Source organism: Nipponia nippon, unplaced genomic scaffold, assembly GCF_047370975.1.
Source record: "Nipponia nippon isolate SJK-2023a ecotype South Korea unplaced genomic scaffold, ASM4737097v1 scaffold_2, whole genome shotgun sequence".
In the NCBI taxonomy this organism is placed as follows: domain Eukaryota; kingdom Metazoa; phylum Chordata; class Aves; order Pelecaniformes; family Threskiornithidae; genus Nipponia; species Nipponia nippon.
The window spans coordinates 23,028,762-23,100,850 of record NW_028262336.1 but is presented as its reverse complement, the minus strand read 5'-3'; the positions used below and the strand labels follow the sequence as shown (position 1 = coordinate 23,100,850).

At 40.0% G+C, this 72,089-nt stretch overlaps 1 long non-coding RNA gene across 9 annotated transcripts; it reads left to right on the top strand.

Annotated features, from left to right (window-relative positions):
- Positions 1-29,915: 29,915 nt before the first annotated feature.
- LOC148055691 (uncharacterized) lies at positions 29,916-49,780 on the top strand. 9 transcript variants are annotated; one of them, XR_015705052.1, is made up of 11 exons: positions 29,916-30,114; positions 33,455-33,564; positions 36,441-36,538; positions 37,960-38,032; positions 38,505-42,338; positions 43,212-43,582; positions 45,616-45,748; positions 46,230-46,338; positions 46,691-46,794; positions 47,298-47,415; positions 48,221-49,780. It is a non-coding gene; the product is annotated as an uncharacterized LOC148055691 (long non-coding RNA). The 9 variants fall into 9 exon arrangements; XR_015705054.1 differs by having other exon boundaries at positions 38,505-38,803; positions 42,088-42,338; positions 46,691-49,780; XR_015705053.1 differs by lacking the exon at positions 47,298-47,415.
- The last annotated feature ends 22,309 nt before the right edge of the window (positions 49,781-72,089 follow it).

Here is a 72,089-nt window from a genome sequence, read left to right as displayed (position 1 = left end):
GCAGCAGGTTAGGCAGGTCCTTTTCTCTGCTGGATAACTAAAACAACTGGCAAAGATGTTCCAAAGTGGTGAGGGGTCTCAGGAGACCCTCCTGAGGGGTCTCGGGGAGGCACTGGCTTTCCAGAAGGGCAGAGGACCTGCTTTTTGAATATCAGACTGCCTGAAAGAATCTCTGTGATGGAGCTACCCCAAATCATTTGTAACATTTGAAAATACTGATCATGAATAAACTTAATACTATTGATCCCAAATTAAGTGTTACCCTGTATATCAGCAAGGTCAGGGTTCTCACACTAGGCAAGAGCAAGTGACAAGCCTTTCTTCAGCTTTTCATTTAGTATAAATCTAGTGCATATGACTGACAGAAATTAATAATGCAGTCTTGAAATATGAATCATGGAAAATTAGAAAGATAAATTCTTCTACTAAATAGGCCATATACTGACCACAATGACTTCTGCTTTACGCTGTCTGCTGTCCCTGGACAGCGGTGACTAAGAACTGGGTGCTGTGGGAAAAATGTTTGGGTGTAGCAGCTGAGTTTCTGGATGTTGTGATCTGATCTGGTGAACATTTAAGCAAATGAGTAACTTCCCACATTTGAGCAGTCCCACTGACCAGAAGTCACCTCTTCCTTATATGTTTGCAAACTCAGGGGCATGTAGGTACTCAGCTTTCTCTACAAATAAAATGTAGTCATTTACTTTTCATTTGTAACAGTCAGTTTATCTTTAATTTCACTCGAAACAAGTAATGTTCTTATTTAAATAGGAACTGAGAGTGTGCCGCATCAGTACGTTGACAGTTAGCCAGCCCAGCTAACACAGTGTATGAGTTACAGTAAGCACACATGAAAAGTTGCATCGGTCATTCATTTTGAGCAAGTTCGCCAACTTGGCCCATCTTCCTGAATAGTTCGCTTGTTTGATACAAGCAATGAAAGACATTCCACTTATCTTAATTGCTTTACTCGTGTCTTCCATATTCCTGTAATGGTTCTTGATTGTTCAGCCTTAGAAATTAAATGTATTGTCTGCTATTATTTCCACAGTTACCAAGTATGAGCAGTTAGGTAGTATCATTGATAGATATATGCTAGCCTTTTACTTTTAAAAGTCTGAAATTCAGCTTTTGCACTAGATTAAAAGTACAAGCAACGTTGGCTGGATTAGTTTAGCTCCTGGCTGGCTCCTGTGACAAAGCAACCAAACCAAACTGGCAGTGTAATCAGTTATCACCAGCTGTATTGATAACTGCAGTTCTTGTGCGTAACTTCCATGTAGATAACCTTCTATGTGAGCAGAGAAAGTTTGCTTTCAGTTAAAGCAGTTGCTTTCTCTTCACATGAGCAACTTTGGTTTAGACATTTCTGTAACAGGCAGGAATAGCTAGTAAAGTTATGCAAAAGCAAAAAAGATTGGATGATTTAGATATCGTTACAAAAGACCCTCCAGCAGCCCACATGAAAGTAGATCATGTTTGCTCAGGCAAACATGCGAAAGCTAGGAAATACCAGAATCAATGTTGTCCATATAACCTTAATATGGCTGGCTGTATATATGCCTAAATTCCTTGGCCACTGGTACCCGAGTGGGGTGTGAATCAGAGTTGTGTAAGACAAGAGAATTTTGATTTTAAAACCCTCCTCAAATACAGGGTTTCTAGGACAGTTTTACAGGATTAAAATAATGCATTGCCATCCCCCCACGCCCTTGTGTTTGGAGACACCTGCTTTATTTTAGATTAATGGTTTCAGAAGAGGCATACTTCCAGCATCTACAGTCCTGGTCCTGCTTGGTGGAAGCTCGGCGATATTGTAAAACAACACGACATTGGGATTTATAATGGAAAGCGTGTGGCACCCCATGCGAGACGATGATCTGGAGGGATTTCTGTCAGGAGTTGTGGTCATTTGGGTGTTTCTGTGCTAGACTGCCCCGAGAGTGAGGCTCATGGAAGGGTTTTCCAGCTGTCTGCTCTCTTCTGCTTCCCCCAAGCCACAGTTTTTTAAGTGATCAGTTGTGCTCCATATGTGGCTACACTTGAAATTGTTCCTTTTCTTCCAATTTATTTAAAAGAAAAAAAGGATGGTTTCACTGATTGGGTTCAGAGAGTGTCTCCACAAAGAGTTGCAGCAGCTCGGCTGAGGGGCTGGTAAATTGTGGTGGTCGTTGACATAGTGGGTGTGGGACAAGGGGGAGATCAGGAACCTGTTAGGCTGGCTTTTCTGCTGGAAAAATTATAATGTGGAACAAACCATTCATTTTTATTTGTGCTTTCACCTGTAACTTTAATTTACATCTCCGAAGATATAGTACTGTGCTACTACTCAAATAGCAGTCTCTCGTCTAGCTCATGAGCGCATTTTACCCAGACCTCACCTTATCTACAGGCAATCCGGTGTTTCTTACCATTACCCTGCTCTCTCAGAAAGTGACTGCGAGTCATGAAGGCAGAGCGAAACCAGTACATTGCTTCCTGCTGATCAGATCTCAGTAAGAATTAACAGACCTTAGAAGAATTTCCCAGCAGACCTCAGTAGAGATTAATTAAGTACCCCTTCTCCACTGGATTAACCAAAACACACAGTTTCATTTAGTAATGAGAACTTCTTCAGTATGCAGACCAGGCTCTGCAGCCTTGTCCTTGCCTGGCCTGGGGCCCTGCTGAGCTGGGCACTGTCCTGACCCCATCCCCATCCTGTCCCCATCCCATTCCTGGCTGGGCTGGGCCCCACGGTGCCTGGGGATGGCCAGGCTGTGGCCGACCCCGGTTACTGTCCCCATCCCATCCTGTCTTGCCTTGCTGGGGTCTGTGGGATGGGGCCTTCCACAGAGTGAGCCTTCTTATGTCCGATTTCATTAACAAGCTAATCAATTTTGCTTTAAGGACAAACTGAGGCTGACGCACTAAGAAGCACATAACATTAGCTTCTCGAAATCCCTTCTACAGCTAATATTCCCTGTGAATGATGTTTGCCGTAAAAATGGGCACAGAGCTGAAAGAGTCTGACTGCAGGACCTGTGAAGGAGTCTCAGCATATGCTGAAAACAGTGAGCAGTTCTGTAGATGACGCTTGCCAGCCTTTGGAAGGCAACAAAAATCAAAGCATTTGGCCTTAGGACTTCCTAGAGTCGTAGGAACTTCCTAGGAGCTGACTCCCCATCCTCATGTCCTTGAGGCCATGGACATTGATCCTCTCCTTTTGATTCCCAGTGCCACGGCTGCCCCTTCATCTCTCCCAGTTCTCCCTCTGGGCAGAAGCCAGGACAGAAAGCAAACTAGAGGAATAGCATCAATTTTGACTCCCTTTTCTACTGGGTTCCTAGCAGGGAACTGTGCATGGCAAAATGTTTCCTTCTTAAACTCAGCTAACCCTTTCTAGCCAAGTCTGGACCACGCAATGTTGCTACCAGGAGACTTTCGTGAGGAGGTGAAAAGAGGGCAGATGGCTTCTCTCAAGGTTTTACCTTTCCTTTTGGCTCCTATTCATCCTCATCTGTCTCACAGCGTAAGAGAACACAGAGGTAAACAGCCTACCTAGAAAATTCACCGTTGTGCGCTGGAAACTGGAGAAAAGAATGCCTGATTCATCACCGCGCTGCTGCCGGGCCGAGGGCAATGTACCGCCATGGAAATCAGCTGGGATGAAGCTGGAATAGATCTACAGTGGATCAACATAGAGAATAAACAGTCACATTGTTATATTTATACTTGAGGCCCTTGTGCATCGAAAGCGCTCCTTGCACTGCAAAGCAGCAGCATCAGACCTGTCCGTACCAATAAAACACACCTCTTTGCACAGCACGACCTGCTTAGAACAAAAAAATACAGTAATCCAGTTGCGTGTAAACATCCCGGTTTTCATTTTCAGAGCTGCGAGCTTGTAACATCTCGCTACTGACTGTCTTTATTCAACAAGAATAATGTCAAATGCTCTTCTGGCAGAAAAAAATGCAGACTTTGACCACACATTAACCCCATTAGTATGGTGTTAACTTTTGACTTTAATTCTGGCACAGTGTTAGGGATATTTAAAAGCAGAACAAAATGAAAGGAAATGTTAAACACATTCCTCTTTCTCTTGAAAACTGGAACGATAATTTAATGCTAATGTCGTGAGATGGCTGAAAGGGTTTCATGTCTCTCTGTCTTGCATAGAGTGTTACTGGAGGTAACCTGGGCAACTTGCAAACAACAGCTGAAAAAAAGAAACATGTAACACAGCTTTTAAAAGGAATTACATGTGTACTTTACCCCATGAAGTCCTTTCAGATGTGTATCTTGTGAGGAGTAAAGCTATTACTTCAGTAGCACATTCATTATTTGATGAAAATATAGTGGTGATCAAAATATAACGAATAAAATCTCATTAATTATTAAATTTCCTCTATTGTAATTTATGCCAGCACTTTACATACAAAGAAATCTTTCTTAATAAACATTTGTTAGGGGAGTAAACCTCCTAAAGAGGTGTAATTTTGGTCTTTGAAAGGCTACGTACACTGCCTCCAGAGGTTTAATATTTGGCATAATGTAATTTGCAGCTTCAGCTGCAAAAAGTGTCTGAGAAAATTAGGGACCATAAATTACTAATTACATAAAACTTACAATAGCCAAGCGATAGTTGCTTCCAACAGTGAGATTACTGTAACAAAAGCCAATACTCTGATTTCCCAAGATTGCAAGACTGTAGATGGATAAACATGAGGCATACAAAGAGAGATGTGCTCAGCACTCTCTTAAGGTAAACCTGAATTTTATTTTTCAACGGTTGCATATATTTACTGAAGGAGAAATGTGGAGTCAGCTGCAATTGCATGAAGAAACCGTTATATCCTATGGGTAGTAAACTCCAAATATGCCCCAGGGGACTGATTGGAAGTTACCTACAGTTCTCTCATTGTCACAGCACTTTGCGTCTCTGGTGACTTTTGTCATGGTAAGCAGATTGCAGAGGAGTGAGTGCAGGATGAAAAAATCAAAGCACATGAGCATATTTTATGAGATACCCACACTTCATCTACTTCAATGAAGCACAGGAACAAGCAATCTTAACTCTTCTGTAGCTCTAGTTATTTGTTCTTTCTGCATTGGTGATAACTAGTTTTGACAGGATTACCCCACTGTGTGTATTTGTAAGTACTATAAAAATGTAAAAAGACGATACACACACAAGATTTTCTCATTTCCCTTGGCAATTGAATGGAGGGTGAGCTTGAATTCTTCAAATAATGTATCTGTGCCCAACACATCCAGTAGAGGGACAGATAAGGCAGTCCAGCTCTCTGAGACCTTTCATAGAATCATAGAATCATAGAATCGTCAAGGTTGGAAAAGACCCTTAAGATCATCGAGTCCAACCGTTAACCTAACACTGCCAAGTCCATCTATACCATGTCCTTGAGCACCACATCTATCCGTTCTTTAAATACCTCCAGGGATGGAGACTCAACCACTTCCCTGGGCAGCCTGGTCCAATGCTTGACCACCCTTTCGGTGAAGAAGTTTTTCCTAATATCCAACCTAAACCTCCCCTGGCACAGCTTGAGGCCATTTCCTCTCGTCCTATCACTCGTTACTAGGGAGAAGAGACCAACCCCTACCTCGCTACAACCTCATTTCAGGTAGTTGTAGAGAGCAATAAGGTCTCCCCTCAGCCTCCTCTTCTCCAGACTAAACAACCCCAGGTCCCTCAGCTGCTCCTCATAACACTTGTGCTCCAGACCCTTCACGAGCTTCATTGCTCTTCTTTAGACACACTCCAGCACCTCGATGTCCTTCTTGTAGTGAGGGGCCCAAAACCGAACACAGTACTCGAGGTGAGGCCTCACCAATGCCGAGTACAGGGGCACTATCACCTCCCTGGTCCTGCTGGCCACACTATTCCTGATACAGGCCAGGATGCCATTGGCCCTCTTGGCCACCTGAGCACGCTGCTGCCTCATATTCAGGCAGCTGTCAACCAACACCCCCAGGTCCTTTTCAGCCAGGCAGCTCTCCAGCCACTCCTCCCCCAGCCTGTAGATTTGCTGAGATGTGAGAATGTTTCCATTGACTGCTGAGGTAATCACCTTGGTCATGCCTTCTGGTCCGTGCTGAAAGCCATGCAGAGGCCATCTCCATGTTGCAGTGTGCTGAGGCATTGCTGGCGTGTCTCTTTGCATGTTGCTGAAGGCTAAGCTCAACTGCTTCTACAGGAAGGGCAAGTGGTCAGCATGGACATGCTAAGACTAAGTTTTTTAAATCAGTAGGCCCTCCTTCATGTTAAAGAAGAAGATCTAGCCACCTTTTTTTTTCCTCCTTTTTCGTTTTAATGGTATGAAGAGGAGCATTTGTTTGAGCTTTACATGCACTAGGAGCAGATTATGTTATTTGGATGTTAAAATTAATGCAGTTCTTTGCTGTCAGCCAACTTAAAATACATTGCTTGGGATTTCTCTGAAGTTTCACATCACATTTGTTGTAAATTATTTTAAATAACAGGGATGAGAAACGTGGTATAATGCAGCACAAGAATTTTAGCTGAGATAACACAGAAATAATGGATGTTTCTTTATAGTCACAAAATTTGTTACAGTACTATAATTTATACTTTAGTAAATGAAATATTAGGCTATATTCAGAATATCATTGTATTAGACATTGTAGAGATATACCATAACTGATTGTCTGTGTCTCAGAGCGATGATCTAAGAGCCTTAACAGAAAAAAAGCAGCAGAAGGGAGAAAAGGGTGACAAAAATATCTCAACAACTAAAGTGCAGTTTGTAGCCAAGCATTAAAAGCAAGTACCTCACCATTTCTGATGTTGTCCTCTCTTCATGGGCGCCAGATCAAACAAAGTGATGAGTAAGAATTCCCTCTGCTCCCTTTCCCTGGCCAGAAGTGCGCCAGGCACTACCAGCCTGAGGAAGGCTGCGGCCATCTCACCATTCAGCTACATGCCTGAAACATGCCTGGCTGAAAGCTGAGAGTGCTTGCTACATGCAAACCAGAAAACTTCATTGCAGGGTTTTTTTTCTGTCAATGACTTCTGCTGAAGTTACTTTCAGAGACCAAACAGCAAAATCTATCACTTAATATCCAAAATATCACAAAAGAAATTTAGAAACTAAACCAGCGTGTATAAATTTTTTTATTGGTTCAGAAATGCAGCTAGTCCAGCTTCTCAGTTTGTCTTTGGAAATCCCTAGATAGAAAATGTTGACTACAGAAGAAACACTGGGCAAGCAGTTAACCCCTAACATGGGCACCTCTCGTAAGGGCTAAGGAACATGGCTGTAGTAACTGGATATGGTGAAAACAGTAAACATGGTATAAGTTGCAGCTACCTTTCCTGAAGTCATGTGTTTCTTGTTTATTTTCCCTAGCTTTTCTGTTACTTTCTTGCATTTAGAGGAGGAACAAGTAAATATTATTTAGGATTCATATAGCAAATAAAAGGCATTGCGGTTAAAACCTCTAGATAAATAAATGTTCTAGAAATAAGCTTCCACATAGAAGCAGACAGTTCATACAAATCTTTCATCTGATTGTTTAACCCTAATATTTTTTCTCTATAAGGTTAATATTTTATTCCATTTTACCTCCCATAAATTCTTGAGAAGCACAGCGTAAAAAAGTGACAAGAGGTATCCAATTTCCTACTAAGTCAGGGAAGTCATTGCAGGTCCATTGAGTTAGCTCCTAAGCACTGATTTTCTAACCACATTTGGAAGCATATCTTCGTTCTCTTCGTTAGCGTGAGTAATTAGTAATTAATAGAAATATGCAGCCTCAAAGAAGGTGGTGCAGAGGACTAGGCTGGAAGATCCAGACTGTCTGGAGATCCCCCCTCTGCAAACAGAAATACTGATGAATGCAGTCTCCCTTCTGATTCTCCTCGGCTCTCTTTTCCATAAGCATCTTTCATAAGACCGTGCTCTGAATCCACAGCTTCACCAGCTAGTCACAGCCATGCCCGTTTTGCAGCAGAAAGTTACTGACATTGAATGTACATCAATCTCCTCACAATAAGCGTGTCATAACCTGCTGCTGGTTGCCCCGTGCACTCTGACAGAGAGCCTCTCCTGGTCCCAGGAGCTCTCGAGGAGCCCCAGGCTGTGGCATGGTACAACGCATTGTCATCGTCATGTTCATGCCTTCACAATGGCATGCTGCTTAGCGGGGATGCAGCTGATTCTTCAGCTCAATGTGCTCTTAATCACAACACATCCATCCATTCTCCTCCCAAATACCAATGTAAGAACATAAACTATAAATAAGTGCAATGCAATAAGCGGAAAGCAGCACTTATTTTCTCTATTTTTTTCTCTTTTTCCTGCTCTCTTGTTACTTCTTACTAGGTACTCCTTATTCCATCTCTACTCCCATACTCTTTCATCTCTTTCGTCTATCTTTTCTCCCTCAAAGATGCCCATTTTGTATGAAATACTACTGTAAAAAGTGTTGGCCCATAAAAATAATCCAGGGGAGCTTGCTACTAGTCTGTGGATCAGTTTCCAGGGAGCTATGTTTATATGACAAAACTGATCAGGATTCAATTTACCAATACAAAAAAGAGGCTGGCAGCCATCAAAGAAAGTCAGAGAAGCCATTTTAGAGAGCTGAAGAAGAAATAATAAGTTGGTTTCCCGAACAAGAGGAGATTCCACAGGCTAGAGGAGAGCAACATGCAAGAGGGAGAGAAGAAAGGAAAGAACCTGGAAAATTTGGGCCTCAGCCTAAAGAGTTCTCCAGAAAATGAGGAAACAGAGGCATGGGAATACACAGACGACCTGCATTATTTTATCTAGATTTATTGTCAGTCTCTTGTGGTACAGGGTTAGATGGAGCCCTGAGCAACCCGGTCTAGTGGGTGGCATCCCTGCCCATGGCAGTGGAGTTGGAGTTAGATGATCTTTAAGGTCCCTTCCAGCCCAAGCCATTCTATGATTGATTCTATGATTCTAAAAGAACGAACAATCAGTCTAGAATCTCTTTTGAAAGGCCTTTGTGTTATGAGCTTTAAGTGCTATGTAGCCACAAAGAGGCTACAAAGCAAGCTCAGATTGCTCAAGTGGCTGGAGGTTTGGGAAAGGGAAGTCCTAGGTTTAGCACTACTTCATGAGACTCGACTCTACCTTGGTATGGGTACCCGTACCAAGAAGCTGCACATTGGAGAAGACAAGGAAAGAGTGGGCTGTACTTCACCCAAATCAAAGACAGCTTTGAAGTGCATTGGTCCAACATGTGAAACTAAAACACAGACACCTAGCTACACAGCCTCTCCTTATTGCTTTCTTGCCTTCCATAACTGGCCTTGTCCAACTTGAGGGAGAAATGAGTTGGTTTTTCACTATTAATGGCCTTTTCCTTGGGTGGATCTCATACGTCTGGGTTCACAGGCTGGATGTGGATGATCCTATCACTGAGCTGCTTTGCCCCATGGCTGCTAGTTGGAGTCTATAGTGAAACTCAATGGAAGTTCAGAGTGGCTGAGATGCACTCAGATCCACTCATGTGTGAGTGATTGCTGGCCCTAATACAGCCAGAAGCAAAAAGTAGGCCAGGACCTATAGGTCAGGCAGTAGTGTACAAATGGTATGCAAAAACTGGAACTTGCTATGGGCTTATTTAGCATTTTGAATAAGCTTCTAGTTAGCAACTGTTTAAACCTTTAAGCCTGTTGAAGACATACTGAAAAAATCTTTGTCCCACATCATTGTTCTTTCCAGTTCTCTCTCAGTAGATTGCTTTCCAAGAATCCCCAACCACAAAAATCTGTTTTCCTGCTGATATTTTATCGATGTGCATTTCTGACTTTTCAAATTCAATGCTGATCGAGCTCCCTTTTCTTGCCAGAGTGAACCACAGGGTTCATGCATGCAGCTTGACAGAGTCCCAGCTGGTGTCAGCCCCCCTCAGATGTGTCTGCCTACAGGATGAAAAGCCAAATTCTTTATCTTGCATGAATTAGAGGGTTGTGCTTCTGACTTTTTCTTCATTACCAGTAGGCCAGGTTGATCTAGCTTATCAAAACTGGCAACTCTTTTGTTCGGTATCTTTATGACTATAGTTATTTACCACTTAATGTTTCTTCTGCCAGATTTGTCTCCATATGATCACACTTCATGCCAACATGAGATACTTTGTTAGGAATTCATAAGTACTGCAGCCAATACATTCCTAAATCCAGCCACGCTACTTCTATAATTCTTGTCTATTTAATATCCACTCTTGAACTTCATGTCCGTATCTAAGCTCTCTCTTGCCATTAATAATACCTTGATAGTCATTAGATTATTAATATGCTATGACCATTGCTTAGCATGATTTCCTTGTTCTCTCCTGCCTCTATACATTATCTGTTGCCAGATATTTGCAACAAGCTGTTTGCATCATAGAATAAATTTTTGCCTGTTTTTTTGGCATATAAACCTAGGAGAATCCTTTTTCATACTCACAGAAATAACAAAATTAGTTAAAACATCAGCATCAGTTCTGGATTTTGGTTATAAAGCAGTAGGTGAAACCAATTGATGTGGTTAGTATTAAACTGTCTTGGTGCCTGTTGGAAACTCAAGTGAAGAGGTTCAAATGCTAAGTAACATTTGATATCAATTATAGAACACTAAAGATTTTCCTATTTGGACTAAAAAGCAGATTTTCTCAAGGTTCTTGCATATCATCTTTCATAATGAAGCCATCCTTATTACATTGCATTTGGCCAACAATTTCTGAGACATCTTGATCTTTTTTTATTAATCAGTCATCACTTTATTTTCACTCTGACAATACTTATTTTTCATTCCTGGAACACGGCCATGCTCAAAATTTAACACACAAATTTGTTCCCACCTTTAATTCTCAAATACTTTGGTGTCTTAGTATTCTGCAAGGTACACAACAAACCTGATTCTCAGTTATGCTAAGGCTTTTTTTTTTCAACCACTCTACTATCTAAAAGGATCTTAAACTTTATGGAAACAGCCCCTTGAGAATAACTCTTGCATGAAAAGCCCTGTAAGCAGCACAAGAGCTCTAACTCCCTGGCCCTCCTGTCAGGGGGGAAATACGAAGACAGGAATTTGTTGTGCTGTACAGGTTCTTTGCTTTGCATGACTGTTAGTAGGTCATGGGAATCAGAGCCCTTGGGTGCCTCAAATTCGTGGCACAAGCATATCCACTTGAATGCAGAAAGTACAAACATTTCACACTGAGAAACACGCACATGTTGCTGTCAGGTCCCAAGTTAGCTGCTGCGGACATTCCTTATTAGGTATTTTTGAAAAGCTGTCATTTGTGGGGTAACTTTCATACACCTGAAACTGTCAACACAGAGGTACCTGCTTTTTGTATTCTGAAAACATGACAAGGCCTGCATTTGTTTCTCACACTGGCTTGGTGGGTGTAATGCATCCAAGCCATTCCAAATGCATTCAGTACACCATTATTTTCTAATAAGCAATCATAGTCGTTAATGTTTAATGAGAAATGAAAGACTTATGATTTAAGGTATGCCCAGGTTTGTTTCTGTGACTGCAGCTGTTTTAAGGATCTGAATATGATCTACATTAATTTTCTGTTGATTTCAAACTCTTTAATTTAGAAGCACTTTTGCCAGGCTTTACAATTTCTATGGCTATCATGTGTTTTGCCAGCAAGCCTGGCTTAAAAGACCATCGCCCTAACAAAAAATCTACAAACATAACAAATTTTAAACATAGAAATTTGTCTTGGCTGCTCCATCATATTCCATTTGGTCCTATTTGGATTCTTTTCTAGCTGAGCATAGTACTGTCATGCATCCAAATACCATGATGGTAGGTGCATACAAATCTTTTAAATGAAAACAACCAATACATGTAGTCAGTGGTAGAAAAATATTGAATAAAGATAATATGCTTTGGCCAGTGATCACAGGAAAATTTCTAATGAAATGTTATGTGGTTTCTAAGATCAGTGGAAAACAGGGCTCAGGGGTTAGAATGTGGGGGTTTCTTTTGTTTAAAATTTTGCCTAAAGGATGGGTATGCAGCTGTCAAGACAGAACTTACAGTCTGTGGGCAGACAAGTCAGTATGGCTGAGATTGGAACCTGTTGGTCCATAGCACTGACATGTTTCAAAGCAATATTATTCTATCCCCCAGCAGACTAATTAATATTACGTATAAAACAAGCAAACAAAAATTCAAAGCCTGCTTCTCTTAATGTCTCGTCCCCTCCAATCCTGCAGAACCAGACTGGAAGATTACGAGATGATATAATCACTGTTTCCCAAGCAAATTCTATTCTGATCTGTAAGCTACCCAGTGCAGGGGATCCTGCTGTCAGAAGAAAGATCAACAATTTCAAACTGCTCTTTCAAATAGGACCAGAATGCATATACACTAGAGAGGCAAACTATGATTGCACAGCCAACCTTGATTGTGTCATTTTCCGACTTTTGAGTACTTTATTTTGCAGCTTCAATTTTAATTATAGTGAAATTATATAATTTGGATGTGTTATTTCTTAAGAATATTTTAAGGTAAGGTTAAAATTAATTATAATTTGTATATATGATGTGCATGTGCAAGAAAATAACTTCTTTAATAGTTTTTGCTCAGCTGTAGCAAAGGAGAGTTTTAGAGAAAAAAAACACTTCTGAAGCTTGAGGGTGTTTCTTTTGCAGTCTGTCAAAGCCTTACAGTAAACAGTGAAGCTGTGAGAGATTCGTAATGGAAGAATCACAAGACTCCTTTATCATGGAGAGTATTAACTGACCTAATTACTAGTAAGGATACCAGTTTCTCTGTAATAGTCCTATGAAAGATACCTGTGTTACTGGAAGAAAAAATAGCAGCCTAGTACACTTATTACACTTACGGAAAAATTACTGAAAGCTTCTAAAAGTCAGGGTGTCAGTTTTGCTGGGAGGAGAAACCCCTGGAAGCTCTTGCAGCAGCCCGTAACAACCATGGCTCCATGATATGGGTGTCAGAGCCTTAACCTGCTGGATCATCAGGCAAGGCCAGTTTAGAAATCAGTATAAGGCATAGCCAAATTAGCAAAAGCATGCAGTGGTGATTTTCTGCCAGCACGTGTCACTGGTATCCTAGACAGCTCCCTGCTTGTCCGCCCTGTGCATACCAGGACACCAGCCCTGCCACCCAGCAGGAATATTTTGGGGCAGTTCACTTAGACAGGGCCAGCTTTCCATTTCCAAGGTCAACTGGTGGCCCAGGAAATAGCTTCATAAAAAGTATCGTGCCACTGGCAGGCCAAAATGCCCCAGGAATCTTGGCATTACAAGTACCATGTGCTATTTTTGCCTCTTCCTTGAGCAACAGAAATAGCAGCAACAGCGTGTATCCATGCCTGGCAGGACCAGGCAAATGATGTGGCTGCATCAAGGCTTGGCATCAGCTTTCTGTTCACTGTGGACCGTGTAGAGAAGGCAAGAGGCAAGAGGCAGAAAATGGGAAGCATGGACCAACAAAATAGTTGCAGCACACACAGGTGTGTTCTGCAAGAACTTCTCCAAGGCAAGGAAGTGAAATGTTAAGCTTTTCGCAGCAGAGCTGATGTGTATAGGTGTCCAATACAGCTGGTTTTGGCCTGGGGCTTGGTTCTGGCTAGACTGCAATGGCATCTGCTGTAATTGCTTCATGTAGATCTAATGGCCAAGGTCTGATGGCAGTGTCCAAGAAGAAAGAGATGCTACAGGGCTCTGGAGCCTGCATTGAAGGGTAGGCAAGAGCTTTGGGTGAAAAATGGGTAAGGATGGACAGGCAAAAGAGCTTGTGACCTTGTTGTGGCCATGCTGATAGAGAAAGGTAGCATGCCAGTGTCTTTTCAGCACGCCAGTCCTGCCAGGATGAGTTTGTACTAGGTAAGTCCTTTCTTTTATGGTATTTTTAATACAGTAGTAGAAAACCTAAAACTGAATTTATGGCTTAGGGAAACCATAGCTGTCATTGAGCTGTCAGTGCTCAATGCCACTTGCCTCCTGTATGTTGGACTGTGAACTGCAGCCAATGGAGTACTTGCAAATATTTGCTTTTGCATCCTTTGCTATAAGCCGTAAGTCATCTGCAGGCTGGTGGTACAGCTGGCCTGCTGTGTCTCAGACCACTGCAGCTAGACCTCGCAGAGGTCGCCTGTGTGACTTCTGTTCAAGCAATACATTTTTTTAAGGAATCTCTTATGCAGATTTGTTCCTATAAATATGAAAACCTAGAAAAAAGAGAAATGCTCCAAATCAACTGCTCCAAATCAACTGCTCCTACTGAAGAGTAATCAACTCACCAATCCTTACCGTAGGATCAAAGATACACATGTAGACTATTAATAGGGATATAAGTATATTAATATTGCTGAAAACAAGCAGAGACTATTTCTCCCAGATTTACAAAACAGAGCAGCTTAATTCTCAACTTTCTGAAGCCTAAATGTCTGGAAATTCCAAAATTAGAGATGTGAAAGTGGTGTGCAAAAAATTTAGAAGTGTTGTATGAATACCAGTGTTTGTATGTCTTATTTCTGATATAAATACTATTTTAACCATAAAGCAGGGCATCACCAAGTAGGACTAGAGAGAAGGTCATTCTAGGGCCATGATGGATTTTGTCCTTGTAATACTGGTGGTAAGGAGACAATGTGAAATACTAACCTCTGCTCTACATGTTATGCCTTGTAGAAAGCCTGAGATGTTATAAAAGAGTTAGTGACCTGACAAAGCTTTCAGGAAAGAGTTAAGAGCTATTTTTGTATGTCACATAGCCAACAGGGGATGTAAAGAAGGGACTTATTTTTTCTCAAGAGTTAAGAAAATCCCTGCCATGGCGGACAGGTGAATTTCTTTTTTGTTGCTTGTGCTCAGAGCTGTCTGGATTGTTGACAGGTTTTGTATGCCTCATGATCATTTTCCTCTTAAGTTTTTTGTAGATCTAAAATTATTTATGTCCAGTCAAATTATACCTTTTTTTAAAACTCAGATGAAAATATTATAATTGCATTTCTGATGTTGTTACAAAAAAAAAAAAAAAAAACCCAAAGCAAAAAAAAAACACAACAAAAAAACCCCAAATCCAAAACTGAAAACAAGGGGAGAATTCTATAAAAAACTAGAGGAAGCAGTGGCGATCCTTGTAACTAGTTACAGTAGTTATAATAAGGATATATTTCTAACCATATACGCATGCAGTTAGGCTATTCCCCAGGCTCGAGGTGATGCAGGTTTAGATTTCTTTGCAAGCAGGTAGAACCAGGATCTTCTTCTGTGCAGGAGTTTCTAACTAGGAGGATGTAGAGTGGGTTTCCCTCAGTCTTTATTGTCCAAACCATTCCATTTTACATGCAAAATATAGATAATTTTTGGTTGAGTTGCTCATTTTTCATCTTGTTTTTTTTTGTTATTCAAGTGGGATCACACACTGACACTTTAGCCCACCATGACTGAATCTCCGCAAGTACTGATTGTCCAGATCTGGGACCTGAACTGAGCAAGCTGAGCCCCCTTGTAGCCTGTGCACCTTCTGGAGTTTGCTTTCTATGGGCATCAGGCCATGGGGGCAGAGATGGGAAACAAACACTTAATGTTTCCCCTCAATACTTGGAACATGGCTGCAATGCGTGCCTGGAGCTGGGAAGTATTTCTGAGTCCCACCAGGCTTTCTGAGCCCATTCCTGCACCTAATCTCAGTCCTGAACCCCACAGGCACCGGGAGCTGGTAGCACTGTTTCAAGGGTGGGCACTACCTGATTTAAACAGGAGAGCAAATCCCTGGATCACAGCTCCTCCCGCAGAGTCTGGGCCACTCTTGCCTCCTTACAGGACTCCTAGTAGGACTGCACAGACGTCCCCGTTCCTGGGGCTAGCATGGGGATGGGCCTCAGAGCACCGCAGGCAGCATGCACAAAGTGGAGCAGGGGAGAGGAGGGAACTAGGGGAGAGAAGGAGGTCACATCCCCCTCGGCCGTCTTGCTAAATCCACACCTGAGTTTCATTACATTATTGCCATACAGCTGACATCTAATTATGTACGCTCACAGAAGGCCTGGACTTTTGAACTGAAGAGCAAAGGTCAATTTTTGCCACTAAATCAAGGTGGCGGAGGAAACATATGGTTCATGGTTGATCCCTCCTCCCTGTCCTGATTTATTAGAAACCAAGAACTGATTTTGGGAACAACTGTCTTTGCATTTATTTTCTCTCTATTTGGTATTTACGATCAGTTAGATCTCTTAAAAAAAACCCGCATAAAAAAACCCAGAAAACCTTTATACACAGGTTTCTATTTAGGCAGCTGATATTCTGAATTTTGTTACTGCAGAGAGCATTTTAAGCTGTAGTCTCTGACATTGCCTTCTGTTGAACTCTGCTACTGTCCTTCCTTGCAGTCCCTCTAGGATTTAGTAAGTTTTCATCCTCTATCCATATTCCATTGTGGTTGCTCTTGGCCCAGATCCTGCACTAACATGGTGAAGAAATGCAAACATGATATGAAAAAAAAAACTCGTAGGTAAGCGAAAAGTCCTTTTCTGGGTAATTTGTATGCTCTTTCCAGCGAGCTGTAATAGTATCAAATCTAAGTGATAAGGATACTGCTAAACTTGCTTTAACTAATGTCTGTTTTACAGTCATAAATCATTATTAATTCCCACATTTGCCATTTGGAAATGGCCTAGATTTTTTTGGCCATTGCTGCAGTTTGTCTGGATATTCTGCCACTCACAGACCTTTGCTTGTTCTTCTTACTCGTGTCCTGATGTTTTCCCTGTCAAGTTGAGCTTCCGTCTGGCTTGAATGTACGCCCAAAGTTACTCTTACTTCTTTAACAATGACCTAACTCCACTTCTGTCTGTGCCTGGCCTTTTTCTAATTCCAAAGGCAGATGAGATGTTGGAAGTTGTTGCAGCACTGCCTTTCAAGAGGCAATATCATTGATCGGCAATTGTCTTTCCATATTAGTGCATTATTGCAGTTCAACAATACAACGGATATCTACGGAGAAAGGCCAAGCACATCACTAATACATCTACGTAGCTTAAGATATTCCTTTTAAATGAAATAGAGGCACTGACTTCACTGGGACTTCCTGCTTCCAGAAGTATTAGTGAAGGTGCATAAAATATTCAAACGACTTAACAGCTCATATATTTTACTAGATGTTGACTTTCCAGTGACTATTTATCAGGCCTTTCTTTAATTCCATTTGGGAGCTTGGACTAGTTTGTCTTCGCTGTTTTATATGTATTGACAAAATTCACTTCTGCTGGAGGGAACTCATTCTTTAGGAAGGCTATGATTCTCTTATGGTTTCAATTTTGATTTCTATTTATACACTTCTCTTAGTTAACATTATTCAGCCACCCCGTTTGCTGTGTCATTTGTATGCAGATGATATTCGGATATCCTCTCAGTCCCTGCAAAGGCTAGAAAGGGGTTTGATGTTTTGTGTAATTGCCTCTGTGATATTTAATCACGGGTAACTTCAAATTTTGTTAAACTTAACACAGACAAAACTGAGTTGCTATTGATTAGTTCACTGGTGCAGAGGTCTCAGGTGTCATCTGTGGTAGTTTCCATTTGTGGTAGTTCTTTTATCCTTCAGATAATGCTTGTGACCTTGGGGTCATTGTGGATTCGGTGCTTTCTTTTGAAGCCCACATCAATCATGTAATTAAAGTGTCTTACTACTGTCTTTGGAATCTAGTTGGGCTGAGACCTATGCTCTTTCTAGCCCACTTGCTAAAACTTTAATCCATATTTTGTTTGTCTGACTTGACTACTGCAGCTCTTCTGTATGCCCTCCGCTGTTTGCATTAGGGACACAATCTAGCTATTTAGGAATATGCAGTGCAACAGTCATGAATTAACAACATTCATTGACTTCCATTCTAAGTAGAGGATTTATTTTTAAAAGCTGGTTAGACACTGGGTATCACTCAGCTTCGTCTTAGCTGGAGGCTTTTAATGATATTTCATTTAACAGGATACTCTTTCCAGACAGACCAGTAGAATTTTTACATGAATCGTATCAATTTGCTCTGTTATTTTTCAACCTGTTTCTGAATGTGGGTAGCTTTAAAGCATTAGAATTTCAAGATTGCTGTCACTTTGTATTATTAAATGCTATGTATCTGGCAAGTTGCAGCAGCATCGTTTATGATTCCATTACAATTCTGTCTTTACTTACTTGTCACTTTGGGGGCTAATGGTTTCCAGAACAGGGTCTGCTAAAAGATGACTTGTTTCAGTTTCTGTAGAATTTATTTGAAGCAATTTTTTTCTCAAATAGATGTTTTTGCCAATGCAATATCATAGGCCACATTCTGCTCTCACTTACGTCTACAGAGTTCAGTGGGATTGTACAGGATTAATGGAAGCTTTGACCATGATGGAGAGTTGCAAGACTTTTAAACAATCCAGGTAAACCAAAATAAGTATGTATGTAAACACTTGTTTAAGTTTAAAATTTGTTTAACTTTATTTAGTTCAGGCTGATTCCCAGTAGTCTTAAGCCTCACTGAAACAAATGAAAATAAAAAGTGATGCAGCCTATATTCCTGGTATAAAAATCATGCTATATATTTGCATTTTTGAAAGTTTAATGTGTAAACATAGCTTAACAGCAGGCTACTGCCACATACACCTAATTATGGTTCATACCTCTTCTAAAAGGTGAAGCACTTGAGGTGAAGTATGCTCTGACATACGGTGAGTAAAGGTAAAAGCTAAAAAGGGTAATCAATGGAGAAGCAGGACAACTGTTATCTGTATCTGAAACGATTCCCCTTAAAATCTCTTGAAAAGAAGAGTAACATGGAACGCCAAGTGGATTATCAACCACATGCATGCCAGGGTGTCGAAGCAATGCACCTCTGTCTCTATTACTTGACACTAAGAGTCACTCCTGAGACTCCAGGAGACAGGAAGCTGTCTAGCATTCAAATACAACAGAAACGACAATGGTACAAACATTTTTTTTTTTCAGTTAGGTTCTGTAAATAAGTGCCTGAAACTATTCATTAGCATTGCTACATGCAGTATCAGTGTTTGTAGGGCAGCCAAATGGGTGAATTTCACTGCAGCAAACTGCTACAGGAAAGATTCATTTACACAGAATTAAGTGGAGTCGTCTATTGTCTGCCTTTGCTATGATGCTTTTTGTCTACATGACCAACTGTAATCCAAGTCTGTATAGGGTATACTTAGATGTGAAAATCAGATGTATGGAATAAACAATGTTTTATTTATAGCAAGAACATTAATATACATCACACTATGCACTGTGTGCAAGGATGGGCTAATGGCATCCTGGAGCAGCTTGTTCCTAGCTGAAATGTGAACTTTCATCTCTGACAAAGAAGTACTGGAACACTACAGCTTTCTCTGAAGTTGGATGCTCTTCCTGAATCATTACAAAATTGTCTGGCAGTCACTGCAAGTGTTAATTGCTGCAATGAGAAGATAACTTAACCTACCTCTCTAATTAGAGAAAGTACACTGGCCCAAGCAAGGGAAATGTCTGAAGCTTTGCCTAGTCCTCTAAAATGGATCCCAACAGTGAACAGATTAAATTTTCGGTACCTGAACAGCAATTCCTGCTTTTCTTATGTCCATCTGCAGCCTCTGGAGGCTACTGGACTTGGAGAAAAGGAGAGGTGTCCTCAAACTGCAAGGAATAAAAGAAATATGAAGTTATGCAAGAAACTTTCCAGACAAGAACTATCATGAGAAGGTTATTCCAAAGTTTCTAGAGAAGTGCAGGTTTTGTATCAAAGATGCAAAGCCTCATTTAAAGCTTGTGTAAGCAACCAAATTTTTTTAATTCACCCACAAATGCAGCTAATTGGTTTTAATCGGCCACACGTTTGCTCCAGGGTTTATAACAAAAGAGCAAGAATTGTTCCAAAACGTTATTCTAATATTACTCACTTCAGAAAGCATTGCAAAGTCAGTTTCTTCCCTTTCCATCTGGGCTCAAAAAGTTTGTGGCAGCCATTCCAAAAACAAGAGAAGAAGTTGCAAACTTTTTCCCACCACATAATGTAAGGGTCAAACACAAAAATAAAGGGGAAATAACATGAAGAAGTATTTGTTCTGCATTATGATGTTCTGCTTTTTGGCAGCAGTGGAAGTTCAAAGAAAATTACTTTATCTCTAATATGGACATGAGTAATAGATGGCAGAATGTACTGAGACTTATATAGGCAGATTTATGAGGCATGCCAGAAAACAGTGGCCCGCCGAGTTTATTTAAAGCCATAGAATCTGAGCAAGTCTGCAGCAAGGACTACAGCGTTCATTGTCCTCCTTGCAGTAAAACTGTCTCAAGCTTGCAAACGTGAGTGTAGCACTACTGCCTCCTACCCAGAAGAAATTGGAGCCATTCAATAGTCATAAAGGCTCCAACAGCTATATGGAAGTTCTTCATTAATGAGAAAGCAGCCTTTGGTTTTTGAAGCAAAAGGCTCTCTGCTGTAAGTCTGACTTGGTTGAGCATACAGCAAAACAGAGCTCTAAGTAACTACAAACTTCATTACAACAGATTTTTAAGATGGTTTGCTCACTTTGGTCAAATTTAGGTACTTGGCATTTAGTCTGTTGGCACTTTCTTGTTTATATCCTCTAGTTAGTAAAAAAAAAGTTCGTGTGACTCCAGAAAAACATGCCCTAGGAAAGTATGAGAAAACTTCAGCATCCCTGAGGAGGAATGTAATGTTCAGCTGCTGTATAATGAAGAGAGGTGGAACTGATAGTGGAGTTACCATGCAGTAAAATATTCAGAACTCATAATGTTTCATGGGGCCAATGCCCCTGGGAAAAGAAATAAACTCTTTTCTATGGCAGAGCAATAAATATTTATATATCATATTGCCCAAAGACCTCCATCAGAAGGGACTGAGAGGGAGCTGAGTTTGCAGAAAAGAAAAAGGTGAAATCCTTCTCTTGCATTTACAACCTGAAGATCCAGACAAGACAGAGAGGAAGACCTTGTTCCTATCACATTGAAAGAAATTAGCACATTGGAGAATTTGCAGAGAATTTGGTAACTAGAAGTATTTACAGGAGTGCTGCTTTTCCCCCTTCGTTGACTTCACACTGTTTAGCAGCAAATCGTATATAATCTTTGAATCAATGCGGTTGACAGATTAGCAAATTTTACTTTTTGATGCAGGGAAAATTGATGGTAATCGAGGTCTTTTCCTGCAGAATCTGTGTTATCTGAGTAACCACTTAACCCTTAAGCACAGAAGAGAAGGAATCGCATCCCTCTTGAGCACAGAACATTAACTTTCTCAACTTTCAAAAATGCCCATTGACACAGTCTCTTCTTAGAAGAACATAATTGGTTGAGAAAAAGAGAAGAATCAAAGATTGCAGGGAAATCATTCTCTCCCACACAGACTGTGTTAAAGGTATTTTCCAAAAGTACAAGCCTCGTATACTTAAATGTAACACCCACAGCACCTATTCATAAGACACCACATGAAAGAAATAAGTTTCAACTTGATTTTCTACTTTGGGGAGTTTAGGCTATCTCCCTAAGACATCAAAGCCGCCCAACTACAGTCTTCAGTCAGACCAGTGAGGTTTGGAGATTCACAGAGCATCACAAACAACGCTTTGCTCATTGCAGGCATGAGAAGAGAAATCCTTTGCACATCTAGTGACTCTCAAACGCTCCTCAGATATTAATGAGATTGAGAGGAACAATATTTGTCTAAGAAGATTTATTCACAATTTATGGATAGGGAAACTGAGGCATTATTTTCATAAGCAAGATTTCAAAAATCAGTCTCTGGTTTTGCAGGCATTGGTAGTGGTTTTCCATCCTGAGCCAGGCAAGGTATGAAGATGTCTGGGAATTTCCAAACAAAATTGGGTTTGGTTTCCTATTACATTAAGCATGTCAAATTGTCAATAGCAGAATGTTTTGCAGATATATACAACTTTAGATGAACCTCTGCTAAAAAAAGGTGGCCACTGGAAACTGCTTTGCTTCCTGCCTACAGGAACCCAGATTTCTAGAGCTGAGAGTTCTGTAGCAGTCCCTCTGTATGGATTACCACAGACTTAGCAGCCCACAAAGTTTTAAGGTTCCTGCAGCATGTTTGGGAGCTCAGAAACCCAGGCTGTAGCAGAAGTTTTTCAATATCTCGATTCGCCAGTTTCCATAAGCTTGGAGACATTTAGCTAACATCTCGAAGAATGAAAAGGCTCAGCTTAAACTTGAAAGGCTTTTGGTCTTCTAGGAGCAGCTCAGTAAGAAGCAAGGAAAACAATTGTTTGGAAATATTTAGTTAGCTAGTTACGAAACATATACTTTAGTTTTTCTTAATTATTTGTAGGGGGTGGAAATACATTTTCTGCAGGGCAGGTCAGTATGTGTAGCTTTCTTTCCAGTGATGGACAAAGAATTTTGAAATACTGGAATTGCTTTGCAGAACAGAAACGTTCCATTTCAACCTGCTCTTCCCTGTTGCTGCTCAGCCTTTAGGGAGATCTTGGCTCCCCCGGTGTCTTTCTCTATGCACTAAATGACTTTTGAAAATACTGGACACTGAAAATGCTGGACACCAAAAATACCAAGTGAAATCACTAGGAGTTCCTATTTCACCTCTCAGATGTGCATGACACCGGTGTGAAAGACAGGTTTGAGAGGCCAGAGAGGACCCAGGGCTGCACTGGGAATACAAGTACTGAGACCCAGAGAACTGAAGACAAAAGCAGGGAAGCCCTGTTAGCCTCCCTAGTAGCCATCAGCCTTTCTTGTTTCTAGACAAGAGACTCAAGATAGAGTAATCCTCAGATTTGGGCAGGAAAAAATGGGGACACACTGAAACCAAGGGCTGTTTTTGAAAATGACCAAAGTTTACAAATGGTAAAAGAAAGCCAGAGGGACCTTGGTCCCAGGGACGTGAGGGGTGCAGCACCTGGCAGGACTATAGGAGGAGGGGCTGGCCATCACCTTGGGTGGTCTAGGGTTGCTTGAGGCCCTACAAAAGAGAGGCCGTCTCTGGCATTTGGGGCTTTATTATATGTGTGTGAATATTTATCACTCTGAGCAAAACATTATCCACATTTCTTCCTGGCAAGACGCTATCCTTTTCTGAGGTGTAAGAGAGAGGCTTTCAGCTGGGAGGGTTTAATGATAAGCAAGTGCAATTCAAAGGAGAATTGTAAATTGAAGTCTACTCCAAAAACACTTCTTAAAATCCTGAGTCATTAGAGACTGAATCACATTATTCCTGTCAGCAAGATCTCTTCTCTAACATCATCCTCTATTTACTGTACATTACCTCATGGTCCTGGTCAAACTGTGCATCTTTTACATGAACATGAAGAATCCTAGTCATTAGGATGAGTTTGACATGATGCGAGCTTTATTTTCTGATGCTAGTTAGAAAAAAACAATCCCAATTCAAGGATTTACTTAGGCTCCCTGTGCACACAAAAGAAGCTTTTCCTAACAAGCAGGTCAAATAATAAGCCTTGTTTTCTGTTTTTCACATTTCACTTATTTGTTGAAGCTCATGGCTGTCTGTTACAAGGCTGTCTGTTAAAGTCAAAAGGTTACAGAATAAAGCATCACCCTTAAAAATTCATCATTTATCTGTCGAACAGTGACCTCATGGTGACTCTCTCTCAGCTACAAAGCCATTGATTGCATGGCCCTTCATTCTCCTTCTGTAAATCCTATAAACAAGCCCCTCTGAAATGCCGGAGGAAAATTTAGTATGCAACTCTTGTCACATACTAAAATAATGATGCAATATTAGATTAGATATTAGACTAATTACCACATATTTAGCTCTTTCCAACAGTTCATCATATAAGATTAGGGGATAAATTATCAGAAAAAGACATTATTTGATTAATTTTCAAATGTTTTAAAATTTGCCTATAGAAATGTATACTTATCTGAGTATATATAACTTTAGGCTTACTAATGTGACAGGTATTATGTTAAGGGGATAAGCTCCTCCAATCCAGATTTATCTATGAATTTTAGTTCCTTTAGGCACAGAGCTGTTGATGCTGGGAAGGAACAGGATTAGAAAGTTCAAGCAAGCTGAAAGATAAGGATCAAAATTAAATTGAAAGTTACTTCGGATCATTTGTTTCAGTGATTGGAGAGACCATATTATTAAAATAGCGAGTCAATTGTTTAGTGCTGCATATGACACAACTGCGCAAAGGGCAGAATTAACAACAAAAAGTTTAGGAAATAGAACTGAACTCTTTGCTGAAAGAAAACACTCAAACTTGCAATCAGACAACTGTATTTACAGTCTGGATCATGACAAACTTCCCTGACAAGATATACCTTCAGCAGTACTCCCGAGGGACCTGAAAGACAAGCTAAGTTCTTCTCAGGCATCACCTTCTGCAGAGGAAGTTCTTTAAGCAAAACAGACCTCTACATTACAGAGGTGCAGCCTTATTATCATTACTGCATGCCCTCTTTTCTCTTTAAACACCTGTTATTTCTGGGGATGATGAATAAGAAGAAGGGTTTGGAACTCAGTCCAAACTGTTACAAGTTCATAGGATCTTTGCTAATAATAGCACACAGTTCATAGCATCACTAAGACAAAGCTTACATCCCAAGCCAGTTTACAATCACATTGCAGAGACCCTTACTCTACCCACCCTCTTAACGAAGAAAGTTATTATTGGAATTGCACTTTCCCTGATAGCAGTCAAAGTACTCCTGAGGCACCTGGGAGATAAAACTGCTAAGAGTAGTCTTGCCGGTTGGAGCTATTCTATCAATTCAGACAGCAGCTGGCCTCTGGCAATATTTTTTTCCTTCAGATTAATTAACATTCCCCTCAGCCCTCTGGTTACAGGCATGATCATAAAATCTGTGCATGTTAGCAGAAGTTGCATCAGATATTGTTCACCTAGCCAGCTGTGTAGCAGTGATTTTCTACCTCTGCACAATCTTTCCTGGTGTTTCTGTGGGGTGGGAGACTTTGGTGCTGAACATGAGAATGGTCAGATCTCAAACAACTGGACTGAAAGCCTGTCAGATCTTTCCGTTCACCTAAAAATTTGTACCTTCCAGGCTGGTTATGCTTTCATAAGAAGGAAAGCGGTCATCCTATACAGAATCAGGTTTTCATTTTCAGAAGTATGGTAGCAGCCTTCTATCAACAACACCAGGTCCAAATTTCACAGGTTACTTCAGGGAAAGCTTTCCTTCTGTTTCTCCATCTCATTGACAATATACATCTCAGCTTCTGAGGCTGACAGAAAATTTCCTTTAGGAAATCTCCTTCCTTCAATAAGGTCTTGTTGCACTGTAGTCTCACTATTCTTCAAGATTAATTTTTCTTATTACAAAAATCTTATCCTAATATTACTGAGAAATACTCTTCTTTCAACAAGGTATGAATCATGATGCAAATGTATAAGCTATGGTGCAATTTTGCGAGTACATTTTAACCATCAGCTTGATAATATTAACTTGGTCCAGTAGGAATCCTCATGGATGTGAACAAAGCTTGCCGTGACTCAGGTTTGCAAATAACAAAACTGCTGCATCTTACAAATGGCTTGTCAAATTTCTACAGAATTGCTTCCCTCTTTCACTCTCAACACAACATTAACCACATACTCTCTCATACAATACTAAAACCGCTGAAAAAAGATAAATTAAAAAAATTAAAACAACATTTTTTTTTCACCATTTGAATTTTAAACCATTGCTGATTGAAGCTGATGAGAACCATGAAAGCATAAACTGTTTCTGGCAAAGGAGGGGCCAAATCTTGGACATAACGATTACATGCATTGCCTCAATAGCATGATGATGTTCAATATGCCCCTAGCATTATACAACTGCCAATACTTTGTTCTTTAGATCAAGGTAACATCCTTCCCTTCCTATTACTTTCCTGGACTTCTGGATGCATTGCTCTGGCTCTTGAAGCAAAAAAAGCCACTGAAATTAGTAGAGAAAACTGCAGAGGAGGACTTAGGATATGAAATCTGGGTACATGGGTATTGTAGCTAGCGTACAGAGATATCTACACCAGTTCTTAGAAAATCTCCTAGAGGACCTTGATAAGTAACAACTGGAGGGTTTGTTAGAGAAGAAAACGTCATGAGACAAAGCCTTTCTCTTATATATTAATGAAATGTATGCACTGTTTGCCTGCATTTAAAAAAGCCAGGACACTGAGGGCAACATAAACCCTATATTCATGAATAGGTCAATATCAAAGATCATCTGTAGATCAAAACCTGGAAAATGCAAAATGTTCAGATTAGTATGCAAAATAAAACATCAATGTGGAGAGTGGATTTATATGATTATTCTATGAATAATTCATTAGCACAAGAAATACAATTAGCTTTTAAAAATGATCTAACTACTACGCTCATGTTTAGCAAATCTAACATACAGTAACATCAGGAGGTAAAAGTCCATAATGCAAAAGAAATTAAAACAAATTCCTTTAGGAGTCCAGCTGCCTTATTACTGAGGGGGAAAAGGGCAGTGGATTAGATGGGTTAGATCATGCCCAGAGAGGTTAACTTGCCTGTAGTCAATACCCTTGCATTTGCAGGTGTGCCCTCAATTGACCTTATTAATATGTGCAACCCTTGCTGGAAACCTTATTTCAGAAACATTAAGCTCCGGTTGTTTGAAGTGACTCTGACTCTGGTGAAGCATTCCTTGAACTTGTAGGGGGCTTATTTGGTGGCAGGATGCAGAAGAGCTGAGATATTTTTCATGAGAGCGCCTTTTCTGCACTTCCAGTAGATAGAAATCAGAGGGCTGAATCAGACAGAAGATAATCGATGCTATAGCTGGCATACTAAATCAATACATTACTGGCAAGTGTAGCTAGTTTTAGCTGAACCTCTGCTTTCCAGAGCAATCACTCCAAGTCCTGACTTAGTCATTTTCAAGATGAAATTGCATCAGGCTCTTAATCTGTATTGTACCGGTTTGATGTTAGCCAGCCTGATACCGATAGTAATTTCCTGGGCGGCCGACTTCTGTCGGCTGATACTACTCAAGAACTGAGCAGAACAAGTGCAAACGGACAAGAGCTTGCCGTGGAGAAGCCTTCTAGTTGGTGTTTTCTTTCTTCCCTTTATCCTGTTTCTGCAGATGGTTTATGTAAGGGAACACCAACGGTGCTTATCTACCCTTTGGTATTTTAAAAGTATTGCGTATTTGTAATAGTTGTTCTTTCAAGAACGAAGAGTGCCACCGCTAAGTGACATTATGAACAAGAAGCCAAAAGCTGATACAACAATTCAAAAGCATACAAATTAAAGTCAATTGTCAAATGGATTTTCCATTCCATTAAAAATGTCAGGATTGAAAAATTTTGACATATAAAAGATCATATTAAATATCCATATTAAATTAAGTGGGGACAAACCCAAAAAATAATCCAAATATTGTACAAAATTAAATTCTGAAAATAATTAGTTTGCCCAAAATGTTTAAATCCAAGTACGTTGTTGACATTTGGATCCTTCCTTGGATCCTTTCATTTTCTATTTCAAATAGCAGCTCATTTTTAAATAAAGCAAAACTTTTTGTGCATAATATGTCAAAAACAAAGCATTGCTTGCTATGGTGTTTTGTTTCTTTTCAATTGTTATTGTTACCATTATATTATTGTTATTTATTCAAATAACATAATTTAATTTTTATTATTTATTCAAATGATTTGTCATAATGAAATTTGCCAATGTAAAATAGCTTTAATGAAAACTTTCAACCTACTCTAACATCACTGTAAGTTAACCATTACAGTTCTACTGGCTGGGTTAGGAATAGGTATAACTATTATAACATGACGATTGTGTTCTTCTCTTTAAAAATATTCTTGCTATCAGGTGAGTGCCTGACTCCAGATGTACTCCTTTAACACAGGTCTTCACACTGAATAGCAGCGGACTTTTCAGTTTGGCCTTCAAACAGTTTGGATGCTCCTGCACACCCAAGTAAAGGAGAGCCAGGGGACAATACCTGGCACCAAAGGTTGAGTGGCACCAACTGGCTGGCTTATAAACTCATTAGGGCTATTTGCCTGCCAGAGCAGACTGGCTGTTCCATCACTGCGCAGCACTTGGTCCTCTGTCTCCTGCCCTGTGGGGTGCCTTTCATGCCTATTACTATTTGGGGTTGAGGACACTAGTTCAACGCATATTAGTGCTGCAGACTACCAGAGTGCTGTCTTTAGCTTGGAGCTGGGAGGGTGCTTTGCATGCCACATGGTTGTCCTCTGGGAATGTGTAAAGGTACAAAAGAGGACTGCGTAGGATGGAAGCAGTCAAACTCAGTGCAGCGTTAGCCGAGATCGCTGGTGTGAGCTACCTCCCAAAGCAAAATCCAAACTGTCCCTCAGGCAGAGCTCTGTTGGAGAAGTCCCAGGCGGAGCCAGATGTGAACTAACAGTTCAGCAGTGACACCGGCCTGGAGGCTAGTGGTTGCCTGCTTCCTGGCCCTCTTCTACTCAGCAGTATAAATCCTGTAATCTGGGCAAGGCCCAGGTCTTAGGAAGTGTGACGATTTAATTAGTGGGACAAAGTGTCTACATTTCTTCCATTTCTCTTAAAGAATAGAGATGAGGGCAGCTGTATCACTGCATGCACATCGCACTGTGCCTTTATTCCCCAAATTTGCTTCGTCTGTATTAGAAAGCTCTGTCAACAGAAAGGCAGCCAGCACGCTGTTAGTGGCAATATTTGTTTGGCACACAATGTTCACTGTTGCCTATTTGTGTTGATGTTTTTGTTCTCACTCAGCTGTAGGAAGGTGTCTCTGTTTGCTGCACTTCTTCTGTCCCATACTGAGATTTTGTTGTGTTCAGCGCTGTAAACAGCTCCTTCTGCACCCTTTTCTCAAAGAACAGTGGCATTTCTGAGCCACGTTTGCAATAGCTCCCTCTTTTTCATCCCAGCAGCTACTCCTTTTCACACCATTTTCGGACTCTGTTGCAAGCATTCAGCAATTGCTCGTTTGTCCCATTTAAAGAATGCTACATACCGAATGTACATGATTAAAAAATCCAGTTAAACTCCACTAGCAAAATGCCTTTTCTGATTCTTCATCCACTTCAACATGTGTGACCCGTAACTGTACACTACAGCTGCGACCTTGCCTTCTGCAGGAACATCCTAACAATCCATTTGCAGAAGAAGGAGTTGTAGGTCCCTGTGGACTCACCTGAAGTGAGTTTTGTTTTAAGATGAATAAGACATTATTCATAACATGTTTTGACTAGAGCTGCTGATGCAGCAGCTTTGGAAGAGTAGCTGAAGACACGGGATGGAGTTATCCTTAAACACTTCACAGTAACTTCAAGACTGGAAGAAGAACCCAAAGTATAACCCAGACTTTGAATCTGAGGTACCAATGCAATAAAGACAGCTTGGTAACACAGATGTCATGAAGAGAAGGCACAGCAAGGGGAATTAAGGCGATTTGATAATAATTCAAATCACCCACACGAGGAAGAGATTTCTGATAGGAGAAGCTCTTTCATCTAGTAGAAAAAAAGTCATCAAGACATGCAGTCACTGGAAGCTGAAGCTAGGTAAACATGGGTTGTAAGTAAGAGGCATTTTATTTTATTTATTTTATTGTATTGTAACAGATGATTAATCACTAGCAGAGTTTACACAGGGACATTGTGGATTGTTTGGTGAGTCTGTCCTGGCAGTGACTCATACCATGGTCCTTCCTCTTGACACAGTTTTCCACATCTAGGCTCCTGCCTTCAGCGCATTCTGATGTGTAAACAATAACTCAACGTTTATCCAGTAACTCTGCTGCACATTTATGAATTTTAATCAACCATTGACACACTTACAGGAAGTGAAACACATGAGCAGAGTTGACAAATGGGATTTTTGCTTAGAAAGGATTTTAAATTCATATTAATATTCAGTTCCTCTTTAGGACTCTTGACATCAACTGTGTTTCGGCACTTGTATGGCTGTCTTGAGCCTACATGATTATTTTCTATAGCCCAAACAGGGAGCCCATTGTGCTAAGCATATAATAAAAAGACAGCTGCTGTTTCTGAGAGCTCACAATCTAAGGCAGAGAGAACAAATGGCTGGTAGACGAGGATAAAGTCTGAACTACATTCAGTAAGGTAAGAAGCTCTGTTGATATACCGGTTAACCAGCTCTTGGAGCCACATAATTGGAACCTGTTCCAAAGATGCGGCAGGTTTCTGTATATAATGCAGTCCTCACAATTTGGATCAGATTTTTTTTAAAGCTGTGCCTGGTTTGTCAGCTAATGCAATTTTCCCTCTTTTCCCTTTGCTGCCCTGAATCGCTCCCTGACCAAGCTCCCCTCAGGTAAAGGTCTTTGTGCCTTTGATTATTTTATGGCATTTGCTGCAGCCCAGTTTTCATCAGAGGTCTTTCCCAGCAGACTAACAACCCCATGAATGAAATCAGCAGGGAGGCTCTTCATTATCGCAATTCTGGCAGTGAAGTCTCTGTACTTTTATCACTGTACTGGTATCAATTATTTGGAGCCACATTAAATAAATGAAGTCAGTAACATGAATATGTCATGCCCAATTCATACAGAGGCTCATGAACTCTCTTTAAAAAAACCCTCTCTTTTATGCCTGCTGCTTGCCTTATGAATTTTTTGTAAGCTCTGACCTTAGACATTTCTCAATCATTGCAAGCATGCTTAGTTCAAGATTGAATACACATCCATTTTGTATGGGTTGAGGGGGGCAAAAATCATGAGAAAAGCAGATGGCATTAGAAAAAAATGACTTTTCAAAGAAGGTGCAATGACCTCCATATAGATATGACACGTTAAAGTCACTGACTTCTTTTTAACTCAGCACTTGTGTATATATGTTTAGTATTGTATAATGTACTTGTAAGGTCAAAGCCTCTTCAGCATTTGATCTACAATATTTATTGTAGAGTTCTGACTCACCTTCCTTGGGTGTAGCCCAGAGTCACCACAATACCAGTAATGACAATGAAATGGGACTAAATTGGCCAGTGCCCTTTGGTTGTTCGATGGGTCACAGCATCATACTGATCGCAGTTTTCTGCAACTTAAAAACAATCTTATTTATTTATTGAGTCTGCTGAATCAGAATTAGGCTTGGCAAAGCCTACTCTCCAAAAGAAAGGAATTAAGAACTCTCTGGGATTTGAAGAGTATTTTTCTAAAACGTTTCTAACCAAAATTAACATATTTTGGTCTTAAGTCATAAAAAAATGTAAATCTCTGATGCATAGACTATTAACTTCAGAAAGCCTAAAGCCGCTTCATTTTGCTTATAACGTAACTGACCTGTTTAAGCAGAGTAGGAAAAACACGGAACTGTGATGGGAAAGGAGATTTCTTGGACATTGCTTTGCACATACTCAGAATAAAAAATCCCTGGAACCTTTGAGCTTACTGAGAATAGAATTACACATAGATGGAAGGAGTAATGGGTAAATGCTTTGTGGGAGTGTTTGCAAACTCTGAAGCTCCAATTCAGCCACATTCAAACATGTTTCAGCCTCTTTTCCGCTAAGGTTAATCAGAGTGGCTTTTGTTTAAAGGAATGTTGGAGAAAGGGTATTCTAAACTCAAATACTCTTGCAAGCACACTTCATTCAAACCTGCCCGAGAAGTGTTTTCTCTGCTTATAAATCAGTCAACCTGGCAGCCGAAAGAATAGCATGTTTCTTAGGTGGCCAATTACACACCCAAAATAAGGAAGAGTGAATAGATAGAAAACATAATTAAAATAAATACAGCTTGTAAATAAGCCCAGTCAAAATACAGTCTAATGAAATTATTATGCAGCCTGTACCCCATGTTACAGTTTGCATAGATGCTTAGTTCTCATGCACCTACTTCTGCTGAAATTTACAGGGGAAAATCCTGTCCTGTTAAGACAGAGACAAAAGCATTGACCTCAGGATTTTGGAGACAGTGCATCAATTTCAATCTATGGTTTCACTAGGGCTATTAGTGGTGTGCAAATCTGAGCAGGGGTTTGCACCTTTGCAAAACTAAAGCCGACCTCAAAAGAAAAACAACAAACCCCCACAGTTTTGGGAAAGTTATCAGAAAAAAGGGAGCGTCAGGGGTGGAATTCACATTAGAAATATGCAGCCAATGACGAGTTAAAAGAAGAAGATTAGTTCTTTCTTGTAACGCTCGAGTTTGCGTGGTTTTTTGTTTTATTTCTAACCAATTTCTTAAACATAAAGTGAACGGCGGAACTGATCATTCAGGTAGCACCTCTGAAAAATAACTTGACTGCCAAGTCAGCAACTGGAATAATTTGGAAAGTAGTATCACCTGAGAATTTCCAGACCGTACCAGATGTCAGTGTTCTTTGTTCAGGAAGCAGAACCAAAGCATAGAGAGGGCCTTTAGCTCAGTCTTACGTCATATGATAACCAACTGGAAGAGTTTAAAATAAGAGGCAGCAATCTTGTATTCCAGTTTACCATGCTCCTATCTCTGGATCACACTCTTTCTGTTTTCTGGAATGTAATATAATTTGCAATACTTTCACAATGGGCATTTCATCATGAGTTAAGCCATTTTTGATAGCATTCATCCTGCAAAGTTGCCCAACCACAATGGAGATATCAGTGCAAAGCTTTTTGGGGTTTTTTTTGACAGTCTCTTTGCATGTGTTGTCCAGTAAGACAGGTGTGGGAGATGTAGCAGTCCTTCATCTAATGTGCATTCCTGGCATCATCATGTTATTTCATGAAGTAAGACTGTCAGGTTTATACCCACAATGACAAGAGAAAATGGTATTGTGCTGCTGTTCAGGGGAGAAAGCAAAAGACAGATGAGTCAAGTATGCAGCTCACTCATCAGAAATTGCAGGTGTCTCTCAGTATGGGTATATTTCCACATATTCCTAAACTGTTCATTATCATTTTACTGTATGATTGCCCTGCAAGTGCTTGTCATCACTGCAGGGGCAACCCTGAAATCAACCTTTCTGAAATCCATGAATTAAAACAAACAATCAGATAAATACAATGCTATGTATTAAACATGAAATGACACATCTGACTGTCGGTAAAGGCGAAAAGATTTCCAAAAGACCTTACTGCAATGCAGACTGCCACCTCCATTTGTTTCTGATTGCTATCACATGGCACTGATGCAATGATTGAGAATGAAACTTGAATTTGGTGCTAGAAGTCCACTGTAACATCAATCACTTGAAATAAAAATGTCATGCTTATGATTCTTTGGAAAATGCTGCACTTAACTTCCAAACTGTTGCTTTCAGAAAAGGCTAATTCAGGGTTGGGTATATTAATGTCAATGTCCTATAAAAGTGCCAGCAAAAAAAAAAATGTCAGCAAAGACATTTTTTAAGCCTGTGTCAGCACAAAAGGGTGCCTCAGTTGTTTCATCTCACAACAGCTGCATGCTTTCATTGACATTTGTTGCCCTTTCTTTGTGCACTCATCCTAACCTCATAGGTTATTTCCTGGCCTCCCTTCCGTGACCTATGACCGATGATGACCTTTAGCTAGAGAATGTGACATTTTGTTCTCCTCTGGCTGACATGTGATGCCCTCATTATTCAAAGGTATGTGAAAATAATGACCTGTACTGACCTCTCGGTTTCCTTTCGTTTATTGGTCTACACTAGGTGCTTGTTCAGCAGATTGCTATGACTAGGTGGTAGGGTGTACAATTTCTTTTGAAGAAGGAAGCTCATGAATTGCACCAACATTTTAGCTCTTTGTGTCTGTTGCTCCATTTGAGGAGCAGGAGATGAGGTGGTGCAGCTGGGGGAAGAGGGTTCAGGGTTCACGGTTCAGTTCAGTTTGGGTGTTGGGAGCATTTTCGTAAGGCTGGCAGATATGTCCAAAGACTTGTGGTCTTATGGAGTGGCAGTTGAGTCCCAGGCTGGATACCTACCTTAGAGCGTCTCAAATGGCACAGGATGCCAGTGCATGAGCTACTAATTCAAGTCGTCAGTTCTCAGTCATCTGAAAGAATGGATGACTAAGTAACCTTAGGAATTCCAAACAGGAGTGACTGTAGCTTTCCCATCACCAAGATTTCTAAACCTTCCCTGCTGTGACCACAATGGAAACAATCACAGTTACAAGAAATACAATATTAGTCTAACATGCTAACAGTGCTTTCTTGGGTAAGTCACTTTTTGCATTTCAAACGGGGGACGTTTCAGTGTTCTTCAGAAATGCAAGCCTGAACACATGAAATTTTTTTCAAGAAGTAGATTTTATCTCCCGTGAGGTGAGACGTGCCATCATTGACTATAGTAAATATTTCAAATGCTGAAAGTCTAAAGGAGGAACAAACCACTTTTGTGTGGGAGATTGTGATACCAATTAAGAGTTTATTCAAGACCTAGCCAGCATGAATATTTAAACCTCCTTTCCTTGAAGAAAGGATGGTTACTTCAGGTCAGGGATGAGGGCATGTATGGAGCAGCATAAGGAACAGATGACTGTTAAAGACAATTTCTGACTATAAATAGTGCCTATTAAAAATATAGAAAAAATCAATTAGGGACTAAGCTCTGCTTCCTGTTGCACAGGAGCAGAGCAGCAGAAGAAAATGTTAACACATTTGTCAGTGCGTGTTTCTGTCTGGGAAAGAGATAGCAGGCCCTTTCCCACTGGAAGGTGGGAAGCTGCACGGGGTCTGAAAGTTAAGATGGAAGACTGTCAACAGCTCTTTAGAAAAGGTTTTAGATACTTGGCATGCAGACCAGGAAATGTATTGAAAATCAGGATCATGATTTTGACCTTGTCTCAGCACTCTGTGCAAACTAACACAGAAACTAGGGGAAAAGTCCTAGTAACAGCCTTCATTGGTAAAGAGAGAGCATTCCCCACCACCTGGTGTCTGTACAGAACTTTGTGTTGGAACATGTCCACTAAAGGTGTAAAAGGTATTAATAACTGACACCCAGACATCAACTTGAAAACTTTGAGGTTTGACCTGGACATCTGGGCCTTCAGGCCAGACATTCGTCTTGAATTGTAACCCAGCTAAATAACCCATTAAAAGTTCAGGCTGACACCTACGGGACTGTGGTGTGGTGGAAAGGGGACTCTAGGTTTAGATTAGAGGTATAAAATCCAGCCTGGCTTTGTGTTGAAATAAAAGTTAGTATAATCTGACGAAGGAAAGTGTTTTACCTGTCTTGGTAGAAAATGCTACCTATCAATATTTTTACATAAGCAGCCTAACTATGGATATGACTTACCAGTCATGGGTATATGTCTTCATCTAAAAGAAAATTTTTGAGAGTACTGTCCTCTGTCTACCAATATCATCTTTGTCCTGCCTGCACTCAGCTTTGCTCCATCAGTCCCAGCATCAGGTCTGGGCAGAAGGCTGAAGCCCAAGAATGGCAGAAAGTAATGGCATCTATGATACATTACATCTCTTCTGTTGGTCATTTCACAGATACCCCTGGTATTGCATTTCTGAGGGCTAGCTACTGATGGATTCATTGAAGGAAAAATAAGAGTATATAAGTGGGTCCTAGCTGGTACCAGGCAGTCCTCCTGTCCCTGACCTGACAGTGCTCCAAACCCTGTCACCAAGCAGGGCTGTTGAATCCTGCTGTTCCTATTTGGCTGACAGCAATTTTCATATAACTCACACATGGAATGCTTTTAAAAGGATTCGGCTAAGGAATATATGTGCTTTTATGTGTGACCCAAGCCCAGAACAGATGTCAGATTGCTTATGACCAATCACATAAATGAACTAACCCACCACAGCGACATAACTCTGGAAGGTCTTGCAGAAACCTTGTAGAAATATATTTATCGAGTGCCCAAAAGATTGTGACACATGAAATTATGAGTTGCTTTTGACTGCCTTGGCCAAGAAAGACAACATGTTTGTATGGCAAGAACATGAGTTTAAGTGGATAGCACTAAGGTAAATTTTTAAACCAAGAGCATGTTTAGACTTCATCGTCTTTGTTTTTCCCCAGAAGCACAGTCTCAGAAATATTCTATTTTTCTTCCCCTCTGTCTCATTTGCCTCTCATTGTTCAGAAGCTCATAGGGTTTCACTCCTCCCAAGATCCATAAATCAGATGATTAACTTTCAGTCCAAGACTGTTTTATATTAGCAGAAGAAATCTAATTGGAATACAATCACCCTCCTACTGCTTTTCACAGCTTTCTTTGCATCTCAATGTGATCTGAATTTCAGATATCTCTTTCTGTGAGATATTTATTTTTCCCCATCATGCACTGAACCCAGTTGTGCTGCTATCTTTTTCTGCCCTTTTAAGCTCTGGCTGTAAATTAACCATTATCCAGCTGAAATAAGTTCCTTTAGAGTTCATAAACAGTATTTCAGCATGATAGCTTCCAGACTAGTTGCACAGGAACAAACTGCCTAATCCCCTGAATATGAGGGGTTGATATCAGTTTCTTTTTTCTCTCTCTCAACATGGGTGCTTAGAGGAGAAGCTCTCTTGTAAGATGGGGTACTGGATGGACTGAAGGAAGAGGGAGTCTGGAAATGCAGAACTCCATTTGCAGGTGCTGGATGAACACCAGGTTGGGGAATCTTTGCATTATGCTTATGGTTACTTGTTTTGATTTATGCTGATAGAGATTTAGTACAAATGAAAAATCCTGATGATTATGGACCAATTATTGCCCTGTGATTTACTGGCTTAGATTACACTTTAAAGAAAGAAAGTCAAAACCTTTTCTTATTAACTTAGCATTTAAGGAAACTGGCTGCCCAAGAGTCCTGAATACTAAGATGCTTCCTTTAACCATACAACCCACAAGCAGCACAAACTTTTTTTAGTTTCTCCTCTCCTTCACTCCAAGCCTTCCTCAGACCAAACAGGGCATGCCTCTGGGAGAAATTAATACTCATGACTCATGAAATACTTGCATCTCTTCTCAGATGCTGTTGCTGCAGTGATTTGTTTGCATATGTATGCACTACAGATACTAGCCTATCTGAGGAAAAAAAAATCAAATCTAACCACTTTTACATATTCAGATATCAAACAAAAACAACTTAATTATTACCACATGACCATGAACAGAGACTGAACCCAACAGGCATGATTCCTATGACTCTATGAAACCTGCAGGGTGATGCGTCTTTCTGTCCACATCCCCAAGTCATTTACACCAGGGACCTGTCAGAGAGCATCACAGCTTCTGCCTTCCCCTCTCCTCTCCCAACAGACACCAGGGTGCTGCTGTTCAGACTGAGGCAGAAAGGCACATGCCTGGATTTCATCCTGATGTAGAGTCCAGACACGGCAAGACGCCAGCTCCATGTCCCACAGTTTAGACATAGCCTATCAATCCATTAAGCAACTGTCATTTAAATAACTACATACCAAGCCCAGCTTTACTTCTAATATTTTCAGCAGTCCCACCTGCCGCAACAGAGATACTTGTACAAACATCTTGGGGAATCTGACCTGTCAAGTGTTAGAACAAAACCTTACAACCAGTTACTTCTGAGTTTGAAGTGTAACATGGATGTTGAATTGGATTTCCAATCTAAAGTAAAATTAATGATTAAAATGATTAAGCCATTAAATAAATACATCTCAATTCACAGCTGGTTATGAATCAGTGACAGGCCAATTAATCAAAAAGAAATAGACATTCTCATTTTCTGGGCCTTCACATGCATTCTTTTACAGTGGTGGAAATTTTACAGTGGTGGAACTTTTCTCACTTAGGTTTTCAGCAGTCTGAGGGAAAGGAGAATCTGACTTAGTGTAGCAATTCCACTGACATGATATGACACTTTTTTTGTGCCTGTTTTTGTTCAAAACAGCTTTTTTGTCTCTGAATTTTTGGGTAGTTATTTTGCAATATAGCGGAGAATATGCAGTGGGGACTAAGATGGTATTTATCTCACCTTACCTTAGGTATCTCTAGTGTCAGTGTTTAAATCTGAACCAATCACTAAAGGTTCCCATTATAATTTTCTTTAATAGGAAATTCATCTGGCCAAAGGAAGACTCGTGTTTTTCCCACTGCGAAGAGGAGCCAAAGTTGATTAACTCGGAGGTAGAAATCTACACTAAATCAGACTAATCCCATCCATGGGTGTGTCTTCAAATCTTTCTTCCCTGTTGACCCTAGCAGTGCCACGTGACAATGTCCACACTGCTGCTCCACTAGCTGTACTGGAAGGAACTTTTTGTTCAATATTCTCTTGGTCCTTAGTAATTCATTAAATGGGGTTGTCATGGGGATACTGTCTCAGGGTGGCCTCGCTTTCTTTCTCTCATTCACAGTGTGCACTGTATAATACTTTATGCAAATAAGTTCCAAGCAGAGTTGCTTGTCATTAGCACAGACAACTCTAGAGGCAAAAACAAACAGAATTTGTCAGTGAGAACTCTGTCATTAAGGAATTTCGTTTGCACCCCTGCAGTGATTCGTAGAGCACTTGACTGTTTTCTGCCTACCTCTTAATATCTTTTTTTGTTCACAAAGTGTAAAAATGTCATTTTCAGTACCTTTTCTCCAATTACAGGTTTTATTGATATCATACCAGAAAGCTGGTTTCAGCTCCTGGCAAACTGGCAGCACTGAAGAAGGATTTCCTGGATGTCATCTTCATTCAAACACTGATAAAGTGCAGCCAAAGCAGGGAAGACAAACAAAAGATTTAAAGCATTGCTGTAGAAGGAAAGAACTAGACAAGAAACCACAGCCTGGTTGTAATGAAGAAGTAAAACTGGACAACTATCAGCACTTAGGCTTTGTTCTTGCAGTGAAAGCGTACATACACACGTATGACCTGACTTTGCTGAGTGCTGCTTGAACCTGAGAGTAAGTTTATATGATGCAGTACGTAGAGATACCTGAGTTACTGTGGACACCTCATGCCTCTTAGCTGAGCATTATCCCAGAAATATCAGGAGAGCATGCCGATTCACTTAGACTTCCCTGGTATCTGAACTAGCCTGGATATCTCTGTACTAAACTGCTGCATACCCCTGCACACGCTGTGACTGTCTCGGGTCCTGCTGTCTTTGCTGGAACTGAGGTCTGCTTAATAATTCACTGGTTCAAGCACTGACCACCCAGCCAACGTCAACTTAAACAAAGCCACCAGTAAAGCTCCCACTAGGCCCAGGGCCTGTCACATCTGCTGCCTGAAATGGCCAAATTTTTAAACTGTGAGCAGCACAAAATCTTTGATTTAATTTCAAATACTGAAGGAAAGAAAATAACCGATCAGCCATGAAAAATTCAAACAAAGCTTTAAAAACATTAGCCACACAGAAATACTTGTGTTATATAAAGTGTTCCTCGTGAAACACTGGGAGATCTGTCTGAAATTAGCAAGAATTACAAAACCTCCCACTCTGAAGGTGAAAGGAGAAGCAAGGTTATAATTATATAAATGACTATAGGGGAAACAGTTGCTCTGTATAGAGTGTGGGATCCAAGCAGTGTCGAACATTACTTGGAAACAGCTTTCCTGAAGCCAGGGATTTGTTCTTTTTTTTTTTTTTCTTTTTTCCTCTTAAAGCTCCAGTCACTTCCCTGGAAAAATTTCCACTGTGGGGTACACCCCACCTGTACTCTCAGAGCAAGGGATTCAGATGCTCTCTAGTCTTAACCTGACTTGGTGGCATCACTCTCTTTCACCCTCTCTTACAACCTCACTCTCTTTCACCCTCACGTCCTTGGTGTGATTCTTAGTACGGACTTGTAACACCTGCAGAAGAACTGGACTACAGGCCTTATACGTTTTCAGGCTCCTCAACCGTATTCACCCAGGGTAAACTAGGATTGTAGCCCATTCTTCTGGGACATGTGGCAACAGAAACAAACAGAAATATGACATTTGAAGGGTTCTAAACTCCAATTGTATCTTACATCAGTTTGCCTTAATTGGCTCAAGAAACATACAAACACATAAAAATGTGGCACTTGCGCACATTATTGATTAAATTTCCTAACCCTTCTGAAGTAATCCCTGCATTTGAATCATCAGCAAGTTAAGGTCTCTTTCTTACACTCGGCTTCCCCTATAGATCAAGCAGTGTCGATTCCCTTCTCTTTTTCTTCTACCCTCTCTGCTTTTACCACTTGCTTCCATTTTCTCAGCAGTCTCCAAAAAGGGCGTCTCTGTTACAAAAGCATTTCCCACTTTTGTCTTCTCTCGCCATTTGCAGACATCTCCTTCCCTAATCGGTTTGCAGTCAGATCAGCTGACCAAACTCATTTTGTGGCCAAAGCATTCCTAGAGCCACGTGAACTGTAGGGACATGGGACCTGGGCTGAGACAAGGCAACTCTTCCTCTTTCTGCATGGGTGGCCTCAGCTTAAATTGAACAGAAAACCTTGCTGAGGCTGTGTAAGATCTGCTTCTCAGTATATGCCTGAACATCTTTGCTATAGGCTCGTCCACAGTGGCAATTACAGTTGCTATTGGGAAAAAAAAAAAAACCATGCTTTTTTCTGGTTTTCCCTCTTCATTTTTGTACATTTGAAAATTCAACAGCATGATGTTAGCAAACATCAAATTGGCACAGCTGTGACTGCTGCACATTTAAATGAACTGTTAGGTGCCTACAGTCTCAGACCTCAATAAACATTTCAAAGGACAGAGCAGAAGTCAACATTTGCTAACCATCATCATGTGTAATATAAGTATCCTTACTGTAAGGAAAAAGAAGTACAGGTCCCTAATACTGCTGTGATAACTGTTGAGAAGTGCTGACATTTAAACAGCAACCAAAACAAGACCTGACCCTTCAGTGTCCCCACAAGTATCATTAGTCATCTACTCAAACCCACTAAAATCAAATGGGATTGCTCTCTCATGACTGCAGATTTCAGGATCAAGCCCTTAGTGGGAAAAGAATCTCTCTTGAAGCAAGATCCTGCTCCACTCACGCTAATGGGCATAGTCAATTGTAGCATGAGAGAGCTTGTAGTATAAACAAGTAGTCTGTAATTTTGAGGCACTAAACTGTTATTAAGCCAAATATCTAAGGTATTTTAATTTAAAGCTTCAAAGAATACCTAGTTGGGCAGTAGGCATTCTTGCCATTAATTAAAATACAGTTGACGAACAAAGCACAGTCCATGAAACCATACAACTGAAACCCCAGCAATTGTGACCCAGCACTCCAGCACAGAGGAGCTAGAGGAAACCAAAAAAGCTATAAAGCCACATCTTCCAATCTGACGTATTCTTAAAGGTAAATCTGTGTCACACCCTGCCCCTCCCCGCCATTCAAAAACTTGTCAAAAGTGCTTATCATCAGAGATTACTTGCCACCACCTCAGTGAAGTTTGGTGGCATTAATTTCTTTGGGCTTTAAGGGATTGAAATAATGGAAAAATCCTTCATAGAAGTGCTCAAGACTGCAAGTAGAGGACCTTAACAGTTTTAAAGGAGCTATTAAGCTTTCTGATGTAAATATACATTACCTGATCTTTTTTATAGTGTGGATTACATAAATTTGAATTAAGTGACTTTTAAGAACATTGATTATTGATCTGATAAACTATAATGGCAAGCCATCAGGAACTATTGTGTAAATAACCATTTTTAAAAATTTGTTATGTCAAAAAAATTCTTATGAGAAGTACTTATGGTACTTTACATGCTGAGTAACCACTTTTCAACATTAAATACCTCAGCCAAAGATACATTTTTAAATTAAGAAGCTTTTAATTTATATATGATTTTAAAAGAATGCTTTTAAACCACTCAGCATATACTTTTTTGCACTTGTGTAATTTTAAAATGGCCAAGACAATGGGTTTTTTAATCCCTGAGAATGAAGATTATAGCAAAATAGGTGATCAAATCGCAGTACCAGGGTCATCAATGACTCTTTGTGACCATACAGCTTTTGTGAGAACATGTACCGACAAACGTGCATAGGTCCAAAGAAGAGCCTTTCAGCTCAAATCTCATTAACATCTTCCTTTGAGAATTTGTTTGTGTCAGTTGATTTCCAGCAAAGATGGAGATACCAGCTATCTGTGTTCAAATCTAGAAAGGGCTTGTTGAACAGGCTTTATACCATGTAGCAATGGAAGTAGAGGAGTTTCCTCCTAACACAACTGAATTGTCATGTCCTACTAAGAGAGAAAAAAAACCACCAAACCAACAACCGAGAAGGTGGAGTTGTTTGGGATGAAAGGCACCAACACAGAAGAGTTTGCATGTGCTGGAGTTGTTAAAGGCAAGCTGAATGGGGAGCAAGTGAGAGTACATACAAATGATGCTAAAATAAAGCAGCTACTTTCAAGCAAGCAGGCGTGCAATGAGGAAGAATGATGCCCACAGCTGGAATGCCGTGGATCAGGAGCGAAGCCCACAGAGCAGAAAACAGAGGTAAAAGGGCGATGTGAATACCACCCACACAAATTTCTCCTGCTGGTGCATTCACTGGAACAGCAATACACTGCAAGAGGGATACCAGTTCCCTGCAACATAGCCATTTTATTACAGTGACTTACCCAAACAGCCTAACTGATATGCCAGAGAGTATTTACAGTACCAGGAATGTAAAATCGAGCATCAGAGAATGTGATAGGGAAATTATTTTAGAAAATATACTGGCATGGAAGAAAACTAAACAAACACACGCAGAAGTGAGCACAGGGGATATTTTCTCTAGGTGTTCTGGATGCTGTTGCTCTAACTGGGGCCCCACAGCTACACAGACTCATGTGCTTTCCTCAGCAGCACTGCTTGTGAGGGCAAGAGTCCAGACCGTGACCCAGGGCTACCTCATGTTGCAGTTGCGACCTCTGTCCTTTGACAGCAGGACGTTCCTACACTTGCATATTTGTGCAGAGTTGTAATGTACCTACTCCTCCCGGCAATGGCATGGCATGAAGTTCTCTTATAATGAGGCTCTGTGCCACAGCATTGTGGGAGCCACACTGAGGATGGCTCCAAGGCAGAGCTCAGAGGATATGGGAAAGATCCCTGGGAACTGGAACTGACCCCAGCCTTATCCATGTTCCTCTCTGCCTTTACTTAAAACTGACTTGACACACTCAGCTAGCACAAACAGGAATGACAGGGAAGGATAATTGCACCGTAAATGCACTGCAAATCACTGTAGGGAGGAGTTTGACCAGGATAAACTACAGTTTATGGAAAGCTGTTTCAGGGGCCAGCAGGTACAGAATTAAAAGCAAAGTCAAGCCGAAGTGGCAATGTCTTAACTGACTGCTTTTATTCCTGTTTTATCAACAGGTATTTAGTGTTGCTTCTTTCTGTGATGCCACTCGTTACTGGGCAGGACATCTTCTACATGGAGCCAGAAGATATATATTTGCAAAGAGGATATACTTGAGTGTAGCCTAATGCTGCCTCTCTCATGCATCTCTCACCACACTGTATTTTTCAATCTGTGGCATACTGGGAACATGTGCCAAACAGCATGTGTACCTTTCGGAGATAACCTGGAGTCAAGGTGTCTCACAGAGAGTCACCAGCACAAGCAACATGGACTTCGGCCTCACATGGCCCGTTTCAGTTTGCCCACCCTAAGGCCTCCTGTTCCCACAGCAGATGCCAGTGCCTTGTGTTTGCTGGCTACACAGATAGTCCGAGGGAGTACTTAGGTATGCAGTTACATACATATTTGCTTTTGCTCAGCTGCTGGGGCTTTTTTGGTCAAATAATGGAAATTCCACTTGTAATTTCGGTCGGAGTTTAAAGTTCTGGGAATATCTCTCAATGTGCAACACCGTGCTGTTTCAAACTCTCGGAGTAATAAAATGTTGAGAACGTGACTGATTAAACAGAAGTGAACATGTCAGAAACTGCTCTGTAGATATTTGGGAAAAAAGATAAATGTTCCATCTGTCTTGACTAGATCTGTGCCCTTTCTTTATTTAATTTCCCTCAGTGATCTAGGAGACAAGTTCCCTAACAGCTTAGCAGAACCTGACATTATTATTTGTAATGTTTTTGCAAAAATTTTAGAAAGTATGAAGGAACAGTAAAGTGAACCTACTTTTACACAGTGAGCTAGATTCAAAAAAGTTACACGTATCCACTCAGGAAGCAAAACCAGGACCCCTGGCCCTTCTGTCCAGCAGGTTTAAATGCCACACACTCATGACAGAAGTCTTGAGCACAATCTAAAAACCAATACTGATTTGCAGCAACTGAACATATGATTTCAAGTGAGGCACACATTTTTTAAAAAGTGCCTGGATCACCGAAATAAATCCTGTTTGTCAAACAAATTATTCCCTATGAACTATTCGGTCATCTGTCATAGCAGCATAACTATTTTGTGCATTTTAATAATTGGTCAGGAATATTATTCAGTATTGTTTATGAATGTCTGGTAGATAAAGGGTCCTGTACAGTAAAAAGCATGTTTGATGTCAGCAGGAGTTCATGAGCAACCTAGGGAAAGGTCATCCTGGTGTCAAAGGCTGCAAGAAATGTCACATGCTTTCTCTTAATTAATGCAGGCTAGGAGAGAATCCTCAGGGAGGACCCAGGATCAGAAGGAGGAAACAGACATTGTTGTACCAATTATCACTGCTTATTTGAGCGTCCCTCTCTTTGTGATTACCCCAATTTACCCAAACATGTAATTTCTAGGCTGCATCAATTTATCATAAGTGAATCCACTTGGATGAGTGTTCATTCCGTATTTAAATATAGATAGACCCATCCTTGCCAGGTGCTGAGTTTGCTCAACTCCTACTGAAATTAGCAGGGGCTCAGCATTTTGCAAGAATCACTTAGCAGTGCCCAGAATTGGGTTCTTTAATGTGTCTTATACATCAAACCAAAATCTGTGCTCTTCTAATGTCCATTTGCACAGTAATCCATATTTCTTTTCATTCATTTATTAACAAACAGACATCCACTTGGTGTTTCTCCTAAACAAATGTTAGTGGCTGTCACTACTAGATACTTAGGCAAATTGAATGTATTCCTATTCCCTTTTGCACCATAGCAATATTATGCAGTGTACTTTAGCTTTCAGCTTTTCCTTATGTACAGAATATTTATGGTCCATTTTGGAGTTGTCATCCAAGCACTTGGGGTCATTTTCTTATTAAACAGTACAATATTAAAGCAACGGGGCACAGCAGGTGGTGTGTTTCTGGCTATTTTGTCATGCCTCAGGCTGAGTTGCCATCTTCCACCCAAAATAATGTCATAATGAATATTAGTACAAGAGAAAAAAAATCCCAGTAAAACCAGATCATTTAAAAAAATAGTGTTGCGTTGTAAGTTCCAAACTTACATAGGGGCATTTTTCATGTGGGAGCTCTTCAGAGAGATAAAGTGATTGATTTTTATAAAAGTTGGCATGTGTGACCAAGGGCAGATGGTGCATAAATTTGGGCCCCAGTCTTACATTCTGCTCCATGTAGGTGGACCACTGAACTGCTGTGACTAAGAAAAAAGAGTGCAACCGTGAACAGATGCAAGACTCCTGGGTACCATGATCAGGCTGTAGGACTAGGACGCAAACATGCATTACAATAATAATTTTATAGCCAGCTTTTGGCAATACATTCAAGTATGTAAGCCAGAACTTATATGCTGGTATTTATACGCTGCTGATTGATCGTGTAAAATGTGTGAGATGTCTCTGCTTAAGATACACTTTGTTTTGTTATAGACTGTGTGATAGATGTTTGCTCATACACCCTGCTAAACATGAGGTCCCAACCATCATCACAGCTAAGAAGAAGATATGAAATACCCTTCCTAGCTAAACTTACTGCATTGATGACTAGAAGGATGACAGAAAGGTGAGGAAATAGAAAGCTGGGCACTCTAGCAACACAAAAAACACTGTTCATTTTCCATCAAAAGACGATCCACATGGCTCCCTGTGTCAGATGGCTATTAGTGGATCTCATGTCTTCTCTTTTACTAGGACCCCTATGCCTTCTATTTTACATTTGTTGTGTGCAGCTGATTTTCTATCACTCTATCAATCTAATACATTAGTTCAAAGCACACTGTTGTTTCATGTCTGATGACACTGAAAATACAGCATGCTTCCAGAACATATCCCACCAAACTAAAGAATCACATGAGCCAAATGTATACAATTTCTTTCACGTGAGCCAAATGTACACAATTTCTTTATCATTTTGTTGTACATTTCCATACGTAAAGCGTAGGCTGTCTTCATAGGGTAACAAGCCTACAAGGCTCCAGTTTGTTTAGCATTTTCCAAATTGGAAAATGCCTGACGTTCATATCTTTTTCCCTATGGGCCTCCAGAAAGGTGTGCAAGGACGAAGAAAGGGCCCAAGGTGGCCACAGAAAAGGGACAAATAGATGGGCAAAGCTCAAAGGAAAAATCCGGTGTCCCTAGAGAGAGCAAATCAAGGTATGTCAAAGAATGAATTTAGCTATCTTGGGAAATGAGGAACAGACATCACATGCTGCAGATTGGGGCTCTCACCATTTATCAGCTTTTTCTAACATCTGCAGTAACCAATCTACTATTCCAAACTGTAACAGCAAACACATTTCTTTGCTGTCTAATTACCTCGGGATAATCACAGTGCCCCTTCTCACAGAGAGTGAATTCTCTGTTTAAGAATGGGGGATAGCAGAAGCGCACAAAATTAGACAGCGATGTACTGCATCCATTTTTAAAGCATTGCCTATACCTTGCAATTTCTTCAATTTGTTGTGCCGTGCGCAGACTTACAAAGCAGCCTCAATCTGTATTTCAGTTTCACAGGATCCTTCAGCACTTCTAGAACCGCTGAGAACCTGGACCACGCCCACCAGCTGGGATGGCAGAAGAAGAGATCCCCATCATTTAGCTTAGAAATGAGTGAGTCTGATTGCTGGTCCTAGAGCAGCTGGACTAGATAATTGTACAGAGCAAAGGAAACACCTGGTGAAGACTCCATATATTCCTAGTTAACTGCTTTGTTTTACTGGGCTTATGAATATTTACGTGAACAGATTTTGGCTCACACTGGGAGACTCTCTCTCGTATAAATATCTATGGTAACATAGCAACAAGGAATTTTGTGCACAGAACCGGTTTTCTAAGTAATTTCAGCTCTGGTGGAAAAATTTTTTTAAGTGCTTAGTTCATCTTTGAAACCTAAGCTCATTGTTTCTTGAACATTTTCAACAGTAGTTTTGCACAATAATTATTAGGGCTTCATTCTTTAGTTACAGATGCCTTGAGGACACTTTACATTTGGCTTTACATTGAAACAATATCATTACTAAGATGTTCTTCAGGTGGACATTCTACAGCATGTCTTTTTCTAGAATTTGTATTTTAAAATTAATCATTAAACCCTTCCATCATATATTAAATAGGTGAGAGAAAGTGTAAAAACAAGGGCTGTACCTGATACTTGAAAGTTGCTATTCCTGACAGCACTTCATCTTTTTCATACCCATATTGGCTTTTATCCCGGCCCATCTATTCCTTAATGTAAGTGTTATAAATTGTTGTAAAGTGCCATAAAATATAATAAACATGAATCAATATTTCTTGGTTAAAAAAACTTAGAAATGCTGATGAAGCTCAGGTTTATTATAGATGTCCTGAACCCACAATGTGCCTTTATTTTTTTTACCTTCATCATTTTTTCAGGTCTTGAGTTCACGTGTGCATACACATTCATTCTTCACAAATCAAAGAGGCAGTGAAAATTAAAATTACTAATGCAGAGCTAATGAAGCATCTAACATTTTCACCACTTGTTTTAGTCAGGATATCTTGTATTTACAGGGTTGTTATATTTGGTATGTATGACCCAATTCAAGCAGATTCCTTATGGATCTAGTGAATATTAAGCATGTGCTCAGCACCACAAAGTTTGGGGATTAGTCAGATGCTTAAAGTTAAGCATATGCTTAAATGCTTTGCTGAATCAGGGCTTTAATGAAGAAGCATGGCACAGTAGTGCTATTCGCCATAAAAATTCATCATTGCCATGGATCTCTGCTCATTAAAGAAGATGCTATGATTTGTGTTTAAAATATGAAAGAAATATGATGCCTGCATGGTGCATTAAATACCCAAGCATACACATGCATTTAAATTCTTGCTATCTTTTTAAGGATATTGTTGTGAATTATGTTCTTGTATATGCAAGAGCATCCTTCATAGTGAAGTGACAGTTCGTTTCCACATCCAGCTGATGCTCTTTACATATTATTAGTATTATTTATTCTCAGTCTGAAGGTAATGATGGATTTCTTTGTCCTCGGTTGGTTTTGTGGTTTCTCCACAGGAACCGCCATGGGCCGCGGCGTTTCCAGGGGCATTGGAAGACTCTCCCCAGGGCAGAGCAAACCCGGCCCCTTTCCCCGGCTGTGAGGGGAGGCACCGCTGGGCCCCCCCCAGGCACCGCAGACACCCTGCTCCTGCCAGGGGGACAGCCCCAGGGGTGCCCCAGCCGCCCCCGCTCCCACCAGCTCACTGTTGCCCGGCTGGAGACAGGGCTGCCACCCTGGCCTGCCTCAGGGAGCCCGGTGTGCACCATGTCAGTGAAAGCTACCGTGAACTGCCCCCGCGGTGAAACCTGCCTGGCTCTGTTAGCAGTACAGCCTTGGTGAAGGGAAGCATCCCCGCTCTGTCCTGGTGATCGTCACCCGGGGATTTAAGACCCCCTTTAGAGCCGGTCTGGCAGCTGAAAGGAGAAACACTGCAACAATGCCAGGGCATTACCTTTGTCCAGGTCCTTTGCCCCGGGTGCCCAGGGAGGCAGCCCTGCAGTGGTGGCCGCAGCCTCAGCGATGGCCCTGGCAGCTGTGAGGGAGTAGCTGGGGAGAGGCCTCCTCAGGGGCTGCAGCCAGCCCTGGGGCCTTGCCGTCAGGCCCGGCCCTGCTGCAGCCCTTTCCCCAGGCCAGGGGATGGCTGGGCTGTGGCCAGCCTTGGTCACGGTCCCTGGCCCGGCCCGGCTCACCTCCCTGGGGGCTGCGGGATGGGGCTGGTAGGGGAGGGAGGGCGCCACACCGCCCTGTGGCCCCACAGCCCCCTCCACACTGGACCTTTGCTGTTACCAAATGGGAAGAGATCCTGACAGAAATCTATTGTAAAACAGCCGCATCCTGGTAAAACAATATGGCTGCTTTATAGTATGACAATAAATTTGGCCGAGTTTTCTTGGAACAGGGAGGCTGGTGAGGACCGGGGTGACAACCACGGCCTCGTGCCACATGCTACGGCTGTGCCGCCTGGCCGTTCAGACCGAGCGTCTGTGGCTGGAAATGAGGACGCTGAAGTGGAAGAAAGATAACATGTCTCTAAACTATGTGTTGTTGAGTGTTGTTTTTTTCAATTGAGCTATTTATAAATGTGATAGTCCTCTGTTTCTCCTGCCTCTTTCAGCACCCCAGTGAAGAATGTGTGAAAAGCTCTAATTTCCCTTGAGGAAAAGAGTTAGTATCTTGTGATTTCAGTGAAAAGCTGTGTTCGCACTGTGGTCAATAAATTTCTAGAGACAACTTTTCCCCCTTGGAATTCTCTTATCTTGTTATTTTGTTAATGCTTGAGACAAATATTCCAGCTCAGGAAAGATGTGGTGGAAAACCATCCCATTTCTTGTGGGTCAGCTTCAACATGAGGGTGCCAGCGCTTTAACAGACTCTCCTGGCATTAGGTTTCCCTTTTCTTTCATGAAATCTTAAATACTCTTGGTTTTCTTGTGACTTGGAGCAAGATCAAATTTCAAAATATCCAAATCCTCCATGAAACAGCATTACGTCTTTCTCTAGAGCCCCTGTTGTTACTTCCTACAATGATAAATCCCACCAGTATCATATAAAGAAATTTTTCATTTAGAAAAAGATTGAAACATCTCCCTGGACCAAATCCATAATAACTTCCTTTTCTGTAGGCAAAAATACAATTTGAAATATCCAAGCTGAAAAGTTCCTGCCTCAGTGGTAAAATTGCTTCTGCATTCATACCCCACATCTTCATGCGTTGCCTGATGAAAGAAGGCAGACTCTGGGAATGACCGCAAAGGAAGGCACAGCTCCAAACCAAGTGTCCCCTGAACCTGTGTGCCAAGCTGTAATTCCAAAGTATGGGAAGTATGTAATTCCAAAGTCATGGGAAGATCCTGCACCCGCTAAGTCCGGGATCACTCTGATCTTAGCCCCATTGATGAAGTCGAGTGCAGGTTAGCATGCAGAATTCTAATTGCTACCTTTAGATGTGCCATCCTTCTAACATTATATTTGAAGTCTTTCTAGGAAGGTCAGCAAAGAAAAATTTTGATGATACTATTCTCTCTGATGATACTATTTTTCTCCATGTTTTGGAGATTTGTCCTGATAATGAAACAGTGTCAGTTTACACCATAAGACTTCTTATTTTCTAATAGTTCATTGGTTTTCATAAGGTAAACATAACTGTCAGCACTACATCACTGCACCACTGTACAGAACACCACAGCAGTGCTACTAATCTGACCGACAGCACACAACAAGATGGAAAGAAAGGCAAAAAAAAAAGTGTTTTAGCCTGATGAGAAGCTGCACTCAGGTCTTAGTAGAAAATTCAGAGCAGGAACTGCAGCCACAGTGATTAACAAGGAGTTTCCAGAAGTTAATATACCGGGCAAAAGGGTTGCTCCTTTGGAGGCTGAGCATTGGAGAGTGGAAGTTAAAATGACTTGTGCACCACTGAGCTGGAACATGCTGCTCCTGGGTCATTGATCTGCTCTGCTCTGGCAGGGCACTGCTTTGGTATTGTTAATTTTCAATGACATAAAGACTTGTATTAGTACAGGAAGCAGAATTGAAAGGCCAGAGACTAAAGGGAAGACAAAAGAGAGGCCAGCGGTAAACACGGAGGGTTCCAAAGACTGTGATGCAAAACCAGAAACAAATACAGCCTCTGAACAATAAGAAATTCATTACTTCATGGATCAAATGGACCAGGCCAGATCCTCAGCTGCCATAGGTTAGAATTGTTTCTTTCATATCAGGGAAACCAGACTCACATGAGCTGGAAGAGTAGGTGATCCCTATTTACACAGGCAGTGAAGCTGTATATAAGAACGACATTTTTTCCCCTAAAAGGTAAGTGCACGCAGAATTGTACAATGCATTTTTTTTATAAATATTTAACATCTAAAGCACACTGCCACTGCAATCCCTTTTTATGACCCCTACTATAATGATAAGTATGAAAAGATGCATAAACCTCAAAGAGCTATTCATTTATCAGGAAGAGAGATGCTCATTCTAAAAACTAGAGGTAATAATTTATTGTTTGGATCTTCTGTAATAAACTTGAAATAATGCCCTTAAATTTCAGAATTTTACTGTCAGTGAGACAGTCATTAGTTCTTATGACTGAATTTCCATGCCATAACATTCATCAGCATCTCCAAACAGTCCTCCTGTACTTTTCCCCAGGCTTTATATTGCAGTGGGTGCGCTGCCCTGGGGTCTCCGTGGCACAGGCACACTCACAGCTTCTGGATCTTTTTAACAACCAAGGCACTGTAAGTGTAGATATTTTCCTCTTTTCCTTTGACATAAGTGAAAATCCTATCATGCCTCCACCTCAGCCAGCTTGGGAAGGCAGCCATCCCTTTGCCAGTGTTACATGTAAGCTGGCTGAGTTGTGTATGGGGGAAACAAGTTCTACTGAAATGTCCATCATGTCGCTGTGTCTGAGAGCTTTGATGCACACAGAGAAATGGACAGGTAGGAAAGGAATTAAGCTGGTAAAGTGAGCTTTTGTCTACATATTTTCTGCAGGTCTGTATCTGCAAAACAGAGAAGTAAGACTGTCTACTTCCTTCAACATAACAAATGGAGAAAATAAGCTGGCACGTTGGGGGCAGGGCTGTCTCTGGACCTTGTCTAGGCACTGAGTCCGTTGCTGGGCTTAATATAAAGTAGCAATTATAGAGAATCAACATTTATTTAAAATATCAACAGTCTTCCATTAACTAGGGAGGATGAAGAAAAGACAGTTGAATGTCAGCATGAGAACAGCAGGCACAGTCAGGCAAACTGGAAGGAAGCAAGGATTGTTGCCTGAATGAACTCAGTGGGTATAGTGGTATGTCTGATTACATCAGTTGCTTAAGACCAGAAGCAAAACTGAGTGTTTAAAAGGACACAGCACTTAGCATTTAAATACTAATCTCAGATTTTATTCCCAAAGAGAATCTCTAATTCAAAATTTTCTGGACTTCACAAGAGTTATTTTTTTCTCTCTTACTCTCATTTCAGCTCTTCCTAATTCAAAGGTGGATTCAATGCAAAAAATATTTAAGCATTAAGGCACTGCTCCATTTTTTTTGTTTAAATTGTTTAGTAGCTTACATAGCGTCAGGAACAGCATAAATCATTAACATCAGCTCAGCTCAACAATAACCTAGCAATGCAGAGTATCTCTCCATTCTAACAGATGCAAAGGAAGTATCTGAGTCTTCAAGATCATCTGTAAAATGTCTCAGATCTTAAATACTTTCCTATTCTAGGCTTGAGGGTGATCTTTTACTTGCTCTACAATGAATGAGGGCTCAGTGGTGCATAATGAAAAAATAAAGAGATTTTACATTAGGAAATGACAGCTTTGCTTTGTAGATTTATATGTAAAGCATATGCACTTGCTGAAATACTGCCAGTTTTACTGGGATTCTTTTTCTACTTTTTATTCCTATAGCAAAAAAGTACTGGATTTCAATGCATGAAAATCACAAAGCATGACCAATTTGGTTTGTATTCTACTAAGAAGTTATACCAGTACTGTGTTGTGGATTAAAAATGCTTGAAGATTTTAAAAACACAGTAAAAACCCTACATGTAATTTGATTCAACAGTTCTCTTTGGCTATATCTAGATTAGTAATTTTAGTGCCTGGGCACTGAAACTCAATTGCCTATCAAGTTAAATAGTTTGAATGTGGCTTGGTTTTGTTCTGGGCTAGCTTACACCGTCCCAGACTATTTCCAGGCAGATTCTGAGGGTTAGTGTGGGACAGTTTGTATTACAGACTTTCATATCTCACTGACCAACATAATTGCAGCCATCTTGGTTTGAAGACTATGAGAGTATAGTAATACGGACAGGTCATTCTGTGCTAGTTAGCTTCAGTGCCAGGAAACTAGGATAGAAGTAATCTTTCTGGCCATGGGACTCCTGAAATTGTGAGGCTTCATTGGACAATCGTTGTAGGCTTTGATATTCACTGACTAGGTGTGATTGATATTTTATACCTAAGCAATTCTTTCCCATTCTTTCTCATGTTCCATTGTACCTCCATATACCTGAAAGCCTATGTTTCAAGTCATCAGTTGGAATAGGGCAAAGTCTTGTGAGTATGTTCTCCAGAAAGCAGAGGAAAGAGGAAAATCCTCACTAATTCTCATAATAACACTTATCTGTTTTTCTAGCTCTTCCTTTTCTTTCTCATGAGCACCATATTTAAAGTTCTTCAAGACCAAACGTGGCATATTAAAAAAATATTTTTAGACTCTGTATTAAGAAAAGAGTCCAGTAGCAGCTTTACAAAAGAACCTATTGCAGTATTTTCCTCACAGCCAAGGAAGCAAAATCAGTCACTTCAAATCCTTGGTATTCCCCAAATGTGTAGAGCCAAAGACAAGATTAACAAATTGTAGTCTCAAAAGAAAATTAGAATCCATTGCTCTCTAACATTTCCTAGGGTTGCCTGAAGTTACCCTTCTTGGCTTCCAGCTACCACTCCAGAAAGATGCAAGTCTCCTGTAGGTCCACTCTTATACCTGCCAGTCCTGCAAGGAAGTCTTGGATATCTCTGGGTATCTCAAGTGGCGCTACAAGTTTATATTTAATCCTCTGTTCAGGCAGCAAGAACTGGAATGGAGTTCTGATCACAAATGAGGCCTGTAAATACCACAGTAGACTCATTTTGAAAAACACGTCAGGAACAAGTAGGAATATTGCTCTACAAAACTGGCAATGTCCAGGACATACTCATTTTGGGATACATTTTTGAATTCTCACATCGAGTAGTTCTCACTCAGGTCAATGGTCTCTCTGAATATGTGCTGGTGCGCATGAAGGAGAATGGCAAAACAAGACATTTCACATTGCAGCAGCTTTGTTGCTTGGATACTTGAAAATGGCAGATACTTGCTGTCATGTGTGGTTCCAAAGAGCATTGCTTGTGTCTATACTAAAAAGCCATGCATAGGTTTAGGTTGTTTCAAGTACCCACAAAATGCTGCAAGTTTCATAGGCTCTTTGTAAATACTATGAACCAATGCCCACCATGCCATCTAATACCAGTACCTTTTACCTGAGATTTGTAGGCTTACGTCTGATCTACCAAGGTGCTTATTTGTGTGGCTACTGCAGAGTAGTATCTGTATTTTTATAAATCTGGACCCTATTCTTTCCATTCCTAAATCAGCTGAGCACTTTTTTAGCCTGTGTAAGTAAGCAAGGGTGAGTGATTAGATATGTAGGTATTCAACTATTCCTTCAGAATTAGAAAGAAAGGAGACCTATGGGTGCATTGGGTGTATACTACTCTTTTTCAGTGAGATGGCTAATATCAACAGCAGTCAGTGGAGGGGGCAAGGAGTTAGCTCCTAAGCTGAGATAATTCTTGAGGTCTTCAAGGACAGTTGAATTATCCAGCTGTCTGAGTGCAAAATCTTTGGGATGCAGAGTATTTTACTATATCTTTATCAGCGGCACAGAAAAGATTGTCAGTGCTTAAGCGACAATAAGTAATTCCCCAAATGCTGCATTCAGAGCAGGTATTACTCATGGTCATTGACATCTCCATAAGGTGCAGCTTCCCATTGCATCAGAGGGTATCAAAAAATAGTTGGTGCCTGGATCTAAAGATAGCAATTTTATCTGTGTGGCTGGTGCCAAGAAACCATTTCCAAATTAGGTGTGTCCATCTCTATTTTGAGACCCTTTGGATGGAATAAAAAAATTGTGTTTCATGGTAAGACAGTCCTACTGATTTACACCAGATGAGATTTTAGTCGAGTTGTATGCTAAGATTGCCTGTGGCAGTTCTAAATATTAAAGTTCAAAAAACCAGCAAGGACTGGAAATTGATCACAGTTCAAAAGGCTGCTCAAAGCACATTATCATAAAAAAAAAGAAGAAAAAAAAAAAAGAAAAAAACAAAGAAAAAAAAACAAAGAAAAAACAAAAAAGGTTGAACGGCAACAACATAATCAGATACTAACATCTACGTAGTTTGAAAGTCATATGATCACTCAAACAACTGCCAGCTTGCATTTATTTCTCATCTTCCATTTACTGAAGACAGTTTTTTTGCTCCTGTGTGTAACTTCAGCTAGGAAGAATCCCAGACAGATATTATCTAGCAATTCATAACTACGTTTGTATTTTTATTGTTTTGCTACCAAGGGTTAAGGTCTACTCAGACGTACTAATTTCTTTTTTGGAATTCTCAAACACATAAAAGAGTAGGAGATTCTGATAAGGCCCTATTGTAGTTATCATGTGATATAACTACAGCTAAGGTCATGTCGACCTGCTCTTGTTAGAGTACATCATCTACTTAGGAGAAAAGAAAACAAATTGTGTCACATTTTATTCCATCAACGGCTCTAAAGGAAAAGGGTATTTTGAGAAACTGAATTAATAATACATTAAAATAACTAGAAAGAAGGGCTGATAATTAAACATGCTCTGTAATTCAATCCCAGCCTGAACAATGAATCTACTCTTTTGGTAACAGTTCTTTTTAATTATAGAAGTGACAATTCTGAATGACTCAAACCTTCTTTCTCATCTTGCACACACACAAAGCCAATTAAGGTGAGACCAAAGCAAAAATATAGTTCATTCATTTTGCACTCAGTTTACCCAATCACTTCACTTTGAAGAATGCAGAAGGGGAGCAAGAACCAGATCTGGTAGACATGTGATGGTTTTGTTTGATTGTTTGTTTGTTTGTTTGTTTGCAGCCATTTTTTTAAAAGGTCTTAACAATTCACTGCATAGACACAGGGTTATTCAGTAGCATGACTTTCCAAATGTGGTACAGAATCATCAGCAAACCCTTTCAAAACACTTCAGGTATTCTTAGAGTGACATACTGCTCTACACAAGCAAAGCAGACAACATAAGGCCTAACAACAGTTACAGTAACTTATCAGAAGCAATTAAAACTTTGGATATCCAGGTTAATTTAATGTGCAAGCATTGTGAGACATGGAAACAATGTATCATAGAACCAAATAACATTTACTAAAAGGCTTGTTGGTGCAGGTTTCTAATAAACTTCTGTTCGAAAGATCAAGACAATCCATCTCTTTGTCCCTAGAAACTATTGAAATAAAACATAATTCTCAGTGCAGCTCAGTGCAGATACATTTACATTGATGATGCTGTATGAAATTACACTGCCAGCCGGTATGGCTCAAAGAATATCGTGGAGAGAAAAAACAAAACAGAAGCATGTCCTTACTGCTCTCTGGTTAGTGTCTACTAATAGCTGTTTGCACCCATGTGCGTGACCACATTTAGATCACCATTCTGCTTTTCAATGCATGCATGTATTAATGCTGGTAGATTCAAACCAAGATTTGGCAGCAAATTCCAAATTCTTAAAATACTTTCAAAATGACTGTGCTTCCTGATAGCTGTTTTACTGTCTGGCCAAAGGGCATTCCTTCTTGCTGAGGGCTTTGCGGTAGAAGGGTGGAACCAAGGTTTGCAGCTGGGGGAGTGACAGAGAAGTGGAGAAGCTGTAGCAAGTCCATGGTGCATCTTTCTTGCTTGTATGTGTTCAGGTAGGGGGACTCTGAATAAAGCCTTGCTGTAGAACATGCCTAAACTTGACTGTCACCATTAGATTGAAAAATTAGCACCCCAAAGAGATTAATAGAATCCATCAAACTTAGTGTCTCAGAGAATCTGTATCATTATCATATCCCATGATTTTATCCTGTAAAGGGTGGCATATTCCTCGGGTAAGCAGTAGCAATTGTTTCTCCTTTGGTGTATCTTGTACACAATGCTGAGGCACTCTTCACAGAGCTTGGTAAAAGCTGGTTTTGTGCGGATGGCAGAAATAAATAGCAGGCTGCAGATGAAAGCCTACTCGTCCTACAGTACTCAGGAAGTGTCACTTCTATCTGGTGAACAATATAACTTGCCTGAATGATATTTTTCAGCATAGTTGTACAAATAATCTGTGATTGGTGGCAAAAAAAAAAAACCCTATGCTCTTTCTTTTTTCTTTCAAAGGAAAGAGGAAATTTGGAATGCAATATCCCCTTATATCCATTTTCAAAGTCTAATTTTACTGTGTTGGTCAGGGACAGGTCCTGTGTTCTCAAGCAAACAGCACTAAGAAGTTGCAGGATATTTGCTGTTTGTTTTTTACATTGGGAACGTCATAAAAGACTAAAGAGCAAGAAAGATTCCACATTTCCTCTAGGTAGATTTACGCTAATGATAATTAAAAAAGAAGGCTTTTAAATCCAAAAAGCTTGATTGTTTCAGGTTTAGTAAAGGAAAGCACCACTGTCATAAATAGCTATTTGACATAGGCCAGGTGAAGTGGATATTTTATTGCTAGGGAGCAGAAGGGCACTCAGACTTTAGGAATGCATACAGTATGCTTTACTCTGAAGCTGTGCTGAGCCATATCCTTCCAGAAACTCTTCATGACCTACTAATTGATCCAAAACCACAGTTTTGGAACTAGATTGTAGCAATAACCATTTCTTGCTATACACACTTTCCTGATGATGCTGATATAAAGAAAAATCAATCAAGCTTTTAAGAAAGGTCAGGAATAATCTATTCCAGCTATGGTTTGAGGATACGATTCGAGTCCAACAAAGAAGAAAAACACCTCTCTATCAACATCATGGGTTTCTGGCTGAAACACTCCATACTCCCTACTCTGCAGTTGTCATTAAGAGGACTGATGTTATTGCATCCTGCAAAACATCTCATTTACTGAGATGATGTGAAGCTAATTAAGCCACTGAAAGGCATACAAGTATCCCTCTCTGAGGAGAGGCAGGATTCACTGAGGCACATGGAGCTTCACAGAGCCAGCTGGTACCATCATGTTCAGGGAGTAAAGAACTGCCATGATCACACAATTTATTGTTTAAGGCTTCCACAGAAATCCAGCCAAGAGCTTTACTAAAGGTGATTTCTTTAAAGACAGACAAATACTGACTAATATCCACTGTATTTGAAGAAGAGTCATCGATCTGAAGGCGATCACTAGGATCTGGTTTAGTTTTCTTAGTAAGATTCGATGGGTGATGATGTAGCTGCCTATAATGATCCTCAGTGAATCTAAACACTTAAATTCAACAGTAAGTTCAAGGTTTGTACATAAAGTATACATCCTGAACTTCTATATTATTGAGTTTCTGTATGAATATAGACCATATTTTGTGTAGTTGAGAGCCAGGAGGCACAGTCTTATCTCTGCAAGTGGAGCCATACAATACGACCTACATGGTCAGGGATGTGCCACATTATCTTGAACGTGTACTCTTTCCAGTTCAGAAATACTTCTGGCCATCTACAGAAATCTAAGAAAATGTGATTCAAATGAAGAACTAAGCTTTTTATGTGTGGTTTGTTTTTTTTTTTTTTCACTTCCCCATAAAAATGCAATGCTATATTGAATGCTTTCCTACAGCTAAGGAGAACATGATCAAATATATCAATTATCATTTTTGTTACTAGGATTTCTTGTATACGTAACTTAAAAACTCTGAAAAATAAAGTGGGAAAGAGCAAAGTGCAGAAAGAACCAAGTTAGCTAGATCCTAATAGGCAAGATAAATAAATACTGTTATTTAGGTTAACAAAAGGATGACTGATTTGGAGTCAAACTTTTCAGCAATACAAAAAAGCAGTAAAGGACATCAGGAAAGATACAAGCTTTCTACTGTTAGATCACACATTGAGACATAAATAATGGATACAACATAGGTAAGTGCCTGTGCTACCTTTAAGCTAATTACTAGAATGCATCATTACATTGAATACTTAGTACAGAAGGAATCATATCACTCAATATAATCTACAACAAATATTACACTTGCCTGGTTGACCACTGAAGATAAAAAAAATCACAAGGAATGATATAACCTTATATCCTGAACTGAAAAATCTAAACTGCTTTATGAAGGATGTTAAATGGCCAAGTACAAGCATTTAGCAAAAGAGTAAAAGTGGCAGAAGAGTAGTAGACTTAAAAAAAGAGAAAGCAATTCCATGGATGAAGCTAGACAGATCAAGAGGAGACTCTTCATTGCCTAGAGAAGGCCTTCTAAATCCCCACCAAAACTGAGCTGCTTTAATAATTTATCCACTGAAGAATTATTTCCTGAGAGACAGAAACTGTATATTTTAAACTAAGCAAAAGAGTTTTAGCCCCTTACAAATGAGACCAACTTGCTCAGGGTGGGATTTTTAGAGTCCCGACCGTTGCCTTCCCCATGGCGAAGTGGTTCTCAGCACGAGAATTACCCCAAGATGCACAGTAAATATTCAGTTGGTGCTGTCAAAAAAGCTGCTTTCAAGATTTCAATACTACAACTAAAACTACTTCACTAATAGCTTTGACTGTAAAAATGTGTCCCTTTTTCCTCCCTGCCCTGTTTTGTCTGTCGCATCCTTTGAGTGCACTGGACCTCACGGCTGGAAATTGTGACAAGGGCAGGCTCCCTCCTCCAGGGTTAGTGACTGTGCTGTTGCCTCATCCTGCTAGGCAGGTGCCTACAAAGACGCATCATCCCCTGTATGCAGCAACACCACCTCTTCTGAAAATGTACGTGTTTTTACTGCTGCAGTTGAAGAGAAAGAAGCAGCAGCTACTGGGTGATTTAGCTCTGCAGCTGGCAAACTACATCAGCCTGGGAACCGCTGCACAAATAGTGCAGCCAGACTGAGCTGGGTGGGCACTTCCCAAACATCTGTGACTTGATTCACCACTCTCAGAGCTTCTGTAGCTCTTCCTATTTGCAGAGAGCAAAAAGTAAAGATGCTCTGATTCTTTGTGCAGTTGAAAATGACCATGTGTGGTGTAACATAGCAGAAAGAAAAAAAGAAATATGATCAAGCACAGTAACATTCACGGAGGATGAATCTTCCTTGTATTAATAGTGGATGAAACCCATTGGCTAGGTTTCCATATTAAATATCTATATTTATTTCTATTTGTTGCTATACCACTTTGTACTTCGCATCTTCTACTGCTCATGTTATATTGAAGTTATACTTCCATGCTCCAGGTTTGTAAGTGCTTTTTGCCAAGAAGCATGTAGTAAAAGATGACAGAACTTGACCCCAGGAGCTTCCACTGAACTGCCAATCTTATAGCTAAAAATCTTCAGAAGCCTTGTCAGAACTATAGCTGCATGGAAAATGGATTTCTATTCCTCAAAATGTTTGAAATTATGAATCTACATATATGTGTGTGTGTTTTTTAAGACTTTGTATTCCAATGATATTCCATAGAAAAATGACAGGAACACCTCAAAACTGCCAGTAGCTTGGAGGTCCTCCTTTAAAATATAAGAAACCTTAGAACTGAACCCTTGGACTGCTAAGGCCTCACTTTCTGGTGTGCTTTTTGTTACTCTAAGCTCAATTTCTACTCTTGACCAGATATTCTTCCCCATGATAAACTGAGAAATGTTTCCTGAAGAAACTGTCATTGAAACAGATACTTCTTGGCACACATTTCTATGACTAGGCACTTTCTAATGAAAAAAGTCAGTCAAAAATTCTTAGTAAGATTCATACAAATAATCACCGATATTAGACAAAAAGTAAATGGACTTGGCGTGTTAAATCAGCATTGTTTCCAAGCACAATGCATGGGAAACAGAAGCTCCTAGAGTGAAAGTGAAATTGAATGGCACGTATCTTAATCCAAAGAGTATTTTTCTTGCTTTAAATCCACTGGAAATGGCAATTTATATGCGCAAGCAGTTCTGCCCAAGTAGCCAACCTTAAAATGCCTTTGTATTTAAATAGAGTGGCATCTGACATTTCTGTGTCCATGTGTTGTCAGACCTCTGTTTACCCTCTGGAAAGTGCCAGCATAAGGGGAGAATAAGGGACAGTGAGAATTTGCCTGCTGGTTTGGGGACAGCTGGAACTCTGATTTACTATGAAAGTTCAGGATGTCCCAATTAAATCAGGACACTTGAGAGATATGAAGACTTAAATGTCCCCCCAAAGCTTTGGTCTAATGTGATTAAGCTGGCTGTTTTTGCTAATGATAGACACATTCCAAATTGCAGAAAAATGATAAGTAGATATAATGGGTTTTTACTGTTGTGTACTTACAAGAATATGCCCCCAAAAGGTTTCTATTCCCTGCTTCCATTTTCTATTGAATATCAATCATTTATAACTTTTGGCGCCTATAATACAATCCTCCTTGAGATACATGATGCCCTTAGCTCTCAGGAGCATCATGATCTTTTATTTTTACCCCTACACTCCTCTGTTACCTTTTTTTTCTAAACTTTGCTTGTTGATTTTTAGATTGGTATGCATTTGTGAAATGCCTATGACTTTTTCACGTGGAAAAACACTGTTTATACAGTGGGCACTAACTGAAAACAAAATGTGAAGAAAATGTACCACACTATACAGTATAATACTATACAAGTGTGCAGTGCAGCTGGAGTTTTGAATAGGCAAAAAAACATTATGTCCTAAATATCTGAATACCTTAGGAGTTGCTTTCAGCTGTTTTCTTGAGAATTATTGGTGAACTGTAAGCAAATATAACTTTATTGATTAACTTCCACAAAGACAAATATTCTTCAAGAAGTGAAAGGGCAAATAAAGGAAAATGTGTGTTCTGTACTGCTGGAACAGCCTAAAAAGGAATTAATAATAGAAAGAAAATCCACTTACAAGCTTGTAATTTTTAAATTTCTGTAATTGTCTAATGTTATTTAACCGCCACACACACACGTTTTAAGTCAGTGATAAGTTACCATTCACGGTGAAACGTCTTTCTTTAGCATGATTGCCTCCTTTTCCCCCCCACCATGACAGATTGTATTTAATTGAACAGTTGCTGGTTTAGAACTGTCATTAAAAATGCATATATTCAAATAGTCTTAGTATAGCATATTGCCCTTTCAGTTCATTTCCTCCTTTTATGTAGCAGTAAATATCCTTTTGTGTTCTGGTTCTAATTTATTTAGAAATAATGTGCTTCTTACTAAGAGCAAAGATTTTTTTTAAAAGATAGACGGAGCTTGTTGAGTTGCTTGCTAATATATTTTTTATTGACCTAGTGTCTTTCAGTCCTTGTACCATTGAACCCCAGGGTCTTTGTAGAGAGGACACATTTAGAGGAAAACCTTGGACCTGGTTCTCTTTTTTTTTTTCCTCACGATAATTTTAAAAGCAAATTCATCCTGTGAAAATAATTTTGGCCTTACATGAGACAGAAATCTTTCACTTCAATCAGCCGACGCGGGTCCTGACTGTAGGTAAACAGAGGAGAGAGGTCTAGCTAACTGGAGTTTTGCCAGAAGGAAGAACTAGGGTGCCTAAACCATATCCGCACACACTGTGACTGACTGAAGAAAATGTTTTTGGCTACCTTCTCTCTCAGTTTATGCAATCTAAGTTGTCCTTTAAATACAACCACATACCAAGTCAGAGAGCAAGCTGCTCATATAGATGTTTTCAACAACATGTATATCCACACTTCATTAATACGCTGGGATGGACCCAGCAGGACATAGTTACTATTAAACACTATTGCCTGCCCTGCAGGATTCACTACTTGAGCCTTAAACATTTTTAATCTCTTCTTTTCTTCCTCTTTTTTTTTTTGTTAGTGGGGTGGATCTAGGTACACAACAAATTAAAATTAGAATAACTAATTCTGTAGAATAGAATATCTGTGAAACATCATCATCTTGGAAGCAATGGGCCAGACCTTTGGCTGTTGTAAGCTGTAAAGGTTCATTAGCAGAAATGGAGCTATGACAAATCTACATCTACTGAGAATCTGGCCCATTGTTTGTTGATGACAAAATCTACATCTACTGAGGATCTAGCTCATTGTTTGCTGATGACAAAGTCTCCACAAATGCATGACTTCTTTTATATAATATATGTGGAGGTTGCTCTGAGATTTTTATAGACTGTGAGAGAAAGGAATGGTTATCACCACTGACAAATCTAATGCTTGGAAGACTCTGACATTGCTCATTCTTCAACTGTCTAAATGAGTTTTTACTTTTTGAGATTTTTCCAATAATACTGTTATGTACAGAGAAAATAAAATTAACACTTCATTCCTATTCATCGTATGGCACTGGAGACAAACTTGAGAAAATATACATTATTTACCATCAGCAAACTAACATCATTTGAAATGAATTAAAAACAATAAAATAAAAAAAGAGCATCACTAATCTACTCACTAAGTATTCCTCCAAGACACAGATCTAGCAAAATAGTTGGATGAGACATAACAGTATGTTAATCGGGTAAACCTAAAAATCATCACAATTAAGATGAGAATTAGGAATAAAAATAGAGAAATAAGAGACAGAAAATTTCTTTTACACTGGGACTTCTCAAAAGCTTTGAGTTACCAACACTGGGAACAGATCAAAGAAATGAGAATATAACTGAAGTATTTAGAATCAGAAAGATCCATGATCACTGATGAAATTTGCATCGAGAGAGATGTATTTTTGTAAATATAGTTGTTTGTTGGGTTACGGACAAATTGTAGGATGTCTTTTCAGACAAATATAGAACAGTGCCAGCCAACTCTCTGTCAAACCAAGCCTTTATGTGCCTCCGGAGCTATGGTAGAAAGATAACACATATAGGCAGAGACCACCATCTCAGTGTCAAAACTGTTAAAATCTTTGCCAAAAGGATAATATCACATATGTATCACCATGTAATATTAAATAGAAGTTGCAAGTGCATGTTTCTCAGTTGTCAGGCAGATATACAATGTGCGTCTTTATTTAGATCGTACATAGCAACATAATGACCCCCCTCCACTTTCTTAAACTGATGCCAAAACTTTAGATATCAGTGTGGATTAGAACCTGGTTCACAGCCACTTGTGCTTACAGTCTAAGCAAGTGGTAGGTCATCAGTTCTGCCATGACACCAATGACAAAAAACAGAAAAGAAAGAAGGAATGCAAAGGCTTACAACTGGTAACACATTTGTAGCATAACAACAGAATCACTGAAGGAGCAGATGACTTGTTAAGCAGTTGTAATGACAAGATAACATAGGCTCTGTAAGTATAATTATTGGTCAAGGACAGATTATTGTAAAAATGGTAATAAAAGACAATTTTAGATTCCTTTGCAATGAGCCTTCACAAAACCAATATTAGTTGTACGTGCTATATATGCATATTTTGTACAAAGCCAATTAACCTCTTTATTTGAAAACAAGAGCTTCGTTATTGTTGAATACAGCAGCTAATCCTTTGCAGCAGACAACTTTCAGCAGGTATGAGTGGAATGAGTTGTACTCACTATGCCCATGTTATTCCACAATTGAAAGATTAAATATTTAATTTGCTAAACACTGCTATATATGAGGGTTAGGAAACTTTTGGTATAGGAAAAGTCAAGGCATCATCTGAGGATATAACAAATGTTTGCACTAGAACCATCTTCCTATTTATTTCTTTTCTTAACCAGTTCAGCCTTACAAGTAAAAACATAGCCTTTTTTGGTCAGCAAAGTTCAGCCTCTGCTAAGTAAATAACAATTTTTAACTAGCTTTAAATTAGCATCATGATTGTATGGCTAGCAAAAGGACTGCTAAGAGCAGCTATCCTTTTTTATTTAAAAATGTAACAAAGTTGCACTGATAGACCAAGGTAGCTGAGCCATCATTTCAATCAGTTAAGATTAATATATTTCTCTGAGATGCTTAATACAACATTACACATATCGCAGGGACAAATACTTAATCACAGTCCTGTCTTTATGATTAGGACCACACAAAACTGATGCAACAGTAATTCCTGATTCATGGTAAGGTTGATGAAGCTAATTAGGAATAAAGAGTATGATGAATTAGGAACAAGCAGTATGACAATGCAGTCAGAAAACCCTTTCAAAAATAAATTCTTGTTATAAGAAGATAATAAAACAGGTTATCAGGAGGCAAAACAGGCCAGCAGTTCCTCCATTCTAGAATTTAGGCTTAAGATCCATTCTATGGTAACACCTCATTTGCAAGCTTCTCATCCAAAAGCAGCACCGATTCTTGTACTCTTTGCAAGAACGGTGAGACACTGAGGGAGGCTTAACCCTTTGTTCAGCCCCAACCAGACAGCGTTACTAAACTGTAGCCTCAACAAGGGACAGGACATTAGAAGAGTCTATTATCTTTCTCTACTCAAAGAACAGAAAGCTTCTTATTCCAGGTAATACATTTAATTTTGAAAACAGACCTATTTTCCTTACATGTAATTGAGTTCTGTTACAGAACACAAAACAGGTAGGGCTTGCTGTCATCTGCAATGGAAAGAGGTCGATATCGAAGGACACAAATGCAAGTTCCACTTTATTTTCAAGGGCATAATTTTCTTTATGAAAGGTGTCCAGGATAAAAGAACCTCTCCCTTCTGCATTCATAAAGGCCAAATACTGTTTTCGCTGGCTTAAGGTACAAGCTGAACCTCTTCTGTACTGTTATTTCACCTACCCCACTCTTTCCCTCTTCAAGAAAATGTTTCAGTGAGCACCAACTGCAGTCAGGTCTCCCATCACTTAACCCCTCCTTGCTTGGATTTCTCTGCTCTCACTTTCGTATTGAATGGGGTTTTGTTTGTTTCCACCTTCTGTAAAAGGAGCAGGGTTTGGCCTAAACTGTGTGACTTTCTTTCAAATACTGGGGGAAGAAGGGCAGGCTGCTAGCATCATGCAAGTGTGCTCTGCTGCAAGAATGGCTGTTAAAGAGGGTTGGCTGATTCAGCATTATTTGAAAATCATTTTGGAGTGTCCTTAATAGAATGTTACTGGTGAGCTAAAAGTAAGATGGTGATGTTGGAGCACAAATACCATCTTTTCACAGAGCAGACAGGAACAATCCAATTAGAGTATAGGTCACTAGTGTCAGGGACAGTATGTACATCACTGAGTTAGTGAAGAACGAGTTTATGAGATGCCAAGATGCCATCTTTGATAATAATAGTAATAATCATAGAATCATAGAACCATTTAGGTTGGAAAAGACCTTTAAGATCATCAAGTCCAACTGTTAATCTAACACTGCCAAGTCCACCACTAAACCATGTCCTCAAGCACCACATCTACCCATCTTTTAAATACCTCCAGGGATGGAGACTCAACCACTTCCCTGGGCAGCCTGTTCCAATGCCTGACTACCCTTTCAGTGAAAAAATTTTTCCTAATATCCAATCTAAACCTCCCCTGGTGCAACTTGAGGGGAGTACCTCTTGTCCTATTGCTTGTTACTTGGGAAAAGACACTGACACCCACCTCACTAAAACCTCCTTTCAGGTAGTTGTAGAGAGTGACGAGGTCTCCCCTCAGCCTCCTTTTCTCCAGACTAAACCCCAGTTCCCTCAGCCACTCCTCATAAGACTTGTTCTCTAGACCCTTCATCAGCTTTGTTGCTCTTCTTTGGACACAAACATCATCATCATCATCATCGAACAGGTGTTGAAAGTGTCGGGGTTTTTTAATGGTTGAAAAGAAACATGTAAGTTCTATACTAAGTTCTAACACGCACTAAGCTTCAAAACAATGTTGCATTTGATCACCTGAGGCCATAAAAGTAGAAAAATGGCTTTTGTGGAACCAGATCATGACACAGAAATATGTCTCTGCTTTGAAGACATAAGCAGATTGTCTAATTTCTCCATCTACATATTAGTATGTCCTTTATCATTCCTATATTTCAGCAGTGATGTATCTTGCAATGGACACAGGATTTCAGTTACCTGTATTCTGAAAACCATGTCCATTTATACTCAGAATATATCACTGCTGAACCTGACATTCTACTATAACTTTCTTAGAAACATGAGGTGATAAGAATATAATTGCTAATTAATTTTTCCCTCTTCCTCTCACCTACAAAAAATAGTGACAGCTGGGGAGGTGCCTTCACATGGTCTGCTTTAGATATCAAAGTAAGGTGCTGCTCAGACTGTCTATATCAGGACCACTGGCTTCCTGTATAATCAATGAAGGTAACTGGAGTTTTCCTGAAGTACATCCCAGCATTTAAGTTAGACAGCACACAGTAAGACTATTTTTCATACAATGGAATGGAATGGAATGGAATGGAATGGAATGGAATGGAATGGAATGGATAGAATAGAATAGAATTGAACAGAATAGAATATTTCAGTTGGAAGGGACCTACAATGATCTAGTCCAACTGCATAGTCCTGAAAATCACCACTGACTTTATTTCACTGTAAAAAAAAATCTAATGTATATTTTGTGATCTCTATCTGCATTTTGCAGTGGGAAAGCAGAGAGTCTTTATATAACTACCATACACAAAATACATGCGCTGGTGTATATTTTACTTCCTTTTAATTGTACATTTTAAGGAGCCTTTACTGCGGCTAGACATTATTTAAATAACAAAAAATCCAAACCTTCCAAAACAGAGAGAGATAATTTATATCATCTTGTACGATTTATAAAAGGAGTTTCTGGAGAGGAAGTATTATCAGTAGGTCATTTTCTTACCCTCTGCTGAAAGAATGCTCACTATTGAAATTAACTCTTGAAATAAACCTAAAGCTAACTAAAGTTTACAGCTGCTCTACTGAAAATATAAGAAATAATTGGAACATGTGATCCTGTCTGCAGCTTCCATCAAAATCACAATGCAAGACAAATCTGTGGTCATCATGAGGCAGATTACATTGATTAACGTTCCTATATAGCAATGACACTGTACATTTATGGACAGACTGGTGAACCTTTGCCAAAGCCCACTAAAAGCAGCTGCAAGGCAGGACTGACTTTTAACCTCCCCTGTTTAATACAGGAACTTCTTGGCATAAAAACTGTGCTAGCAGCATACAACCTGCAGGGTTACCATTACAAAAACAGATTTGGCCAGCAGGACATCTCTATTTCCTGAATAAACTCCTGACACATTACATGGAAGTGAAGTTATACAGGCGTATCTGGAAACTGGAAGAAGCAGCAACCAAAAGAAATTAATTCTTAGAATACTCTGAAAAAAAAAAACAAACAAACGTTTTGGCTTAATTTTTGATGTGACAATCTCCTTTTTCATTGGTTAACAAGTAATATTATTTGATATAAGAAGTAAACAACTATACAGCTGTCTACAGTGGTGAAAGTTGTGCATGTGAATCCTTATTTCTGCAGACAAATTGATCTCTGAACAGTGAGGTGGAGTTTTTGCTTGTCTCAGAAATATATTGCTAAGGAGCAGGAGAATTGTTCTTGCTTGCTGTGGAGTCATCTATGGTTAAAGCCGGTGTGCCAAAAGGGGCTTGTCTGTGAGTTGCAAAAGGGTATTGTGTGAGGACAATGGTATTTTCCTTCTCTTTTAGGACAGGAAAACAGGGAATTCTTTAATAAGGCATGCTGATGAAGGAGGATGATTTTTACTCCTCAGAAGGCCTTTATCCATGTCAAATTCCATTTTCTGAATTCAGCGATATATTATTAGTGTCATTTTCCGGAACAAATGATACTGTAAATAATTCCAGCAAGTGCACTTAATATAGATTTGTTTGCTAAGTGGCGGTGTCTCCCTCCAGGGTTAAAGGTAGAATAAAATGTTGTTTATCTCAAGGGGAAAAGAAATGACAAGACTTCTTGCTTCCTCTCTTGTTTCTGTCTGTAAGCCATTGTGATCCCGGGGCATAAGGTCTATCACATGCTAAAGGAGAAAATTCTTGCAAAGACCCCTTTGTTTCAGTAGGGCAGTATCAGTGGCCCATTGTACCATTCATTAATGCACCATCTCTTTGCTTCTTCTTCTGTTTCTTTTAAACAAGCCAGCTTACTTCTGGAAAAAGTTGTTCTGTGCTCAGCTGTGTAACTCTGGATTACAGCCTCTCCAATAACCAAAAGCAGGAGGAGGTGGCATGTTAGAGCTAGAATAAATGATGTTCACAGAGGGGGCTCCCTGTCCCTCTTAGAGAAATCAATACTGGTAGTGAGGCCTTGTCATAGCAGAAGTCTGACTGTCCCCAGATCACCCCGAGGTGTTATGGCAATGGTCACGTTTGCATTTGTGTCCCTGGAGTGGACCCAGAGCTCAAGTCTCTGGAGCTTGGTGCTTGTGTGCTCCCTTTCTTGGGCTCTTCCCAACCACATCCACTGCTGCCTCCTGCTCACTGTCCCTCTGTGGAGCTGCTGTCTCTTCTCAGCAGCAGCTAGGGCAATGGTTGTTGGACCTTGTACATTTGCTGCTATTTGGTGCTTCTTTCAGTAGGGCAACAAGGGAAGGGAGCGTAGGCTTCCAGAAAGATGGGGAAAAGTATCACTACTGGACATCAGATGTATGAGTTTCCTGTTTAGCAGATGTGAATGTCACCATTTTACATATGAATAGAAGAGCTGTCATAGCTATGGTGGTAGTCTGTGGAGTTTATTTTACTCTTATGCAGCTCTGGTCTAAACCTGATACTTCTGAGAAAAGAGAGAAGTTGTGTAAGACGTATTATTTTCCATTCAACTGAGAGCTCCCAGAAATCCTTTAGACCCCAGTCCCACATCCACTTATACCTTCGATATTTCATTCCATGAAAGGCAACGGAAGCATCCCTAGGCAGCTGCATGTGAGCACATCTATTTACAGTGCCTTATTTCATCACTTTGGTGGCAGACAAAAAAAGAGGGAGACAGTTTTCCTGCCTTAGCTACTGGCTATGAAAAAAGCAGCTGCTAACCAGCCTAACTATGTGAATTACTTACCTAAAGGAACCAGAAGATCTTTATGGGTCCAGCACCATATTGGAACACATATTCGTTTTACAAAAAAAAAAAAAGTTTGGTTTCAAATCTGAAAGCTGCTAGCAGGTGCTTCAGTGCAGGAATGTTCATAAATGATTCATCTTTATATTGTTTGCAGGCAAAGTAAATGAATATTGGTAACAGAAAAGTTAGGCGTTACTATTACATAGAAGGATTCAAGATCTGCTGCCTCCAACACATACTGTTACAGGTGCTAAATTTCAAATCACCGCCTCCAAACTTTTTTTATTTTTGGCTGAGAAGAAACTAGGCTTGCGATAGTGAGATGAGTGTGCTAACATGGGTAACGTTGTTTCCTAAAACTCTTCAAAATTGCAGTCATGCTAACATGCTTTCTGATCCAAAATGTTTATTTTCTTAAGTGTTTCAAGCAAATTTGTTGAAAACAGTCAATCCACTTCTCAAAACTGTTACTTTGCTCCTGAGAACTGGCCTGATATATCACATCTGCAAGTAGACATAAATGAACAACTTTCAGACAGTGACTCTAGTAGTGTCCTCCCTCTCAACAGACATATTTTAATCAAATACCCACTCATGAAGTAACCACCACGTAGCAACTGTAAATGCATTCTTTATCTGGAGTATGTGTACGAACATTTGAACAAATTTCACTTGAAAAGTCAGCTTGATTACATCAAAATTATTATAAGACACACAAAATTGCATCTAGTTCTGTACCTCTGGTCTGTCTACCCATCTGTTTTATTTTCAAATTATTCATCTTGAGAGCACTAGAACACCTCCTGAAACATGCAAGATTAATCAGTCCCGCAATGGACTTATGTAAATGCGTAACTATGAGGATGTGAGTTGTGTTATTGACTTCATTGGAACTATTCACTGGCTTGAAACTTAGCCAGTCTGAATAAACAAACTGCTGAGGTTTTCTTTCTCTTCCCTGTTTCCCTATAGACCAATTGGATTAATTTTGTTTAGGCTTAAGTTTTTTCTCTCTCTCCTGCAGTATCTGCCTTCTCTTCCTTCTAATCCTTTATTTGATTTGTCCCTTTTCTACCTCTTGTCTTTTCTCCTTAGTATAAGTATTTACCTTCTTAGGAGAAGTTTTTACGCTCCATAGCAGATTCTAATAGAGGACTTTGACTATCTGGGATAGCTTTTTAGTGCACAATGGAGCTCTCAGCTACAGCCAGTGCTCATCAATACTATCACAACACAAACACATTCAACAACAACATCCATAACAATGTTGACAGACCATTAACAGTGTCAAACACTCTGATATATCCAGGTCAAAGAGGTTGTTTTCTTAATGTCAGCTTGAGAAAGTGTATTTTCATTTTCACTCTAATGAGGAATTCAGCAGTGTACAAATGAGGTTAGGAAAAATGTGATGAAGGTTCTTATCAGAAATTTAGAAAAATAGGTGTGGACTAAAGAATCTGAGTGCTTTTCCACTTTTCAACTGAAAGGACATCACACTTACATGCAGCTATATCAAGAAGCATGTTTTCCTACAGCAGCAATACAATAAGAATGTCTTTCCTCAATGAAGAGCTGCAAGTATACACCGTATGACTAGAATGGCAATTGACGTGTAATTAAGGTCATTGCCACGATTTGGAATCACTCCTACTCTTCCATTATCAATAGAATTTAACTTCTGAAACTTTTTTTCCTAAACTGATGGCACTGCTCTTCAAATTAGACAGACCTTCTATACAAATTACAACTGGAAAATACAAGTGGCACTGTTTGGCTAGCATATAAACCTCAACTGATTGTTTTCAGTTCGTTTCACACTGGGTGTGCTTTATTTCTCCCTGAAAAAATAATGCCCATTTTCAAAAGCAAAGGAGCTGTGAATAATCCACTTTTTATATAAGCATTGCTAGTAAGCAGAGCAGAATAAAGATGCCTTCATTCCACTAACAATTATGAAAAGATCATATCAGACAATGACCTTTAGAAATGCTTCAGTGACCACTGTGTCAGGCTGTAAGTCCTAAGTGGGAATTCTTCAGACAAGATTTGACTTCGCTTTCACTTATATGCCTAATTTTGCCGCATTCATGTTGACGTGATTTTTACTGTTGACTTTAACAAGGGAAGAACAAAGCCCTGATGTGGAATAAGCTCCCAGGAATTAATAGATAGCCATATGTACAATGGAGAA